This window comes from Danio aesculapii, chromosome 5 (assembly GCF_903798145.1).
Source record: "Danio aesculapii chromosome 5, fDanAes4.1, whole genome shotgun sequence".
In the NCBI taxonomy this organism is placed as follows: Eukaryota; Metazoa; Chordata; class Actinopteri; order Cypriniformes; family Danionidae; genus Danio; species Danio aesculapii.
Window position 1 is genome coordinate 68,486,728 of NC_079439.1, and position 72,089 is coordinate 68,558,816.

A 72,089-nucleotide genomic window follows, 5' to 3' on the forward strand; every position below is an offset into this window, starting at 1 on the left:
AGAAGGTGCTCTAGGCTAGTTTTTAATCAGCAGATGGCGCTCTAGGCTAGTTTTTATCAGCAGATGGTGCTCTAGGCTAGTTTTTATCAGTAGATGGTGCTCTAGGCTAGTTTTTAATCAGCAGACGGCGCTCTAGGCTAGTTTTTAACAGCAGATGGTGCTCTAGGCTAGTTTTTATCAGTAGATGGTGCTCTAGGCTAGTTTTTAATCAGCAGACGGCGCTCTAGGCTAGTTTTTAACAGCAGACAGTGCTCAAGGCTAGTTTTTAAATCAGCAGACAGTGCTCTAGGCTAGTTTTTAACATCAGACAGCGCTCTTGGCTAGTTTTTAATCAGCAGATGACTTTATGCTATTTTTTTTTTACATTTTCTATGACAATGGGTTAAACAACAGCATTTTCTTTAAATACAAGACAAAAAGAAAGTATTCATCCATAAATCAAACCAACATGCTAAGAGAGGAATCACAACACATTTGATTTGAAGGCGTTCAAGAAAATCAAAGGTAAAAGAATGTGTATTTTACGGCTTTAATGAGGGGGGAAAAAAATACTACAGTCCCATGAAGCCTGGCAAAAGGCATAATCTAATTAAAAACGATACAGAAATGTATTCTTTAAAAGTTGGTTGTATTTAAAGATGCAACAATGTAACTCAAGTTTTCAAAATCTGCATATGTAAATATTTACGGTCTTATGCAATCAGCAGTGCTCCACTGGTGTGGGCGGAGCTACATATCTGTTCTTGCTCGCTGACTGATGAAATGTCCTGCATAGCATCATGGGTTATGTAGTTTTATGCACAAATTCTGATATTAAATACAATCATTTTACATACAAACTGAATCTACACAAACATATGCAATCATAAGGACACAACCAATTAACAACCTGAAAAAATCAAATAAAATTTGCTATGGTGAAAATGGAGTTCGTACTCTATTATAATATTGGGTAAAGGCAAGAAAGTGGCTTTGAACCATTTTTATGTACTCAATAATCAAAACCAAATAGGAGAAATCGTTTACAAGGTGTTTGTATGTTTTCCCAAATAGTTAACAAAAACAACAAGGAGAATTTAGATGGAAATAATCGTGAATTTATAGATTTTACCCTGTAAAAGTAAATATTTTACAAACAGAAGGCAGACAGAACCGCAGTCTGTAATGCAAGTAGCTTAAAAAGAACTGTATCTGGTAGGGGTGTAATGGATCACAGTTAATCACAACCCACAGTTCGGAACACACGTGACCTGCAGATTAATACATTTTTACTTGTAAATTAATCCTAAATTTGTGTTACATAATGATAGAGTTGTGGTAGGTTATTTGAGATGTGGTGGGTTTCTTAGGTTATTAAAGGTGTTTTCTGTCACTACTTGTTTAGCCTACATTAATGCATTCAGTGTAAGCTGCACGATTAATCATTAAAAGATCAGGATCTCAACACCCACGCAACATACATTATAAATGATGGTGATTTGCATATGTTTATTAATCCTTCGAATCACTGTTTGAAAAACACACAAATCAAGAAAGATAAATAACACAGCAGTACTGGGATAACAGTTTATAGTTTAGATAAAACCACTGATGTTTATGGTAAAGATTTTAATCACCGTCATATTTAATTTGATGCTCAAAAATGAAAGTTGTAGGCAGCAATTACATTACTTAACCAATAGGTGGCGGCAACCAGCCATCAAAAATATGCCACTGAATAATTCTTCAAAAATGACCCATCTAGCAATGAAACTAAGTTTTATGAGTGAATAAATAGTCATTTATTGAAAATAAGACTAAAAATAAATATTGATTGTACAAATTGTGTTAGAATTATACACTGTGTTAACAGCAACAGTAGTAGTAACAGTGAATTTTTCACAGTACTGAATATTTTTCTATTTATTTTTATTAAGCTGATTATTTCTTAATTTTATATTTAATAAAATTACAGTTTCTAAGTTCTGTTTGTTAATACCTGAAGTTTCTTGCAGTGCTGTTTTTGTAATAAATGGAAAATTACATTTGTCTCCTCCCCTTTTTGGCTGATCCGAAAAATGGTCCGATCATGGCTAAAAAAACGATGTGATCCGAACTGTGAGATTTGTGATCTATTACACCACTAGTATCTGGTTTAAATTTATGAAAAATACATACACACACACACACACACACACACACACGCATACATACATATATTTTACTAACAAATCTAATATGACAAATTCAGACACCTTGTACATATAAACGAACACAAAACACTTATTTTTTTGGATTGGGGAACACACAGTTGGAAAGATCCATCTGCTTTGTTTCCACAAATAAACTGCACAAAAAAAAGCATTCAGAGCACACAGTGAATAGTAACTTTTCATATGTAATAACAGATGTAAATCCAAAAATTTAGACACTGCTAAAAATAGGGGTCTGACAAAAATACTTCCTCCAATATACATACTAATCGGGCTATCAAATGCTATTAAAATATTATTTTTAAGTTTAAAATAACATGCCTAAAATCCTATCCCAGTAGATTTTTTTCAACAGGGTTTAATTCACTTGGCTCTCCCTTTTATATATCTACACAATTTAAGGCATATCAAATGTACCTCGCGCTCATATGAATAGTAATAGTTATGCTATTTGTCTTTATACACATCTAGCTTCTGCTCATGCACTTAACTGCGTTAAAATCCAGTCTTGATCAGTAGATCCTGGTATTTGTTAAAGGGTTAGTTCACACAAAAATTTTAATTCAGTCATCATTAACTCATCCGCCACTTGTTCCAAACCTGTTTAAGTTTCTTTCTTCTGTTGAACACAAATGGAAGATATTCTGAAGAATGTTGGAGGGAAAAACAGCAGTTGATTTCCATGCTAGACTACGGCAACTCTAGGCACTCTAGGCTAGCTTTTAAACAGTAGATGGCGCTCTAGGGCTAACTTAATCAGAAGACGGCGCTCTAGGCTAGCTTTTAACAGCAGATGGCACTCTAGGGCTAGCTTGGCAGATAGCGCTCTAGGGTTAGCTTTTATCAGCAGACGGCGCTCTAGGCTAGTTTTTAACAGCATACGATGCTCTAGGCTAGTTTTTAACAGCAGATGGCGCTCTAGGCTAGCTTTAAACAGCAGACGGCGCTCAAGGTTAGTTTTTAACAGCAGATGGCGCTCTAGGGATAGTTTTTAACAGGAGATGATGCTCTAGGCTAGCTTTTATGAGCAGACGGCGCTCTATAATAGTTTTAGCAGCAGACGGTGCTCTAGGGCTAGCTATTACTAGCAGATGGCGCTCTAGGGCTAGCTTTTAAGAGCAGATGGCACTCTAGGGCTGGTTTTTAATCAGCAGATGCCACTCTAGGCTAGATTTTAACAGCAGATGTCGCTCTAGGGCTAGCTTTTAACAGCAGACGGCACTCTAGGCTAGCTTTTATCAGCAGATAGTGCTCTAGGCTAGTTTTTAACCACAAATTGCCTAGAGCATCATATGCTGTTAAAAACTAGCCTTTTATCTGCTGATAAAAGCTAGCCCAGAGTGCCGTCTGCTGTTAACAAATAGCCTAGAGCATCGTATGCTAACAGCAGAGGCGGGCTAAGACAAGCTTTTATCAGCAGACAGCACTCTAGGCTAGTTTTTAACAACAGATGGCCTTCTAGGCTAGCTTTTATCAGCATACCATGCTCTAGGCTGGTTTTTAACACTGACAGCATTCTAGGCTAATCTTTAACAACAGATGGCGCTTTAGGCTAGTTTTTATCCATACAAAGCGATTGTGCATTCGACTGAACCATGTACGTTAGATTTTATGTCGCAAGACTATTGTAAATGCAGCTCTCTAAAAACACTTATTTTAGGTTAAACTGGTATTTGTAAGGGTGTTTAGAACCAACTGAGTGAGTAAATGGTGAGAAAATGTTCATTTTTGGGTGAACTGTCCCTTTAAGTGGTGCTGCAGGTTTTGATGAACTCAGCATCAGATTCCACAAGGGCTCTAAATAACCACATTGAAATAAGGAAGACACTAAAAATATAAGAAAAACACACCCTGAGAGGTAAAATCCACAAGGCTAGAGGCAACAGCTCTAATGTAACAAAGTCCAAGAAGCGCAAAGAAAAGGATGAACGTAAACAAGAGATGCAGCCTTTGGTTTGCCATTTTAAAATGAAATCAATTATGTCTGTATGGTTAAAATAAATAAAGCTGTGGTGGAGAATTTCAAAATGCATCGATATTCTCTCTTGATTTAATTCTGAGCTTTGTTATTACGGATAGCACTCTAGGCTAGCTTTTTAAGAGCAGACGACAGTGTTCTAGGCTAGTTTTTAACAGCAGACGGCACTCTAAGCTAATTTTTAACAGCAGATGGCGCTCTAGGCTAGCTTTTAACAGCAGACAATGCTCTACGATGGTTTCTAACAGCAGATGGTGGTCTAAGCTAGTTTTTATCATCAGGCTAGCTTTTAACAGGCGCTCTAGGCTAGCTTTTATGAGTAGACAACGCTCTAGGCTATTTTTAACAGAAGATGGAGCTCTTCCCTAGCTTTTAACAGGCGCTTTAAGCTAGTTTTTAACAGCAGATGGCGATCTAGGGCTAGCTTTTATCAGCAGATGGCACTCTAGGCTAGCTTTTATTAGCGGACGGCACGCTAATCTAGTTTTTAACAGCAGACGGTGCTCTAAGCTAGTTTCTAATAACCGATAGGTTAACAGCAGACGGCAGCATTCTAGGCTATTTATTTTTTAAGCAGACAGGGCTTTAAGCTAGTTGAACACATATGGCGCTCTAGGCTAGTTTTTAATAGCAGGCAGCACTCTAGGCTAGCTTTTAACAGCAGATGGCGCTCTTGGGCTAGCTTTTATCAGCAGAAGGTGCTCTAGGCTAATTTTTAACAACAGACAGCGCTCTAGGCTAGTTTCTAACAGCAGATGACACTCTAAGCTAGATTTTAACAGGCGCTATAGGCTAGCTTTTAACAGGAGACGGTGGTCTGGGCTAGCTTTTTTTGGCTACTGTGCATTCGACTGAGGCTTTTATGTAACAAGACAAATGTAAACACAGCTCCCTATAGACACTTATTTTAGGTTAAAGTGGTAATTGTAAGGAATTGAAGGCAAGCATACAGCGCCATCTGCTGGTAAAAACTAAGCTCAGAATCCATTCAGGAGAGAATAGCGATACATTTTGAAAATCTCTGAATCAATACAGAATCAATTACTTGAAACAAATTCTCGCCACAGCTTTAGTAAAAAAGGCTTATTCTTTTCTGGACCGGCCCATTTAGATAAACCCAAAGTGGCCGCTTTGTAACTAGTGCTCTATGGTGCGCAAGCGAGGGACAAAAAAAATGAGCATGTACACACACACACAGAGCTCAAACTGTAAAGTACACAAGCGAGCAGTTTTCACCACTCTGAAGGAGTTCAGCGAGTAACAGCAAACCACAGATCCTCAGATCCACATGCGCAAGGTGTTGTTTTGGAGGCTCCTGAAGACTGATACGACTGAGAAGCACAGTTCAGAAGTCACTGTGTTAAAACTAAGACCCTGAGGAATGTTTTTTAGGGTTGAGAGCAGCCTTTTTGGCTTCCTCAGGTAAAAGAGAGGGGTCGGTCAGGATGGAGGTGCTGGTGCAGAGCTGCCGTAACGTCCTGAGCACCACTGGAGGACAGAGAAACACATATCGTTAATATATATACACACACACACACACACAAAGAAACAAGCAAACAGATGCCAAACAAGTCAAACTGGAGACAAATTAATTCACTAATTCATTTTCCTTCAGCTTAGTCCATTATTTATCACGGGTTGCTGCAGCGGAATGAACCGCCAACTATTCCAGCATATGTTTTATGCAGAGGATGCCCTTCCAGCTGCAACCCAGTACTGGGTAACACACATGCACACACATACACTACGGCCAATTTAGTTCATCCAATTCACCTATAGTGCATGTGTTTGGACTGTGAGGGAAACCGGAGCACCCAGAGGAAACCCACACGAACACGGGGAGAACATGCAAACTCTACACAGAAATGCCAAAAGGCCCAGCCGGGACTCAAACCAGCGACCTTCTTGCTGTGAGGCTGAAGTTTAGCTGGAGTTATTACTGTTCAGTTAACATTAGTTTTCAGTGTTTCCAGTTGCTGACATTTGAAAACCCTGAGGAAGACATCTTACTGGGCCGGAGGGCTGGGAGGGAACAGTAACGGTCCAGCCATTGCATGGTGGTTTCACACAACTCTGTGTTGTTGGTTGTAGACACCGTCCCGTTGAAGGACTCAAACAGAGGCTGAATGATGACGCTAAACTGAGAGAGATATTAAAGAAAACACTGAGCTTGAGGAAAAGTACAGTCCAGGGAGATAAAGGCCAAAAAAATTTAAATCAATCAAAAAATGTTCATTTACATCTAAAAAAATGGAGGAAATTTTAACATGGGCAGCTGACAAATGTAAAGAAAAACTGGAATAATTGTACCTGTATGAGTACATCTAAAATACTCATACTCAATAGTAGCACCTAAATATAAATATATATGAGTTTAACTGTTACTATTACTACTACTGCGAATACATATTAATGCTTTACTTTAACAGCATTAAAAAGCCAGTTAAAAAGTCAATACAAATACTATAGTGAAAAAGCAATTTTTATTGTACAATTTGTATTGTAAAACGTATTATTATTACAACAAAACAACAAAACCAATGAAAATTCAACACAACAAAACACAATGCAATGAAACAATGCAACAAAAAACATCTTTAACAATGCAGCAAAATGCAGCGCAACGAAACGCAGCGAAGCGCAATGCAACAAACAGCAACAAAACACAGCACAACAAACAGCTATTTGCTACCTTGTTTAGTTCAATGATTAAAGGATATGATCCAGAATTTGCAACGAAATGCAAGAATGAAACAACACAACGCAATGAAACAACGCGACGAAACAAAGCACAACGCAACACTATGCAACCAAACCGATGCAACGAAACAACAAAGTGAAGCGCAGCAAAACGCAATGCAGCGAAACGCAATCACATGCGAAACTAAATGCCATGCTACAAAATGCAACGCAATGAAACACAACGAAGCAAAACAACGCAACATAATGCAACAAAACAACAAGATTAAAAAGCTATTTGTTAGTTTGTTTAGTTTAATGATTAAAGGATACGATCCAGAATTTGCAACGAAACAACGCAATGAAACACAACGAAACAATGTAATGAAACAACTTGACAAAACACAACAACAAAACACAGCGGAACGCAATGCTACAAAACACAATGCAACAAAACAATGCAACACAACGCTACGAAACACAATGCAACAACAACGTAACAAAACATAACGCAACACAATGCAACCAAAATGATGCAACGAAACGCAACGCCATGCTAAAAAACACAATGCAACAAAACAATGCAATACAAGGCTACGAAACACAATGCAACAGAACAACGCAGCACAATGCAACAGAAACGATGCAATGAAACAACACAATGAAACACTGAAAAATGCAACGTAGCGAAACGCAATGAAATGCCATGCTACAAAACATGACGCAACAAAACCCAACCCAACAAAATCCAACACAATGCAATGAAACACCACAGCGAAATGAAAGACCACAACGAAATGAAAAACAACAAAACAATGCAACAAAATGAAACAACGTAACAAAAAAAATGGAACAAACAGATTCAAAATCTATTTGTTGGACTGAATAATCTAAACAGGCATTGAGTCATTAAGTTCAATAAATAAAGGATAGGATCCAGAATTTGCAACAAAATGCAACGCAAAGAAACAATGCAATGAAACAAAAAAACAAAACACAATGCAATGAAACACAATGAAACGAAACAATGAAAAACGCAATGAAACAATGCAACGAAACAATGCAACGAAACACAGCGCAACAAACAGATTCAAAAGCTATTTGTTGGATTGAATAATCTAAACGGGCATTGTGTCATTCAGTATAACGATTAAAGGATACGATCCAGAATTTCCAGTTCTGAAGAGTTCGGTTCTTCACATAGTCATCAAACTTCTCCCTCATGTGGTCAAAGCGATGGCGTGTGACGGGAACCCCTGTTTCAGGAAGCTGCTCCTGACACAAGCTACAGCAAACAGAGAAGAAAGTCTAAATATACAGCTTTACATGTAGACGTCTGAACTTATGAAGCAGAAGTTTTTACCTTATGGACGTGTTGAGCTCCTCGATCTCCTCTCGCAGTCTCTTGGTCTCTTCCAGCATCTGCTGTCTCTCTAGTTGCAGTTTGCCAATGTAATCAACAGTCTTCTGAAGTGTCGAAGCATTACTAATCTGAAAACCCAGAAAAGAAGTTACATGACTAAGTGACTAAGTATTTTTCTTATTATTAGGTGCAAGCATTTCTAAAGAAATCCATATGCATGAGGGTAAAATATTTCTCCGCAGCTATTTCAGTTGCTTGATTTAAAAGAGACTTTAAAGGGATAGTTCACCCAAAAATGTAAATTCTGTCATCATTTACTCACCCTTTACGTGTTTCAAGTCTTTGAGTTTCTTTCTTCTATTGAACGCTAAAGACAATATAGGCTTTCATAGGCAGAAAAATAATAATAATATGAAAGTCAATGGTTACAGGTTTCCAACATTCTTCAAAATATCTTCTTTTGTGTTCAACAGAAGAAACTCAAAGGTTTGAAACAAGTAAAAGGTAAATTTGCAAGTATTTAAAACATTTCATTTTAAATTTTTCGGTGAACTATCCCTTTAATTGAGCTGTAACTAGTTAAAAAGACAATGCACAGAGTGTTACTATACATTTATAGTTGTGCAGAGGCAAGTACATGCAAGTCAACTTCGCTGTACACACAAAAAATGATTATAAATGTTAGGAATCAAGTAAAGAAAGACAAATGCAGATGTACGTTTGATTGAGACTTGAGGGTCGGCACAAGATTGCACAATGTCTTGAAGCAGACGTTTATGGTGAATCGCCTCTTCTGCTCGGCAGATATGTGGTTCACTCTGCGACTCTGTCAAAGACCATGACAAACACAAGAAAACACAAAGATATTATTATTTGTGAGATATATGGATCTTACTTTATAATATTAGGAACAAAGGAAATAATCTTTGATCCCAAGTGTGTTCTCGAGCATTTACCAGTGTTTGTACATAAAAAAAAAAAATCACTCAGGTACAGTCATACAAGTATTTGGGAATTTACATAGACAGGTCTCTAACATGGGACACTCACGTAAACTGGATCTGTGAAAAGCTTCACCAAAGACTGTATTTTCTACGAAGGTTATGGTTTTATGGTGTTGATAAGAAAATCATGTACTTATTTTATCAAGCTGTATTTGAAAGTGTTATCAGGTATGGTCTATCTACATCAGGCATGTCCAAACTCAGTCCTGGAGGGCCGGTGTTCTGCAAAGTTTAGTTCCAACCCCAATCAGACACACCTGGGCTAGCTAATCAAGCACGCACTAGGCTTTCTAGAAACATCCTTGCAGGTGTGTTGAGGCAGGTTGGAGCTAAAATCTGCAGGACACCGGCACTCCAGGACAGAGTTTGGACACCCCTGATCTACATGGTATGGCAATCTTTCTGTAAATCTGAAATCAAAAATTTTCAATATTATCAGAATTGCTACAAGACTAATAGGATCTGAAACTTTTACTAGTATACAAACACTCTACGAGCAATGCACTCTAAATGAAGCGAAAATAATTTTAAGTAACCCATCTCATGTACTCTTTCCATTTTACGATCTTTTACCTTCTGGTAGAAGATACAGAACTTTCGGCTGGAAGCGGAACAGACTGAAGAACTCTTTTATTCCAGTGTCAATCAGACTGTTGAACACTGATCGATAGTGCATATAATTCTTTTGCATGTTGACCTATTTTTAATTGTTATTATGTTAGAACCTGCTGATGTGCTGTGTGAGTCCACAGAAAATTTCCCCTTGAGGGACAATAAAGTATACAAACAAACAAACATATTAATTGCACTGGTGATCAGATGGCCAACTTTAGAAAAAAATAAATAAAAATAAAGCCTGGTGCACGCTAGGTTGTTTATTGCTGGTGCTTACTGTCAGCGTTATGCGTCAAAGAAACAAAACTATTATCATATTATTATTTAACCCTTGTGTGCTGTTGAAGATGCTTTCTTCCACTCTGGGCTGATTTTAAATCTTAATTTGGCCACAACTTTCTCTGTGTTTCAGCTAGCAGAATGATTTTTGGTGACAAATCTTATTTGGACACATATTTTGGGGAAATGCTTTGACAATTAAAAACAAACTATTTAACAATACACTTGGGCAAACTGACTATTCTTTCATTATTCTGGTGGCTGTTTTTGCCCCAATGACGGAGTGACAATGACAGCACTGGTGGGACCTGGGAATGATGGGTATGATGAGAGATGGACATTTAAAGAAAATTACTAGAAATATAATTTTATTTTTTATTTTTTCAAATATTTCCCAAAAAGCTGTTTAACAGAGTGACAAACACATGTTCAAACATAACAGTTGTAATTTATTTTCTTTAATTTTTCTATATGGTGCAAGATACTTGTATTCAGCCTGAAGTGCCATTCCAAGGCTTCATTTTAATTAGGTTAATTGAGCAGATGCTGTGGCGGTCATGGAGGAGTGGAGAGCATGAGACTGATTACTGAAAGACCTATCGGAACCGGCATGGACCCAAGACTCTCATAGAAATCAGTCAAGTTTGGTGAAGGAAAAATCATGGTTTGGGGTTACATTCAGTATCTTAATTGGGGTTACATTCAGTAAATCTTAATTTGGCCACAACTTTCTCTGGGTTTCAGCTAGCAGAATGATTTTGGTGACAAATCTTATTTGGACACATATTTTGGGGAAATGCTTTGACAGTTTTCAAAAAAAATTTAACAATACACTTGGGCAAATTGACTACTGACCTTTCATTATGCTGGTGGCTGTTTTTGCCCTATTGACTTCCATTATAAATCACATTCTTTTAAAAGCAAAAATTACATATTTGACCTCTCCCTAACAACAAAAACCACCAACAACCAAAAACGCATGGCTTTGCAATCAAAAAATGTCATTATAATGGAAGTCAACGAAAGGGTAGTCAATTTGAACAGTACACCAGGGTTAAATGATTGTTGTTTTGTGCGTCAGTGTGCACACTTACATTGGCACCCTTTGTTTAGCCACGCTAACAACAATCGTGCGCAATAATCTTGATGGTGTGTACAAGCATTTATGATAAATACAACATTTCCTAGTGAAGCTGAGAAACATTCTGTAAAACACAATAGTGTTTATTTTTACCTCATTTTTTTAATCATTATAAAAATGTAGAATTAGCCTAATTAGCTGGTACTCGCTTTGAAATCAGAAACCACTATTTGCAATATAAATTTATTTTGCACTCACAATTTCATGTGGGATAATAAATCAAGTGGTATTATTCTAAAACCTTTACAGCCAAACTAAAAGTAGCATGACTTCCTCTTAACAGGAAAATGCAAAATTACCTTTTCCATCTCTTGCCAGATTTGCATAGACCTACAGATGAAAAACATAGCAGAGTAATAGCTTGTAAACTATACCTGACTGTTTTCATTTTTGCCCATGCCTGTACTGGTGCTGAGGGGCGACTGGGGGCTTGGCACCTGTTCTGCTCCCAGTGGCGACCCTTGACCTGAGATCCGGCCATCATGCGCTACAAAAAAAGGTAAAAGAATACACAATTCAGGACTCTGAGCAGGTTAAGTAAGAAACTAAATCAAAACTAAGCATTAATGACAGGTGAGTGGACTGACTTTTACTTGCTGACTGCACTGATGTCTTCTTGTTGGATACAGTGGTGGCAGTTTCCTCTTTGGGTACGATTAGCTGAGGAGACTTCTGCGTCTGAGGGAGAATATGAAATCCAGCAGAACCCTGCAAAACAATGCAAAATATTATATTGTTTGGGGAAAATAAATATTTTTTACAAGGGTAGGGTAGAACTAAGTATGTCAAAATTGTTTCCTTGTTAATTCAGGAAACTGAGCTGAGCAAACTTTACAGTCTACAGGATGCAGAATTTAATAGGAAGAAAAATAATTTACTGAACTGCAATTCAAAAGAATTAAGCCATCTTAAAGAAAAAAAATGTGCATGAAATTGTGATTTTTTTAAATACTTTTATAAGTATGGTCTCCATTATATGTGTGATAATGTACCAGTAATAAAAGTGTCTCATAATTATGCAGGCAAAAATTGGGTTAGTCTTATTATATAAGATATTAGAAAGAAAAATGTATATTTGTGTATGTATATAAGATGTATGTATATAGAATATTGTCTGAAAATGTTGGCAGGAATTGTAAACATGGCATGCATTCTTAATGGCACCATAGGCTTAGAGAAAAAGACTCTACAGTTGTAGACTACTGTGAAGACTCCCCTTGATCCATAAAGTTATTTTAAATTGTAATAGCACAATATTAAGGTTTTACTGGATTTTTGATCAAATAAATGCAGCCATGAAATTACAATTCTGCATGTGGTTCAAATACAAAGGTTTCTCTTAAATCAATTCTGAATGAGATGCAAGTTTGTTGTATATTAAACTGCCTACTGCAAACACAAGAGAAGATGAAGGATGATGAAGGGCTTACACAAGGAATACCGGAGGAGGCAATGACCATACCGGTGGTGGAGACAACATCAGTGGTGAGAGGAGACGGAGTGACTATGACAGCACTGGTGGGACCTGGGAATGATGGATATGATGAGAGACAGACATTTAAAAGACAAAATTATTAGAAATATGACTTTTTTTTCAAATATTTCCCAAAAAGCTGCTTAACAGAGTGACAAACACATTTTCAAACATAAGTTTGAATTTATTTTCATAAATTTTCTATATGGTGCAAGATACTTTTATTCAGCCTAAAGTGCCATTGCAAGGCTTCATTTTAATTAGGTTAATTGAGCAGATGCTGGCAGTCATGGAGGAGTGGAGAGCATGAGACTGATTCCTGAAAGACCTATTGGAACTGGCATGGACCCAAGATTCTCACAGAAATCATTCAAGTTTGGTGAAGGAAAAATCATGGTTTGGGGTTACATTCAGTATGAAGGTGAGCGAGAGATCTGCAGAGTGGATGGCAACATCAACAGCCTGAGGTATCAAGACATTTGTGCTGCCCATTACATTATAAACCACAGTAAATGGCAAATTCTTCAGCAGGATAGCGCTCCTTCTCATCTTCAGTCTCCACATCAAAGATCCTGAAAACAAAGAAGATCAAGGTGCTCCAAGATTGGCCAGCCCAGTCACCAGACATGAACATTATTGAGCATGTCTGGGGTAAGATGAAGGAGGAGGCATTAAAGATGAATCCAAAGAATCTTGATGAACTCTGGGAGTCTTGCAAGAACGCTTTCTTTGCCATTTCAGATGACTTTATTAATCAGTGATTTGAGTCATTGCAGAGATGTATGGATGCAGTCCTCCAAGCTCATGATGGAGTCAGACACAATATTCATTCTTTGTCCACTGCACCATGACTTTTATATACTTATTATATTCTATACTGGACATTATTTACGTTAAGCACCCAGACTTTGTCTAAGCAAGGTTAGACCTTACTGTCCTAATTAAATAATTAAAAATCAAGGCATGATCATATTTTATTTAGGTAAAATAAGTGTAATCTAGACCCTTTGCCTTTCATATAAGCCACTTCTGATAACAAATGATCAACTAGAAGTCAAGTTATTATTTGTTGTTCCTAAAACTTGGATAGACGACAAGACTAGTGTATTGTATGCTGATGTCAGGTATTTCTAAATGCCATTTGTTTAAACCGAATCAAACCAACATCCTAGACAACAGAACCGACAACTTTGTCAACCATCCCACCCCATTATTAAGCATGCTCCAAAATCGCTTTTTAGGAGAGACACAAACCTGTAAGTATGAGCTGAGGAGACGGCAGTGGATTCGCCGGGACAATCGGTCTCTGTGAGTGTCTGGACTTTTTGCTAGAGATGGGAGGCTGGATGGATTTGGGCAAGGCGAAGTTGACCGGCTGTGAGCCGAGCGAGGCAGAGCTGGAGACCACAGGCTGTGGAGACGGCGCAGGGGGCAGCTCAAAACTGGACCTGTGGCTGACGGTAGTGGCTGCATCAGTGGGAGTCACTGTGGAGGAGGCAGTGTGCGTTATTACTGAAGTAGGCGGGTCGCTCTGGCTGGGCTGGGGGACTGTAGTGACTGTGCCGAGAGGCTGTGGGGCTGCTGGGAGAGGTGGAGCTGGGGGAGGCAGTAGAGAAGGGACGGAGGAGCTCACTTGCTCTGTGAAAAGAGGCATGTAGGGTTGTTGGTAGGACGGACCGACGGAGTTACCATTGTCCTGGTTGGCCACCGAGAGATGGCTGGGCAGAGGAGCAGAGGGCATTAGGCGGTAGTCCAGCGGCAGAGAGGGAAGCTCTGTGGAGAGCGGCAGGGATGACAGCAAGGAAGCCTAAATAACAAAAACAGATATAAATATCATCCTGAAAAAAAAAGGATTTGTTTGTCACGTTTCTGTTTCAAATACCAAAAAATTCGTAAAAATCAAGAGGAATTTTCTTGATAAGTAAAAAATACCATTTTATTTTCAAATGTAATAAGTTAAAATTAAGTGAGATCTGCAATGGCATGGTTTCCGCTACATTCATTCTTCCATGGCGGGGCGCCACACCAAAATTCATCCCACCACGGCTACATTACAGCTTCTCATTCAAAACATTCAGCCATTGTTGGTTTTTTTTTAATAGCGGGTTATAAATGACACCAGAACGTATTAAAAGGTAAGTGAATTATAACAGCGCAAACTTTTCTGTAATCATAGTAGTGCTTATTCATTTAACCCTTAAGCAGGTCGCACACCAGAAGCGCCGTCATATGTTCTAATTCTAAACATAGGTTTCTATCAGGGTACACACACTGGCGCTGCAAGTCGGCGGCTGTCTGCGGCACCCAGCCATGACTCAGGACACTGTTCATTTCTCTGCTGCGCCACAGAGCGCCATCTGATTAGTTCCATGTTGAATATCAAGTGAATGTCCACGTCTGGTGTGTGATACTTTTAACTGTCATGCGCGCGCCATGTCCCGACACCAAACAGCGCTTCCGGTGTGCGACCTGTTTTAAGGCAGGGATGTCAAACTCTATTCCTGGAGGGCCGCAGCCATGCACAGTTTAGTTCCAACCCTGCTCCAACACACTTACCAGTCGGTTTCAAACAAGCCTGAAGGGTCAGGTGTGTTTAATTAGGGTTGAAATTAAACTGTGCATGGCTGCGGCCCTCCAGGAATTGAGCTTGACATCCCTGCTTTAAAGTTGACATGCTGGCTGATTGACTGATAGACAGACAGGGCTGCGCGATGCGCGAGCCTAGCAAACACAGCGTAGCTTTCAGTTAAGATTAACAGTTTCTATAAGCATACTTTATAGATAAAGCTCCATGGCTCTGCATGCAATGTCCTAATCTTGCTGGAGTTTATGGCCGTTTCACTTTACTTCAGGATGCATTAAAAGCCGCTCTGTAGGTCTATTGGAGACATAAAAAAAAAATTCCTAGCAAATCTAATAAACGTTGGAGACATACCCGTTACATAAACGCACTAAATCGCACTTCAGCAGCGTTTATTTGAGAGCGCACAAGAAAATCAGCACTTGAGCAGCGTATATTTGAGGGGGCGTGCAAGAAGTTTTGTGCACGAACAGAGGAAATCGGCACACAAGCAGAGATTCGCATGCTCGTATTACATGAATGCGATGTGATCTCGACTTGTAATACTGTGCTCACGACATTTGTCATTTAAATACCGCCATAGGTAGATCTGTGTAAAAGGTCTGCCGCCACAGCTAGAAAAAATCCTAGAGGAAACACTGAATGGGGTGAGCAAAATAATCCCGTTTTGAAATGAGACTATTTTACTTAATCTTTAATAAGATTTATTTTGCTTTAAAGAAAAAAATAATAATTTTGACATACTATTTCTAACAAAAATGAAACATTTTATGATGCATATTCCTAGAAAGCAATAAATAAAACACAACAAAATGATTCTCTTTTTTAGTTTGACCTTTTTTTTTTGTCCTTTAATCAAGAATCATTTAATAGTGAGTTTTTATTTTTTATTTATTTTCTAAGGATGTTTCACTATGCCTAGGGCTTTAGAAAGACACTAGAGTCTAGAAATTGCTTGGGGTTCACAATATGGGCAAAGAGCTAGACCTGATAAACATTCTCCAGCCTCTGACATCCCCTTTTATCATCACTCTGCCCTTAACCATCACGTTCTCTTCGCTACACGCTTTTCCTCTGTGGTCTCGGTTTCTTCCCCACAATTATCTTCTTGTGATGTCGAAGAAGCATCTGGCACTCTATACTCCACATTAACATCCTGCCTAGATAATATACAGTTGAAGTCAGAATTATTAGCCTCCCCTTGATTTTTTTTCTTTTTTTTATAAGTATTTCCCAGATGATGTTTAACAGAGCAAGGAAATTTTAAATATTTCTTTTATTTTGGCTACAATAAAAGCAATTTAAAATTTTTTTAAAAACATAAAGGTCAATATTATTAGCCCCTATAAGCTATATATTTTTTTCCAATAATCTACAGAACAGACCATCGTTATACAATAACTTGCCTAATAATTACCCTAACCTGCCTAGTTAACCTGATTAACCTAGTTAAGCCTTTAAATGTCACTTTAAGCTGTATAGAAGTGTCTTGAAAAATATCTAGTCAAACATTATTTACTGTCATCATGGCAAAGATAAAATAAATCAGTCATTAGAAATGAGTTATTAAAACTATTATGTTTAGAAATGTGTTGATAAAATCTGCTCTCTGTAAAACAGAAATTGGGGGGGAAATAAACGGGGGGCTAATAATTCTGACTTCAACTGTATCTTTTATTTTGTATATTCGTAATTTCAGCTTTTGCATAGCGCTTTTCACAATAATTATCATTCCAAAGCAGCTTTACAAAAGGTGCACATTATTAAAACATTACAGTCAAAATCAGAAAATAATGTCCGTCCTCACACCTCCATGCAACGCATCCAGCTTCTTGTTAACAAAATGCTCTCTGTGGCCATCAAATCAGACTCAGAGCTGATAGTAGAGGATATGGTGCAAGACTGCACTTCCTGTTGACCTGAGCATAAACAACTCTCTCCTGTCCTTTTTTTCTCCTCTTGCGTTTCTAATGCAATGTTATGCTACTACCAAAACAAAATCAAAAAAGACTCCCAACTCTTCTCTGCCACCTCCTCCTATTAAACTAGTTCTCTTGCTTTTGCCCTTTAGGAGCCACTATACAAATTAATATACAGCTTGAGTTAGAAAACCTCACTAGCAACTAATTCATTTCAAAGCTGGGTTTTCTGCACTAAGAGCAACTAATATCAAAATTACAGAGCAAGTATTATAGAAGTAGGAAGTCAGAAGACAGCTATGATTCCATCCACCTATATTTATGCGCATATTAGAATATTGGATAAAAAAAGCTTAAAGATGCGCATACATTTTGAAAATTAATAAAAACAACAACTTATGAGTACGCCAACTGAGTAGGATAAACATTTTATCTGATGAAACAATTAAAATGTGAATAAACTATGATGGAAACACATGTACTAAATAAATTCCAATATGCGTAAAAAACAAAAATAATAAAAAGTGACAACAAAAATAGGCGAGATGAAACCGCATTAAAGGACAAACGAGCAGACTGATCACATTGTAAAACATCTGAAATGTTGTTTTGGTCATTCTGAAACCCCTAAAGTCTGTCATCAATGTCAGGGGCGGATTGACCATCTGGCAATTCTGGCAAATGCCAAAAGGGCCGGACCTTAATATGTATTGTTTTTTACATGCAGGCAGCTTTTATCTCTTGCAAGATGTGAATAATATTATTATGATGATGAGGATGATGATAAGGATGATAATAATAATAATAAATATATATAATAATAATAAATGTTAAGCATTTGGCCCAATCCGTGACAGCCCGCTGGTTTTGAGTGGGTCCGACCCAATCAGAGGTTATGCAAAGATTATTAAAATCTGGCAAGAATGTCAAACAAACAGTAAGTGCAACACAAGCTAATTGTCAGAGATAGACCATAAAAAAATAAAGACAGAGCCGAAAAGCTCCAAGAAAGCAAAAAGGGCTCTAAAATTAGACAACGAAATATTCTCGAAAGATTTAAATTCAGCTGCTGCATCGGAGGACAGTAGAGTGGTAGAGGAGGTAAGAAAACAGAAAATATACTTCTAAGTCATTACACTAAAATATACTAAGCAATTTTGACACCATTCACACTACTTCTGACAGTTTTCGACAGCAACCTACACTGTTCTTACCAGTAAGCTTAGCGTAGAACTCCTGTTCATTTTAAAATGTTGTTATCAGCAGATAACGTGAGATTTAGGGTACACAGACTGCTGTATGCTACAGTACTAGCATTATAGACTAACATGCAAGAGAACCTATAGCTATAGCCATAGTACTGTAGGCTTTTGTCGTGAACTCTGAATATATAGCTAGTCTTTAATGTAAAACATTAAATGCATGCATAGGTTACAGTATGCATTTAATCCTTAGGTAGAGGCACAGAGAATGACAACGGGTTGTTTTTGTTCCAGTCACATACATTAAATGTCTAAATATCTATTACATAGGGCACTGCTTATATTATTTCACCATCTGTACACCAATATAAGTAGTGAATGTGCGTGTCCGTGAGTGGGGCTGTGTGGTAATGTGGGCTGGTGTGGCTACAGTGCCAGGGCTGAATTTTTGTCCCAGTCCGCCTCTGATCAAAGTGGTTCGGTATTATTATTATTATTATTAGGGCTGCACAATATTGGAAAAATCTAACGCTGCAGTATTTTATTTTCCTTCGAATTTATATTGTGATATGAATAATATTTCGGCAGATGACTTGAATAGCTCTATTTGGAATAAAATCATTAACTTTGATAGGAATAATCTTGTAGAGGAGTGAATCAAAGAAATTGCAAGACTAAATATATAAGATAGAGCAAAGACAAAAGTGAAGTAAGTAGTCAGATATTCAGGTAAAGTAATACGATACGATATTGTCATATTTTCCCCCCGATAAGGATAGATCACAATATCAGCGATATATCTCAAGAAAACCATCCACAATATACCATGATATGTGTAAATGAAGAGGGAAAATACATCAAAAAGTTAAGATATATTTCTTTTATTAACAGCACATATATTTTTTAGAATTGCAACATTGATATGTTCGATCTGCCATTACAAGAAGCGCCACCTCATGCATATCACTATTTTGTCTTGCCCCTATTATTAAATAATTAAATTTAATGTAAAATGTAAACACTGTACATTCTTCATTGCTGATCAACAATAATAATTGCAGATGCAGCGTTGCGACTATTGCGAATGCACACATGGTGATATCGATGCTGAAACGATATATTGCGCAGCCCTAATTATCATCATTATATTATTAAAACCTCCAGAACTGTCTCGAGCATGTGCATTCTCAAAGAGCATCTCACACTTCCAAAAGCCACGGCACATTTATTGCATTTCGTCTCCTGAGGCGCAAGTCATTTATTAAATAAGAAATAAGCTTCACAGTGGCTTCTCCAACCAGGAAAAAATATATATATATTTTTGATATTTGCTGCCAGTTTATCAGGAAGTGACGATGTTGTTCTCTTTGATTCATTGGATAGAAATGGTGTATTATTCACAAATGTTTTATGCGATATTTAAGCTTTGCTCATAAATGTAATTCACATCTCTGAATGGAAACGAAGCTCTCAGTGCCAGAAACTGTTTGATTACAGACATTCTTCAAATGATCCTTTATATTCAGCATAAGTAATATTTATTTATATATTTTTTGATCATATCAGGAGCATTGGTTATAGTCATGGCAACACTTGTAGTAAATATTCAATACATAATAAATGTATCTTAATTAATGTTTCTTAATCATTCATTGAATAGAAATATGACAACATCATTGATAAAAAGTCATAAAAAGTTGTTTAAATTTGATCAATGATAAATATTCTAAAATTCCTCTAATTGACACGTTATTAAACATTAATAATTCCTGAATAAAAACATCTAATATCATCAAATATATGTTTTATTGTCAAAACTTTCTTTCACAAGTTACAAATAGGTTTTTCTTCCCCTTTTAATCAAAACGGCAGCAGAAGCATCAAATAAATGAGTTGTTCATTTTTATAAAAGGGATCATGTCTCTTCACAAGACTTGAATTCAATTGCTTGATTTATTTTGAATCTATTTATGTTCATTTTGAAGCATATGAATTCTACACGCAAGCAAGTAAACTGAAATAATTCTTCATTTCTGGTGATTTAATGCATTACCTGACACTGTGGAGTTTCAGAATTATCATGAACAGGAAATGCACACAAAACAGGATGAACGTACAGATCTACAGATGTGCATGCATGGTCAGGACTGTTACCTGTGTTTGGGAGCTGCTGCTGGTTAAGGGAGTGACTGACGGGGCAGTGGGGGAAGTGGAGGGAAAGATCGGTGGACGCAGGGTGTGAAACAAATCTAGTTTAAAAAAAAAAAAGAAAAGTGAAGAAGGCTTTTGATTCAGTGAATAAAATCTAACTACTTTCAGTGAATCTGTTGGATTTCAATGAAAAATGGTCTACTAAAGTGATTCAGGGCATTGATGAGGCTCAGTTCTTAGAAAATGATCTGAATAAATAAGCTTTCCATCGATTTATGATTTGTTAGGATAGGATAACATTTGGCCTATTAAATATCTAGAAACTGAGGGTTTAAAACAATCTAAATACTGAGAAATTTATCTTTAAAGTTGTCCAAATTAAGTTTTAAGCACTACAAATTAATAATAAAAAATGTATTTTTACATATTTACAGCGGTTGCCAAATATATACAAATGCAACATAAGACCGCTTTTGTGATCCAGGGTCACAATTATGTGCTTTATTCCAAGGAAAATACTTCAAATTGAACAAAAATGCCTTTTTTCTTTTGCTTTGGGAAGGTAACATTATAACGTTGACCAAAATGTGTTCATGCATACAAGTAAAACTGTCCTGTACGGGCTCAGAATTGACCAGTTTATAGACCTTTATACTCAATGCATTTTCTAATGTGCATTATGGTGCAGTTTGGTTTGATCAAACTGCTCAAGAGTTTTAAATGTTTTTCTAGATTAAAAATTTATTTCATAAACACATTCAATAATCCCAAATGAACAAAAAAAAAAAGAAGAATAACAGTGCCTGCACCTTGCAGAGGCTCAAACGTGTCCATGAAGTCCAAATTGGGCTGCAGTGGAATGAGGCCTGGCTGGATCATATCCGCATTACCTGCATGAGCTAAGAAGACAGCAGTGCTTAGAGACAGTTCATCTTATATACAGCGGGTAAAAGAAGTATTGAACACGACACCATTTTTCTCATAAAATATATTTCTAAAAGTGCTGCTGACTTTAAATTTTCACCAGATATCAGTAACAACCAAAGTAATCAATAGATACAAAGAAAACAAAACGAATTAAATAATAAATAAATAAAATGTCACAGGAGAAACGTATTGAACACATGAAGAAAGGGAGGCGTAAAAAGGCATGGAAAGCCCAGACAGCAGCTGAAATTTCTCAGTATTATTCAGCAAACCTGTGCCCTTCATCAGTGTAAATAAATATTAGCTGCTTTGGTCTAACATCTACATTAGCAGATAATGATGATGAAACCAGAGTGGACATTTCACCCAAACAATGATCCAGAACACAGCCAAGCAAACTCTCGATTGGTTTCAGAAAAGAAAATAAAGCCTATATAATGGCCTACACAATGACCTGACCCGAACCCAATGGAGATTAAGAACTAAAGAGTTGATAGACGATTTTTAGACTCTGTTGAAGTCTGGGAAAAGACAAATCATGCATGAGCAATGCATGCAACTCAATTCTCCATAAAAGAGGCATCATAAAGCGGTCACTGCTAAAAAGCCTTTTATACAATGTATTAAATACATTTCAGTATTTAAATACCTTCACGTTGTGTCAATCCATTGTAATTGTTTAGAATTTTTGGTCTTTATTTATTTGCATGTTCTGATCGTTTGTGTTTTTACCAAAATCTGGTGCAATTTTCATGCCAACAGCTTATTTACAAATATATTTAAGAGGAAAAATTATGACGTGTTCAACACTAATTTCACCCGCTGTAAGTAAAAATGTGTTCAATTTCTCACCGATCTCTCTGGGATTGGGCCACGCTACAGGCTGATGAGAGGCCAATGTGGAGAACAGCGTATCTGAGAATTCAGACATGAGCACATCCATGTCAAAGAGTGAGTCCATCTCCATTGGGACTGGTGAATCCCGGCTCCTGCGGGACCTGCGGCGTCCTCCAGCGCTGATGTCCTCGTCCTGGTAGAAGAGGACACGGCAGGTGTCTGGACACACTTCCCCAAACAGTGAAAACTGTTCCTCCGCACCCTTTGGGAGGTCAAAATGCAACAAGCAGGCCAGGTCAACAGACACACTCTAGATTCATGCAGAGCACTATGCAAGCTTCAAGCATCTGAGCAGAGGACAGAACTAGCTGAACTTACACTTCTTGTAAAAGATCTTGAAAAGCATTTTGATCTAAAGGTAAAGGGATAGCTTACCCAAAAATAAAAAATTTACAATTTACTCACCCCTCAAGTGCTTAAAAACTTTGAGATTCTTTCTTTTGTTAAACACTAAAGATGATCATTCAAAAAAAGCTGAAAACCTGTAACCATTGACTTCCAAAGTAATGTAATGTGTATTAATATAGCACATTTATCGTGTATGGCCATACACCCAAACCGCTTCACAATCATAAGGGGGGTCTCTCCACACAACCACCAGTGTGCAACATCCATTTGGATGATGCGACGGCAGCCAAGGGACAACGACGCCAGTGCGCTCACCACACACCAGCTATTGGTGGAGTGGAGAGACAGAGATAGAGCCAATTCAGTGGATGAGGATGATTGGGAGCCCTTGATCGTAAGGGCCGATTGAGGAACTTTGGCCAGGACACCGGGATTACACCCCTGCTTTTTTACGAGAAGTGCCATGGGATTTTTAATGACCACAGAGAGTCAGGACCTCGGTTTAATATCTCATCCGTAAGACAGAATAGAGAGAGAGAATTTTGAGTTTATTGCCATTTCAGCTTCTTTGGCTATGTCATGGCAAAAAAAGATCCACTACTTTTCTTTAGTTATAAAAAATATTCTAATAATTAAACGTCATCAACAGCAATAAATAATACACAAGGTAAAATACATAAATTATAGTAATAATAATGATAATATACAAGCTAAAAATCTAAAACAGTTTAAGGTTTACTTTTGATAAAAATTTTACAATTTTAGAAGGATTCCTGACAGTATAGTGTCCCCTTCAACAAAGTAGAAAATATGAATACTGTGAAAGTCAATAGGTGTCTCATTACAAAGGCTGCATCCTCCGAAGGATGTATTCCACGGGTGATGCGTCATCGTGGTGTGATGAAGGCAGTCTCATTAAAAAAAAACAAAAAAAAAACATTTGACTCCTTCAAATCCACCTTTAAAATGCATCCTTCGTTTCCCAGGTAATGAAGGACACAACCAGTGAATCCTTTGCAACATTGAACATCCCAAGATTCATTGTGCGCTGATAAAGGCAGGACGTTTTTAAAAGAAAACTCTGGATTAATTGTATGATTTGGGTTTATTTTACATGGATATCTAAACACATTACAGTCTACATTTCTATGTGTACATGTACAAACCAAAGGAAATATATTTTCAGCTCTGTAAACCTTTCTTTGGCTTCAGATCGCTTAAAATAAGTTTAAATCACTTTGAAAAAAGTCATTATAAATTGTATTGACGCTCGCTAGGTGACGAGATCTGTCCTCGCTAGATCAGTGTTTTCAGTGTTTTCCAACCCTTTTCCTGGAGGCACACCAACAGTACATATTTTGGATGTCTCCCTTACCTGACTAATTAACTTCAAGTTTTGGAGTCTCTTCTTATGTTCTAATTAGGTGATTCAGGTGTGTTTGATTAGGGAGACATTGAAAATGTGTACTGTTGGTGTGCCTTCAGGAACAGGGTTGGGAAACACTGGGCTAGATCATCTCATTTAAAAACACTCGGTTCGGCTTGTGTGGACTTCGAAGGATGCAGCCTTTAAAGGTGAGTCCTTCGGAGGATGCAGCCTCTGAAATGAGACACCGCAAAAGATTACAGATTTCCAACATTCTTCAAAATATCTTTTTTTAAATGCACAACAGAAGATAGAAACCACAAATAGAGGTGAGTAAATTACTTTCTAAATTAATTTAAATGTATTTTTTGGGTGAACAATCCCTTTAAGCCAGGGGTTAACAAACTGTTTTTTAAGCCAAACCTCTTAGAAGTAAAAATCTAAAACTGATGTAGCCCTTGTGAAGTTAATATTTCAACTGTAATAAATAAACATTTGCTTGATCATGATCTGATGCTGGTTAATTGTCAGACAGTATGAAAGTGTACATGAAATTTGTATTATTTTCATTTTGAAATCCACATGTCTGATATTTTCCTCCAGCTATTCACATAATAAACAGCCATTTTTCTAATTAATCATTGTGCCACATGCTAAGGTATAAATAAATGCTGTATTTATTTACACAGAGCCATTTTTAAATGTTTAGATTAACAAATATGACTACATTTACATGGATATCAGTAATCAAATTATTTGCCTTAATCTGAATAAGACAATAATAAGATGAAGGTGTTTACATGAGATGCTTTTTGAATGTTCCTTCCATAATCCATTTCACATGTTATATCACAGAGCGATTAACATCATTGCATCGCATTTCCTCCGGAGTTTCATGTAATTTCGGGTGTTTCATTTTTAATTTGTCAACTTTAACTGCAGTTCAGCGGTTTCACTTTTATTCAGGAGATATTGGATGCGAGTATGAACTGCTGGAAGAGTGTTGTTTTAATGGAATTGGATACAACATGCTGCATTTCGCGATGTGTGTGTCTGTGGTCCTTGACTGAAAAATAGCGTCAAACAGCCGTGTGTGTATGGAATATCCTGACGCAAAATCCGGTGAAAATCTTACACGACGAGAATAGTTTGATTTTGTTTACATTTCTGTACTTCACTTCAATAATGCCACTAAAATCAGCATACTCCACATAATTCGATTTCTGTTTACTTCAATTATGACTTAAGTCGGATTGAGGTCATCAAAAATCGCTGTTTACATGGTAAACTCTTAATCAGATTATTGTCTTAATCGTATTAAAATCAATTTATTGGTGTCCATGTAAACGTACTCATTGAATATAATGAAATTGTTAACGTTAATAGGTTTTTTCAGAGTACTTGCAAAGAAGCAGCTGTTGAAAGTTATCATTTTTTTTATGCGATGCAAACTTAAGTACAAATAACTACTTTTATTTTACAGTGTTGTAATATATATGAATGACAACAAGCATCTGAGGAATTTATTTTTACCAAAAATGATCTTTACATTATTCATTAATCAGATACTTTAATCCAAAGTGACTTAAAAATTATATGTACCCACCCTTTACTTGTTTCAAACCTTGAAGAGTTTCTTTCTTCTGTTAAAAACCAAAGAAGATATTCAGAGGAAAGCTTGAAAGCTGTAACCATCGACATCTATAGTCTTTGCTTTTCCTACTATTAAAGTCAATAGTCACAGCTTTCTTCCAAAAAAATTTCTTTTGTATTTAACAGAAAGAAACAAAACTCTCAGGTTACTATAATTTATCAGTTTTAAGTTACAGATGAGCTACAGCAAGTGATTAAACACTGTCCAATGAAGTATACTCTTGAACAGGGATGTACATCGAAAGCAGATAAAGCATAGTACAAACATGGGTTATTATTGGATAGCAGGATGCAGTTCTATGTGAAGCAAGCAGGTTTTTTCTTAAATATTGTCAGGGACTGAGCTGTCAGGATAGAGTAAATGCTCTGGAAAGTAATGTTGCCTTTCTGTGATAGCATCAGAAAGTGCCACTCAGCCTTTCCAAAACATTTCCTCAAACAAATCCAGAAACATTTACAAAATGTTTCATGAAACAGGATCTTAACATGAAGTGTATGCCTTTCTGTCAACAGCCTCGTATCATAAATAAACTGTGCTGATCTCTTGATAGCAGTTAAACACAAATGAACAGCAAAGTTAGTACAACCTTTAAAAAAATGGCATGCACATACTCCTCAAAGTAAAATCCATTTAATAGCAAATACATTTAAAAGAGCAAAATACATTTGACTCAAAGCTATAGTTGAGAACATTCTAGAAAAGACATTTTAAGATTACCTTGAGGAGGCTGGACAGGTCTTCATCCTTGTGCTTCTGTAACTGTAAATTCAAAGTTTTTTAATGATGACATCAAATTACATTACGCATTAAAGGGGACCTATTATGCCATTTTTACATACATGTAAAATACGTATATGATGCCTCTAGCGTGTGTGTGAATTTTCAGCTCAAATTACCTCACAAATAATGTTTTATAATGCTTTGCCCCTTTTAGGCTTTGATTTTAATTATGCCCTTTTGGTGACTGTCACTCTAAATTTAAATTTTTTTCAAAAGAGGGCGGAGCTACAAATGCCTGTGTGTCAGTATAGTGGCAGATTCAAAAACAAGACTAACTTTCTATGCTAATGAGGGAGTTGTTGGCTGTTTCTCAATCTAAGAATGCAAAGTTCGGATTTGTATCCTTGAAAGTTCAGACTTGGATGTGAGGACACAAGTCGGGTACTTCTTCAAATGGACTGGCAGTGTACTTTATAGTCACGTTCCTCACCATGGATTCATCGGTTTCACTCTACATTAACTTATAATTAATCATATATGAATATAATGAAACAATATTTTTGATTTAAGAAAATATAAACGCAAATCACCATAAATGTGGAGTGAAATTGGTTATTATACACAGACCAGTGTCTTTGATTACAAGATTTAATAATCTACAAAGGACATTATACAAGTATAAAGTACAAAACGTAAACAATAGGAAATAAAGATAAGGGGTCCATTCTTCATACGTGAATTACTCAGTTAGCTGGATTTGTTAATTGACTATTTTACAGGATCGTTCCGTTCTTAAAAACTAATCTGAGAGTCGTTGTCATAGCAACAGGTCTGGTAGCTCAAACCTGCTTGGGAGGAGGTATATTTCATGTAAACAGGATTAGATCGGGTCATTTCAAGTAAAGGTAATGCTAAAAGTATGTAGGGAAAAAGTAAAATGGTTATAGGTATTATATATATATATATATATATATATATATATATATATATATATATATATATATATATATATATATATATATATATATATATATATATATACATACATGTAGTTAAATAAATTTCATATATAGTTAGTTAAATATAAATGTAAGTTTAAAATATGTAGATAAAACTTATGCAATCTGCACTCTGAAATGAAAGTATAAAATCTGTCACGGGGGTGTTCTCAAGGGGTTCAAAAGCGAACATCAACTTTTTAGGCTTTTAACTTTTTAGATACAAACGCGTACTATTTTTAAAGGTATTTTAAGGGTTTTTATAAAGGAATAATAATTTATGCAGTCATTCACATGTTTAGACAGCTAATATGATTTGATGCTTCGCAAAAGTTTCAGACACTTTCACCAATATCAAAATGTTTTTAATTTAAACAGCCAGTTATTACGCCGATTAACCCACTCTAAATATAAAACTAAATAAATTGCTAAATACTCTCGACAGATGAAAGTGTAAAGGCTGTTGGCCCACAACAAATATGGAAAGTTACAGCGTATCATATTTAACAAACGGTTTACTGCTAATTTCATGTCATTTTGAGCAGATGGATAATTGAATATTAATCAGATGATGTCATTAGACTGCTGTGCCGTCAGCCAATCGTTGCCATGCTGATCATGATTTCGAGTATTGATAGATCAGTCCTTTACAACACAGGTAGCAATCTCAGATCAATTCAACCTGACATTTTAATCTGATTTGTTAGAAGAACCAAATTAGCCAGAGATCAGTTATCAAGATTAAAAGATCCAAGATCTGTCAAATCATCTTAGATCATTTAAGTGTGGTACGAAGAACGGACCCAAGGTTAAGCAATTTGGTAAACAAAGACAATTAAAGACAATTATATGATACAAAATAATACATCTGAGAAAACTATCATTTTAAAAGACCAAAAACTGGCAGTTAGATAGACACAAAATGTATTAAATATCATGTTTTAACCACAATGGACAGAAGAGATCCAGTGGTACATCTGAGATGGCCTGGCCGATTAAAGTTTGCCGGGGATGTGATGACGAAGCTCTCATAGACAGGCTGGGGCTCAGAGTCCACATAAATTAAAGCATGTCGTCAAATACGCGCTATCTTTGTAAATAAACTGCAGAATCGAGTTTAAAACAACTACATTCTCACCTGAAAAACTCTTAAAACTTTGTGACACAACAGAGGAGAATTTTTTAAATCGTGCAGGTTTTCTACTCCGCCATTAGCTTTCGCTGTTTGGGCTGCAATACATTCTGGGATACTTGTGCTTCGCAAGTTCGCACAAGTCACCTCTCGATGCGTCCTCGACAAAAGGGGCGGGGCAAGTACACACCCAGGAATTTTAACTGTCCCTGGCAAGATGTGACCTTTGAATTGGAACAGTACTTCGGCGACAGTTGATGATGTTTCACGAGGACACAAGAACGCAAGTACAGACAAGAATGCATATTGAGAAACAGCCATTGTCACTAATGGGCGGGACTTTTTTCCCCTCTGAAGACACGTACAAAGGGAGAATGTCAATCAAAGCGTCTCAGCAGACTGTTTTTATTAAATTAATACACTTTTATCATTAGAAACTGGTTATATCCACACACTGTTGCCACACAAACCCCTTATAAACATGATTTTTGCATAATAGGTCTCTTTTAATGTTTGGAAATATCGGATATGTGGGGAAGTATTTTATAAATTACTTCTTGGTGACACTAGTTAGGTTCCAACTTACTCTTTTCTTGAAATATGTTCTCCATTTATGATATTCTCTGATAACAATTTCAATTCTCCTTTTCCAGTACTTTCCTTCTGTTGCTATTGCCTAGGAAGTAGAAAAAAAACACTGTATTATTGACATAACATAATATTTTACGAGATATTTTTCAAGTTACTAGAATTCAGCTTAAAATGACATTTAAAGGCTTAACTAGGTTCATTAGGCAAGTCATTGTATAACCATGGTTTGTTCTGTAGACAAATCAAAAAAAATATTGCTTAAGAAGGCTAATAATAGTGACTTTAAAAAAATTTAAAAATTTAAAACTGCTTTTATTCTAGCCAAAATAAAACAAATAAGACTTTCTCCAGAAGAAAAAATATTATAGGAAATACTGTGAAAAATTCCTGAATCTGTTAAACATCATTTGGGAAATATTTGAAAAAGAAAAAAATAATAAATTTGCCTTCAACTGTACATGCTTTTTCTATCGAAAAACCAGTTAAATACTAGCAAAGTTGAATGACAGACCACACAGACTCACCTCTGTTGGCCGATGCACTCCTGAGTCCATATTGCCATCCAAAGGTGTAACAAAATGGCAAACCGGGTTCTGTCTCTTTTCTACGTCTTCAAGAAAGAAAAGGCATTGCAAACAGAAATAAACAAACTACGTGTGTTGTATTATATCTGAATATTTCTGCACGGCTCTTACATTGCATATACCAGGCTCTCCAAATGGCATTGTTGAGGCGAATCTTGTCTCTCCACAGCAGCTTGAGGCCCTTGAAGTTCTTCCATTTCGGTGACACCAACCTTCCACTTATGGAGACAAAATAAAAGTTTGTTCACTTTTAAATTGAAGGATATATAGTACTTGAGTTATGCATTTCAGTTGTTGTTTAATTTCATTCATTTATTTATAAGTTAATGCCTAATAACGAATTACAACTGTAGTGGTATTCTGATTTAATAATAACTAAGAGTTAACTAGAGTATAACTAGAGTTGTATTTGTTTTAACTAATAATAACATAGCTGTAATAAATCTGGCATTTTCTCAATGTCGATTTTAATCAATTAACTAAAAATTACTAATGAGACTTTATTGTAAAATGTTACCTATTGTACTTTATAATTTAATTTGGTCAACTCTGAACATGTATATACAATAAAGCAATAGACTAGGCATTTTTTTGTGATTATACCTTATAAAGAATCATGTTTTGCACCTAAAGCCCCAGTCAAATTATACGATTTTTATTGTCGGTTACGAAAGTCACTATGTCAGATTACGCAATTTTCTCCTGATAAAATCATGACTTGTCGTGAGGTAACAAATGTGCCAAACTACACGTTCCTTCATGATCAGTCATCCCGTGATGAATACGACGAGCATTTTTTCCCAAAGCAGCCACAAGTGCTGCTATAACAATATTTCTTATCTCAATTTCAATCTCAATAAACGCTGATGCTTGCAGACAATTAATAACTACATTATTTAAGGGCATTCGTTACGACATGGATAGGATCAAACTTATGATTCCATGTTAATATTCAAAGATATTTTCTTTGAAATTTAAATGTATATTCTTCCACCAGGTTTGCTTCTAAACACTCCCTCACCTGAACTTGCCGCGAGTGAGATGGAGAAAATGAAAGCACATCAGCACCGAGGAAAAATCAGATGCTCAAAACATAATCTTTAAAATAATGACATATTTATAAATTAGCAAATATATAACTGAGGTTTGTGATACAACAATCACAGTGAAGCATTCATTAAATCCTTATTTTCCACAGAGCGAAACAAATCATCCACCAGTATAGTTAAGCAGTGGAGGGGCACAAACAACAATATAATTTGTATATTTGTCTTGGAAAAAATATCTTTTTGAAACTAATTTCATTTGCTATAATTTTTAACTTAATTTTAATGTATCTTTTGTTGGTCAGTTATCAAGATAAACAAGAATAACAAATAACATTTGAGATGATGAGCTTCAAAACAAGTCCGCTTTATGCGCCAAAACACGAAATGCCATGAGATTGTGTTGGTTTGTGAAATAAAATGATAATCTAGCCTAAATAAAATTAAAGTGAAATATTCAGTTTCAGGGAAGCTTATATTAAACTGTTTTCACTATTAAGGACAAATTTGAATAAGCAGGAAATGCATTTGGCAATGTATTCACAGCACTGAACATGTTCCCAGATTACCTCTGAAGAACAAACTCTTGTTGGAAGGATGGGAGAACTCAGAAACTCATTGTGAGAATGGAGATGTCTGCATATTTGTGTCAGTCTGTCAGATAAAATTGCTTTATTAGCACCTTAATATTTTAGAAAAGGTAGTTAAAAGCTTGCATTACCAATGATCTTATACATCCGCGACCCACCCAAAAGTAAATATGCAGCTTATCCCCACGACAACCTACGTTAAGGAAATTGTGCCGAAAGTGTGACAAATTTGTGTGATTTGACTGGGGCTTAAGGTTAACCAATAGTTATTTCTTTTATTATACGTATACAACAGTTTTATAATTGTTCAATGTTTTTAGATGAATTATATAATTTACAGTGCTTGCTGGGATTGTAGTTATTCACACCACTAATGCTTTTAACTACACATTCTTGTACCTTTGTTGATGTTTTTTTAAGATCCATTTTGCTTCAAATAAAAGTTTGCAATGTTGAAATGTACACTGTAAGTGGTTTACATGAAGTTTCTGAATTTAAAATTGCATTATTCAACTCATTATTAATCATAGTTTTTGACAAAAGGAGTATTTAACGTGACCTCCAGACATGCTTATTTCACAACATTAGTCATGACCTCACATATAGCTGCTGAATCTGCAAAATGATACCAAAAAAATTTCTCATTTATTTTTGTCTTTTCTTTTTACTGCTGAAATAAACTTTTTGACTAAACATGTTTATATTTAGCTCAAAATATAGTAAATAATTGAAACTCTTAAGGCCTGCATTCTTCAGCATCTTGAACTTTTTACCTTTTGTAATATTTGTGCACAGTCACTGTTGAGTCAAGCATGCAGTACGCTAGAAAAGCAAAATGTTCAAGACCTGGAGGAGTGTTTTCCCCGAACAAAAGCAGTTCTGTGTAAATTATAACATGATACTGGAAAAGTAAAAATAGTGATTACCACATAATAAAACTTAATGGATCAGAATCTTATACGTTTCAATTTTTTTTTATTTGCAGACATATGAGTTTTCTCTTGTGGACTATTTTGTAAACATCTGTCATGTGAAGTATCCTTTTTCAGGCACTCATGTTAAAATTAACAACATGCAAATGAAAAATGCCTATGCAGTCACAAACAATCGACACTGAAAGCTTTCGAGACAAAAAGGTAAGTGTAGTGTAAAACTTTAGGGGTTTTAAAACTAATCTAAATGCATAGAAAGAACATCACATGCAAACAAATCGTCTACTAAAATGTTTTTTAAAAATGTCAAATTACAGGTGAAATAGTGTTTCATCAAGATTAAGTAAAACAGATTTGTCCATGAAAAAGTCTTGCAATATTTTAGTATTTTATTATATATATATATATTAATATATATATATATATATATATATATATATATATATATATATATATATATATATATTAAATTGTTTTTTTTTTGGAGAAATGGGTAAAACCTAGTGGTTTGAACCCCCAGTGTAAAAGCATAATTAAATAGAGTCTTAAAATAATTGTTGTTCAAAATATGCCTGAGATGTATTTTTGACAAATTATAATGGCACTGAAATATAAATTATATTGCATTAGATTGATTCTGTATTCACATTAACAACTACTACCAATTACAAGGCTGATGAAAAGGATGTGTTTGTGTATTTGGAAGAGGAAATACTTCATAAAAGTTTATCTCAATAAAAAAAAAATACCTTTTTATAAACAAAGTTCTCATTGTAACATTAATGTTGTGACAAACAAAATGTAAACAAACAGCTGTCAGCTAAAACAACAACAAAAACAAAACAATTTAAAAAATAACTGAATGTTTTCACCTTTAGTATGACTTGGGTAAACAAATATGTTTCTTAAAAATGTTTTGCGCATATATATATATATATATATATATATATATATATATATATATATATATATATATATATATATATATATATATATATATATATATATATATATATATATATATATATAGTTTTTTTTCACAAATATTTTCGTTTCTTTGCACTGGTTGATTTTTTATTTAGAGTTCTTTTTTGTTTGCAAATTTAATTTTTTATTTCTCAAAACTTAATTTTCCGTTTGCAGTTCTTTACTTTAGTTAGCAAAATTAATTTTTATTTCTCATAAATTAATTTTCGTTTGCGATGTTTGGAGATTTGAATTTATTTTTTTTATTTGCTCAATACTTAATTTTTTATTTGCAAAACTTTTTTATTTTGCAAGTATATATGGCTCTAAATTGACTCCATACTTTTGTATGTATAAGTCATACTTGGATGCTATTTCAGACCGAATATTCAAAATAGCATCACAAGTTGTCACTGTTAAAAAAAACTATCAAATGTGTGAATATAAAACCAACTTCACCTCAATAATGTTGTTTTGAAGTCATACTTGCATGTGCTTTCAGACTGAATATACAAGGTACCATGGTAAACAATATAGTTGGTCACCAAACGAATGTACAAATATAAAACCTCAATAACAAAAAAAATAAATAAAAAAAATATCACAAACTCACAAGCTTCACCAACAAAGACTACTCAGTTTCTGCAAGTTAGCTTAAGTTACAAGGGACTAATACGTACTTTAACAGTGGTCCAACTACTAAAGTCATCAGCCAAAAAATACTGAAGTAAAGCTGGTTTTATATTCACACATTCAGACTTCCTCCTCAATAATATAACTTCATTAAGGTATTGTTTCCTAATTCTAAATAGGGAAATCATATTAGCAGCAAATGACTTTCAAAGTACAACATTGTTCACAGTCAAATAAGTAGTGCTAATGCTGTTTTGAAGTCATACTTGCATGTGACTTCAGACTGAATATTCAAAGTACCATGGTAAACACTATAGGGAGCATGTTGTCACTGAATGAATGTACAAATATAAAACCAATTTTACCTCAGTAACAAAACCTCACAACAACTCAAAACACCTCAATGTTTTCACCTTGAAGGAAACAAAAGGCCCGTTTCCACTGAGTGGTACGGTACGGTTCGGTTTGGTTTGGTACGCTTTTATAGCCGTTTCCACTGTCAAAAAGCGTACCGAACCGAACCGTACCACTTTTTCGGCACCCTTTCGAAAGGGTACCAAACACAAGAAAGGGTACCAAAAGGCGGAGCTAGACGCGCAGCTGAACGTTATTGGTTTACAGAGATACGTCATTCGCTTACGCAACAAGCCAGAATGAAAACAAAAAACCCGCCATGTTTGAATTACACAGAGAGAGATTATAGCAGAATTATAAATACATATAATAATGAGCCATGGTCGACCCGGGCTCAAACAAACCTTGTCATCGTCTTGATAAACAGCCATAAAGCCATGGAGTAGAGCAGATTTACCCTGTGCCGCGTAGTTTTTTACGAGCCAGTCTGAGGCGCGAGCGGTTTCGCTTTCTTCCTTGCGCTCGCGCGCATCTAACATTATATCTGAAATAACAAACTTCTTGAGCTGATGATAATAACCTGCGCTTGATTATTGATGTGCTTTTGAAACCCGATCCTGTCAGACAATGACAAACGCGAGAGTGAAGCGTGAAAAAACAAAGGAGAAGCCGGAAAAAAGGAGCACATTATTTTTTCAGCAAACGTGAACACACTGCCTTATTTAATTATTATTGTTATTATCACCTTCTGGAATATTATGAACTCAGAATGATGGAATTGTTCTCTAACAAAGGCTACATGTGCTGCTGAAGATTATAGACACAGATGAGAGGTTTACAATGACTGTAGGCTATATTTTGTTGCTTTTGAACTTAAATACGGACGAAATGTCTGTTGTGTGTAGATCTTCAGTAGTTGTTAAAATATTGGAGACTGTAAGGGGCTGTATGTGTTTATATATGTTCATTTATTTATTTAATATAATTACAGACGTTACAGTAGGCCGTTTCACACTGTCATTGATCTGCAGTTATAATCAACTCATGTTCATTGAAAAGTTAGTAATAAACATTTCTACACAAGTATTTATGTGTGTAAAGCATCTGTTTTGTGAGAAGTGCTTTTCATATGATATGTAAGTGACCCATACAGCTTTATTGTAGAAATTTCCTCGAGCTAGAATGACGTCAACTGAAACTTTCTGTCATACACCACGCCCACCAAAGGGGTACCCTTGTTAGTGGAAACGCAAGGTGACCCGTACCAAACCGAACCGTACCAGTCAGTGGAAATGAGCCATAGAGTTAAAAGGGACTAGTATATACATTAACTGTGGTCCAACTACTAAAGCCAATGGCCAAAGAATATTGCGGCAATGTTTTATATTCACACATTCGGACTTCTCCTAAATGATATCATTTCAAAAAGCATTATTTGCCAATTCTAAAAAGTGAAATCTAGGCATGAGCCGCTATAAGAATCTGACGGTATGATAACCTTATCACAATTTCACGGTTTTGTTATAACTGCTCTACAATATTTTTTAGATTCTGGTTTGACAGAATCCATACTTGGCTTTCATTAAAGATGATTTCAGTCCCCCCTGTTGTTCCAGAAGATATTTTCTTTCTCTGATGTTGTGAACTTTAGTTTACTAATGGGTAAATATCATATTCATTGTTGTAAGTGGAAAAAATGCAGACCCTCTTTTAGATGTTTTCTTTCTGGGCTAGAGAAAGTGACTCAAAGCTTCAAATACTTCAGAAACCAAAGTAAAATAACTGAAGCTCTCTATACTTCATTTTCAGAATATTTATTGTTGTAATGTTTTGTTTTTCCTTTGATGTAGGTCTTTTGTACCGCTCCTTGCTTCGTTACAGTTGTAACAATTAAATTTGTATTTTTTTTAATTGTAAACATGCCTTGCGATGTTGATTGTTCCCTGTTTTGTGATGTAAACTTTTTTGCAACAATAAAAAAAAATATCCAGGTAAACAACTTTTTTTCCCCTATGAAAACTTTTTTTTTTTTTGAAAGATTTATAATATTTTGGGACAGTAAACATGTTAGGCTAAATAATTCAATTGAATCATTGACTTCTTTATCATTGACTTAGATTTCTTTACAATTTAAACGGCATATTTGGATAGTTTTTCTGCTGAAGATACTGTTGTCTTAAAAAAATGTAAATAAAAATTCTTACACATACCTTGGGAACTGTATTACAGAAAATTGGCAGTCTTAAAACCTTGACTTGGCGGTATACATTGAAAAGGGTTATCGTCCCATGCCTAGTGAAGTAATATTAGCGGCTAATGACTATCAAAGTACAACCTTGTTCACAGTCAAATAAATAGCGCTAATGTTGTTATTGCGGTAAATTTGGTTTTATATTCGCACATTTGGACTTTCTACTCAATAATAGAACTTCTTTAAGGTATTGTTTCCTCATTCTAAACAGGGAAATCACATTAGCAGCCAATGACTATCAAAGTACAACATTGTTCAGACAAATAACTAGTGCTAGTGTTGTTTTGAAGTCATTTTTGTTGTTGTTGCTGTTGTTGTTTTGAAGTCATACTTGCATGCTATTTTACACCGAATACACAAAGTACCATGGTAAACAATATATGGAGCATGTCACAAGTTGTCACTAAACAAATGTACAAATATAAAACCAACTTTACCTCAATAACAAAACCTCAGATCAACAAAAAAAAAAACACCTGAATGTTTTTACCTTTAAGGAAACAAATATGCTAACTTCTCCAACAGATGCTCAGTTTCTGCAAGTTAACCAAAACTAAAAGCGGCTAATATAAACATTAACTGTGGTCCAACTACTAAACCCATCGTTCAAAAAATCTATAAGTTATATTTTGTTCCTTAAAACAAAACCCACCTGTATGCAAGCGTCATGCATTCAAAGAGTTTCGTCAGAGAAGCATCAATAGACAGATGCGACGTGCTAGTTTTCCCGAAGTGATACGTCTGGCAGGTTTGTTTGTTTACAGTGTCGAAGTCGTAACCTTTCTTCGGGGGGTGATCGGTATGAGGGGAAGACACCATAAAATGACCGCTGTGGATGATCTGGGGCTCACGACCGTCTGGTTTCTTGAAAGAAAGCGTGGACTCCTCCGCGTCGGAATCGTCGTCCTGCTTGATCATCATTGTGGCCCTCCGGTATTGTCGAGTAGCCATGTTAAAAATAGGCGCTTCGACTTTTACTATAAGTATTGCAGTTAAAAACCCGGGGGTGTTACTTTACTTTTCGTCAATTCCTTCGTCCATTTTTGCGCAGTTAGTTTGTATTGTTTTATAAGCTATTTAAATGTCCGCACGCCCATCGCGTTAGCCTGCATGCTAACCACTACTTGTAACTTCAAGGGATTTGGTGAACTCAAGACGGGCGTTGCGTAGCGATGACAGACTTGACTCTGATTGGTTGGCTCAAGGGAGACGCCCACTGTTTTGGAGACGCACTCTATATATGCGTGCTGCAACTGTGCAAGTCAGTCAAAACTACAACAAAAGTCAGAAGTGATAGATTCAGTAAAGCCCGACTTTATTCATATATCCCATGGCAAAATCTCAGGTTTAAATGTACAGAGTTCAATACAAGTTTATTTGTAAAGCACTTTTCACAATAATTATTGCTTTAAATCAGCTTTACAAAAGGTTATTGCATTACAATCAACATCAGAAAAGGTTATTAGTTACTAATAAGTTAAACTAGTAACCAATAGCTTTAACAGTTAAAGTTATTATATATAAACATAGTTAACCTGCTGTTATGTAGTATATAGGTGATGTCTACACTACCTGATAAAAGTCTTGTCATCGATCCCAGTTGTAAGAGCAACAAATAATAACTTGACTTCTTGTTGATGACTTGGAAAAGTGGCAGAAGATTGATTTTTCTGATGGATCATCTGCTGAACTGCATCCCAATCATCACTAATACTGCAGAAGACCTACTGGAACCTGCATGAACCCAACATTTTTAAAGAAATCAGTCAAGTTTGGGGAAGGAAAAATCATGGTTTGGGGTTACATTAAGCATGGGGGCGTGCAAGAGATCTGCAGAGTGGATGGCAACATTAACAGCCTGAGGTATCAAGACATTTGTGCTGCCCATTACATTACAAACCACAGGAGAGGGCAAATTTTGCAGCAGGATAGCGCAAAAAGTTCCTGAAAACAAAGAAGGTCTAGGTCAGGGGTGTCCAAACTCAGTCCTGGAGGGCCGGTGTCCTACAAAGTTTAGTTCCAACCCCAATCAGGCACACCTGGGCTAGCTAATCAAGCTCTTACTAGGCTTTCTAGAAACATCCTTGCAGGTGTGTTGGGGCAAGTTGAAGCTAAAATCTGCACACCAGACCTCCAGGACCCAGTTTGAGCCACTTGAGTTTGAGTAACCTTCATTTTTAGGTGAACTATCCCTTTAAGGCAGGGGTGTACTAACTCGGTCCTGGAGAGCCGGTGTCCTGGAGAGTTTAGCTCCAACCCTAATCAAACCCACCTGAACCAGATAATCAAGCTGTTACTAGATATACCAGAAACTTCCTGGCAGGTGTGTTAAAGCAAGTTGAAGCTAAACTCAGCAGGACACCGGCCCTCCAGGACCGAGTTTGGACACCCCTGGTCTAGATGCTTCAGGATTAGCCAGCCCAGCCACCAGATACAAACATTATTGAGCATGTCTGGGTTAAGATGGAGGAGGCATTGAAGATGAATCCAAAGAATCTTGATGAACTCTGGAAGTTATTTGAGTCATTGCAGAGATGTATGGATGCAGTCCTCCAAGCTTATGGGAGTCATACACAATATTAATTCTGTTTCCACTGCACTATGATTTTATTCTATACTGGACATTATTTACGTTAAGCGACCAGACTTTGTCTAAGCAAAGTCAGACCTTACTATCCTTATTAAATCATTAAAAATCAAGGCACGATCATATTTTATTTCGGTAAAACAAAGCGTAATCTAGAGGCCTTTGCCTTTCACATAAGCCACTTCTGATACTAAATGATCAACTAGAAGTCAAGTTATTATTTGCTTATCCTAAATCTTGGATAGACGAGACTTTTGTCAGGTATTGCAATGTGGACATGTTCAATTAAATGTATTTGTGTATTAAGTGTGTGTCGTCCTCAATGTAAATAAAAGCTGGTAAGTACTTTTTTTATCCACAATGATGCATCTTGTACATCATCTTATTATCTTTTGGGAGAAGCCTGTGTCATTTCCGGTCAAAAACAACTTTGCTGGTTGAATAAAAGTAACTTTGCCAGGGGTGTGAAGAATTTTGTGCTGGACTACATTGGAACTAAATTTAGTTTTCAAAATATAGTATGTGCTACATAAAATAAACGCATTTAGACGGATCATTCAGTAGAAAAATAGTTTATTGTGGTAAACACGAAAACATTTACTGTTGTTAGTAGTGTTCTGAATGTATAACTGCAATCAGTAACAGCTGAAGGCATGTAGATGCCAAAAAGTAGATGTAAAATGAACAACTGCACATTAAAATAATTGACTCTTTAGTAAATAACTTAAGAGCAACAAACAAACAGGAACAAACGCACTTATGAAAGTTTCAGCAGGAAATGAAAACAAAAAAAAATTATGTTTGAAACAGGGCAAACTGCATTCCATGTATAACCATGAAGGAAAAACATCACAGAGCTTTCCAGTCAATGGGCTTCTTTCCTGACTTCTTCAGCAGTTCATTGGCCTTTGAGAAATGTTTACACCCGAAGAATCCACGGTGAGCAGACAGTGGCGATGGATGCACTGCTTGCAGAACATGGTGCTGCTTCTACAAATAAACAATTAAATAATGCATGAGTGAAATATTTATAGGAAAACGTTATGATATTTATAAAGTTTTGAAGACAGATTCAACTCATCTAGAAGTAAACAGTTGAGTTTGACCATTTTTTAATCTGTTCAGCTGATCTCCAGGTCTGGCGGGAACAGCTTTAGCTTAGCTTAGCATAGATCATTGAATCGGATTAGACCATTAGCATAATAAGTTAATTATGATAATTTTCCTATTTAAAGCTTGACTCTTCTGTAGTTAAATTCAGCAGAAATGTGCAACAATGGGAATCTAGAAGTGTGTTGATATTAGAGATGCACTGAATTTTTGAGAAAATACCCAAAATTTATGGTCCCAATATATGGTATGCCATTTAATGGACCATAAACTGTTGTGGCTTTAGTCATTGTTGGGATATTCTTTTAAATCTGGAAGCAATAAAATCTTATATCAAAATATACATAATTATCGTTCAATATGGAAAATGATTATTGAGATTGTATTTTTGCCATATCACCCAGCCCTACTGATGACTAGGACCTATACTATTGTTGTATATATACCATGTATATACCATGTATATATACATTACAGCTTCTCATTCAAAACATTCTATTTTTTTAATAGCGGGTGATAATCGCACCAAAACGTATTAAAAAGTATGTGAATTATAACAGCGCAAACTTTTCTGTAACTGTAGTAGTGCTTTGCGTCATTTGTTTAACCCTTTAAGGTTACGTGCTGACTGACTGACTGACTGACGGAGACAGGTGCGTGATGCGTGAGGCCAGCAAACACGACGTATAGCCGTTTCACTTTATTTCAGGACGCATTAATACCGGAGGCATTCATAAATATTCCTAGTAAATCTAATAAATGCTGAAGACATACTCGTTACATAAATGCATTAAATCACACCTCAGCAGTGTTTATTTGAGAGCACACAGGAAAATCTGCACGCTTTTAAAGTGGCTTATATTTGAGGGGAAGTAAAAGAAGTTGTGCACGAGCAGAAAAAAAAATCGGCGCACAAGCAAAGAGATCTGCATGCTCGTAGGCTATTACATAAATGCGATCTCGACTTCTAATACTGCGCTAACGACATTTGTCATTGAAATAACGCCACAGGTAGTTGGTAGATCTGTGTAAAAATGGCCTGCCGCCACAGCTGGGAAAAATCCTAGAGGAAACACTGTATACACACTATTTTGGCATAATAATAAAGCAACTTTGCAGCTGTACCACCGATGAAGTAGGCACAATGATAATAAACACCGCTTAAAAATCAGCCAAATTGTGTCAATATAACTACTGTGACCACCTATAAATGCCTCTAGCTCAGCATAGGGGCAGATTCCAAAACTAACATCATTAATGGGCGGGGCTTTCCCCCTCTGATGACACGTACAAAGGCAGAATGTCAATCAAGGCATTTCTGCAGACTGTTTATTAAGTGTGTGATCATAAAAATAGAAATAATACATTTTTAACATTAGAGGCTTGTTATATTCACAGGCGGTCAAAACAACTGTGTTTAAACCGCTTATAAAAGTGATTTTTGCATAATAGGTCCCTTTAATGTCAGTGAAACAATCAAACACATCAAGTTCTTCTCAACACACCTTATTGATGGCAGCTCCCTTCTTCTGAGCGTAAGCGCCCCAGAGAATGAAAACAAGACCCTGCATGTTAGAGCTGAGCCAGTGCACCACAGCGTCTGTGAAAGTCTCCCAGCCCTTGTCCTTGTGAGAGTTGGCCTGATGTGCTCGAACCGTCAGCACAGCGTTCAGCAGCAGGACACCTACGGACGGAAAATTGGTTGTAGACAAGGGATAGTTCACCCAAAAAAATAAAAGTACTCACTATTTACTCTCCCTCAAATGGTTCTGAATTATTATGAGCTTCTTTATTCAGTTGAACACAAGAGTAGTTATTTTGAAGAAAGCTGAAAACCGGTAACCATTGACTTGCATAGTAGAAAAAAAAAAACAATACTATGGAAGTAAATGGTTAAAGGTTTCCAGCTTTCTTCAAAATATCTCCTTTTGTGTTTAACAGAAGAAATAAAGACAAAGTGCTTTGGAACAACTGAAGGGCGATTAAATAAGCATTTTCAGTGAACTTTTGAGAGATTTGAGTGAACTATCCCTTTAAATGTATACATAGAAAACCAATGATATTAGAATGTAAAATTTTGATAAGAGAAAGGTATTTTTGAGAGACTAGTCAACATAATCTTATTATTTACTGAGGTCTTAACACCTGACAAAATATTCAAGCCGTTTTGCTTCCCCACAAATTAAACAGATGGCATCTACTGACTTACAAAATGATAACAATTCATCCATGGCAATAAAATGAACATCTGGCCATGCAAATGATAGTTTTAGGACATTAAGTTATTGAAAAAAATTGCTGAAATAAACAATTTACAAAGTTAGCGCTTTCAACAATGAAGGATTCTCAAAAGCAACCTATGTGTGTTGCTTTAAGAAAAGTACCATACGTCTGTGTATAATTTGATCATTTTCAGTTTTGTGTGAACTATCCCTTTAAAAGAATACATAGAAAAACAATGCCATTACACTTTATTTCAGAATTAGCATAATCTAATATTCAGAGAAAGGTATTTTTGAGAGACTGGTCAACATCATCTTGAAAATGACTGAGGTCTTAGCACCTGACAATATATTTAAGCCATTTTGCTTGCCCACAAGTTAAACTGATGTCCATTTACTGAAGTACATAATGATAACAATTCATCCACTGCTATATAAAATAAGTGTCGAATAAATGGAATTAAATAAAATGAACATCTGCCCATGCAATGATGGTTTTACGACATTTAGTTAGTGAGAAAAAAATGTACAATTTACAAAAGTTAGCGCTTTCAACAATGAAGGATTCTCAACAGCAACCTGTGTGTTGCTTTAAGAGAAGCACCATACATCTCTGTATGATTTGATAGTCTTAGTTTTCTTAGTTTAAACCCATTTGATCAATCATTTAAATTATTCAATTTATATACATAAAAACTATTAATGTTTCTAATATTGCTTCTTATTTTGCTTATTTTCTTTGCTCTAGCAAACCTTGCTACTGTTATTTAATGGGGTGCTTTCAAAGGAAATGATAGAATAAATAAAGACAAAGTGGTTTGGAACAACTGAAGGGCGAGTAAATAAGCATTTTCAGTGAACTTTTGAGAGATTTGAGTGAACTATTCCTTTAAATGTATACATAGAAAACCAATGACATTAGAATGTAATATTTTGATAGGAGAAAGGTATTTTTGAGAGACTGGTCAACATCATCTTATTATTTACTGAGGTCTTAACAAATTAAACTGATGGCCATCTACTGACTTACAAAATGATAACAATTCATCCATGGCAATAAAATGAACATCTGGCCATGCAAATGAAGTTAGCGCTTTCAACAATGAAGGATTCTCAAAAGCAACCTATGTGTGTTGCTTTAAGAAAAGTTCCATCCATCTGTGTATAATTTAATCATTTTCAGTTTTGTCTTCAGTTTTGTCTTCAAGTAAGAGATAAGAGAATTTCTCTCTTTCAAGGTTTTTAGTGTCACATGATGTTGTGAAGCAGAAATTTTCCAGAGTTTGTTTTTGTTAAATAACAGCAATACCGGCTTGATTTGTACCAGCCAGACAACCTACTAGATAAAATAAAGATGAAGTTCAGGCATGCTGGACGAGACTGGTAAAATATATGATGTTCATGAGCATCACGACAATGATATTTCTTGAAAAGTAATTTTCCTTTAAGAAATGCTGTTTTTATTAGCTTTTAAAAATATATTTAAGCAATGATCCTACTGCAAATAAACATCATTGAACATGTATTATACACATAGACCAGGGGTGACAAACTGAGCTCCTGGAGGGCACAGGACTCAATTCGTTGGATCAGGTGCGTTTAATTAGGGTTGGAACTAAACTGTGCAGAGCTGCGGCCCTCCAGTAACTGAGTTTGATACCTGTGACATAGACAAACATCACCTTTTTGGAGAGGACACTATATGTTGTATAATTGCAGACTAACAGTGTTATATACTGATCACCTTATATACAGTTCCTTTGGAACAACAATTTTCCTGTTAAACACGAGAAGATATTTTGAAAAATGTTGGATTGGAAACCTGTAACCACTGACTTCCTTAATATTAGTTTTTTCCTACAATGGAGGTCAATGTTACAAGTTTTTAGTTTCTTCAAACTATTGTCTTTTGTGTTCAACAGAAGAAGAAACAAATCTCATAAAGGTTTGTAACCTCTTGAGTGGCAGTAAATAGTGAGTAAATTTTCATTTTTGGGTGAATTATCCATCTTTTAAACTTATGATTTGCTGTTTTGAATGCATTGTGAACTAGTCTGACTCTTTTTTTCTTTAAATATTATGACCTTCATGCATTAATCTAAGAGAAATGTGTGACAGAGAACAGGAAGCAGAGGGAGTAGAGAGAGGAACAGGATCAGCAAAGGACCTCGAGACAGAACTTGAACTTTGGTTGTCTAAAGTGCTAAAGCAGGATATTATTGTTGATAGACGGAAACCACATGTGTCCAAACAGTTTACTTTTCAGGAATTGAGAATTTTTTTTTTAAAAGTTCAACGTTGCTGTCAGAGTTATTTGTGTGACCTTACAGTCAGGATCTTCCATGTGTGATTATATGATTAACATTTAACACACACACACACACACACACACACACACACACACACACACACACACACACACACACACACAAACACACACACACACACACACACACACACACACACACCTTCAATAGAGTTACAATTTTTTTAGCTTTGAATTTTGGAGTAACAATATGTATTTTGGCCTTCGTTTCAATGGCTAAATCTGAGACAGTGACAGAATTTTTGTTTTTGATCACCGATTTAAGAAATGAAATATGGCTATCGCTTACATAAATGCTATTTATAAAACAAAATTAGCATTGCAACAGTTTGAAGTCTCTTGACAAATTTTTCATTGCCATTAATTGTGTGATTAATGTGAACAAATAGAGTAAGAGTGTAAAAAACAAGAAGCACACCTTGATTTGCCCATCCTGTGAGATCTCCATGATCAGGCTGCACAAAGCCTTCGATATCTGAAGCCAGTTCTTTGAATATGTTCAGCAAACTGTGAAATTAAAGTGATAAATGTCATATAACATAGTAATTGAAACTGTAACACTATTTAGAAATGACGCATTACTGAGAAATCGCTTTATAAAAATAAGCTTTGGCTTAAATATTGTAAAGAAATACCTCGGTGGAGGTGGCACAGGTCTCTGAACACTAAAACAAAGCCCATGAGCCTGGTTAGGTCCATGATAAGGATCCTGGCCGAGAATCACAACCTTCACCTGCCATCACAAGACAAAAATTTACTTATTTCAGATACTATTCATTCGCAAAAACACAGTTTCATTATTTAATAATTTATTTATTCACATACAAGATTTGTGAAAGTGATTCTGTGTTTAGCTTGCACAGTTTATCATAGTAAATAGCACCATGCAAAAGAGAACAATGTTTGATTAGGTATGTCTGGTTAATCAGGCAGAGCTTCAAAAGCATCTCAAATGCCACAATTGAGCAATATCACACGAGTAGCAGTGCGATGTGGCTGTATATTGGCATTGATGGGAGGCGTTCGTTGGCTCGAGGCCACAGTGACAATATACAGTACAGCCATATCGCACTGTTACTCATGTGATATTGTGTTTATATAACAGTTCAACAGCATAATCGTGTATAAAAAAGAAAATCAAACAATCTCAAAAATCTTTTTGTACGAGGAACTACTTTCTTCCACCATTCATTCATATCTGCAGCTGACGTCAGAACAGCAGGAACCGTTGCTACTTCACAAACGTCATTTTAGAGCTAGCATTTGAATGATTCTCTAGCGTAATGTCTAAAGTGACAACAAAACAGGTGATTTTGCTGACATTTTAAGATTAGAAGGCTGAACGGCATGAAATACCATCAGTCTACAGAGATTTCCCAGCATTTATCTGTTGCAATCAGAAGATCACAATAATTAACCCTGAAAAAGCCAAAGCAAAGCAAACACTACCAGATGACTATGGTATCAATACAGCACTACAACATACAAAAGAGAGAGATTGGCTTAAAATATCAGTTACCTGTTTATAATGATTTATTCAGCTGTAGTTAGAAATTTACATTGAGTTTTTCTCCTCTAAGGATTTATTCCATGGTTTTTGTCGCCATCTTGTGGCGGAAAGTCAACCATCTTTGCTCTGCTTAGTATGACAAGCTGATGGCCACCAACATGCTGAATCTCTGAAATTATAAATATTTAAAATAGGCACTACCCTTATAAATAAACTGCATATTTGCAATCTAAACAACTACATTCTTACCTAAAAAACCTCAAAAGTACATTATGTTGTCCAACAGCTGAAATCTTTGTCAAACTGTAGTGAGTTTATTGATCTGCTGTCGCTCTATGCAAGCAGAATAATACACAAGGGTGAGGAGGCTGTACGAGTGCTGTTATTACAGGAATAGCGCACGGCTATCAGCCAATCAGATTCGAGAACCAGACAGAACTGTTGTATAAAATAATTAAATATATAAAACAACAAGAATTTAGAGCATGAAAGTCAAAACAACAAAAAGATGCTATGTTTTCAGGCATGTTTATGTTCATTATATTCAATGCAAATGTATAAAAATCATCTGTAAAATGCACACAAAAAAACATGTGATGCATGTGTGGTATTAACACTTTAATATTGGCTTCATTGGATCTTTAAAAGCAAACGTAAGCAGCTATAAATTCTTTCCAATTGTTGTTTCTGAACCATGTTTATCTGGCAATTCTGTAATGTTTTATTAAATGCTCCTAAAGGTTTCTTTTCAGAATTCAGTGGTTTAACCATATTTGTCTTTGCTAGGATTTTAAACAGTTACGAAACACCAAAACACATTTTTTGAGATGTTGACAGTCATATATATATGTAAAAAGTGAAAATTGGTTGTTTTTGCATCGTTTAGAGCCAATTCGTTCTTCTGGTTTAAAACGAAACTGAAGCTACGTCACGTCTGTGAGATCATTGTATAACTTAATTAATATGCATGAATACTTTGAAGACAGTTTTTACCAGTTACAGTGTTCAGAGACACCACGTTGTGTTGCCAATCGTAATTCAAACAAGTGGAAGAAGAATTGATCGGAGACATGGGTCGTCAGTGTTGCATTTATAAATGTGCCGCAACAAACCTTTTGTTTCCATTTCCCCACAATGAGAGCACAGCTCAAGTATGGACCCAAGCAGTTGGATTACAGTGGTTTGCTAACACACAATAAGAATATGCTTGTAAAAAACTTTTTTATTTTTAACCTTAGAGCTTTTCAAATCTGGAAATGGTGAAATCCGGATTTGCCGCTCGTCTTCTTTTAAAGATGCGGTTCCAGTTGGTGTTGATTGTCCTGTCTCTACGGATTTGGTATGTGTGCGATCAGCGTTCTTTGTTTATGTTTCTTCAGATAGCCAAGTTAGTTAGTATCATCAGCAGTACTCTCAGTTTTTAAAGGCATATCAAAATGATTTAGTTACTAAGTTTACAGTAATATCACTACAACATCATGGACTGAAAATCCTCCACTTCCACACAGCTCTCAAATCCTCTGTAAATGCTGCTCTATGAATCGATGTCCATCTCCCCCGTGTCTGTGTTCGGGTTGTGGCACGTAATGAAACTCCCCTTTTCATGCTTCCCTCTTTCAACTTCCACTCACACCTAAACAAAGCTGGACTCACCCACCTTCCTGACTTTTTTCAACTAGAGGTGTGAAAAACGCTCTGCTGAGACAGGGGGGTTTCATGGCCCTTTAATGCAAGAGAACATGCAACTATCTAGAAAAGCCTTTGACATGACATTCAAACTCACATCTTTTATATCACAGGTTTGAGTCCAGGTGAAAACTTGATGCGGAGGTGGATAGACGGTGTGCTTTTTCCTCTCTTCGCCAACAAATGACATCAACTGCAGAAGAGAAACACCGCTGCATTATTCTTGTTAGTTAAAAAGACAGTTTGCAATTTAATTTGTAAAATGATTGAGGTAAAGTTGGTTTTATATTCACACCTTCAGGCTATCTCCTTAATAATATCATTTTAGAAAAGTATTCAATAGGGAAATCCTTCAGTAGCCAGTGACTATTGTTCAGAGTCAATTAAATAGTGCTAATGTTGTTTAGAAATCATAACTACATGCTGTTTAGGACTGATTATTAAAAGTAGCGTGCTAACCCTGCTGAATAATCCATCTTAAACCAGCCTAGGCTGGTTGGCTGGTTTTAGCTGGTTGACCAGCCTGGTTTTAGAGGGGTTTTGGCCATTTCCAGCCTGGTCTTAGCTGGTCAGGCTGGGAAATGACCAGCTAAATCCAGCTAAAACCAGCCTGTTTTAAGCTGGACATAGCTGGTTTGGCTGGGCTCCCAGCTTGTCTAGGCTGGTCAAGCTGGTTTTAGCTGGTCATTTTCCAGCCTGACCAGCTAAGACCATGCTGGAAATGGCCAAAACCCCTCTAAAACCAGGCTGGTCGACCAGCTAAAACCAACCAACCAGCCTAGGCTGGTTTAAGCTGTTTTTTTTTCAGTAGGGAAACAATATAGAAACAGTCACAAATTGTCAATGAATAAATGTGCGAATATAAAACCAACTTTACCTCACTTTTAAACTGTAATTCTGACATACTGATTTGAAGTAGCTCCTCTCGAATTCAGCATTGAGGGCTTTCCTCCAGCTCTCTCCAATCCCGTCCGGAGCAGCATTCTGAAGCCGCTCCAGAGCCGCCTTCTTGTTTTTGGCGATGCGCTCCAACTGCTCAGGACTAAGGGGTGCACCATTTCCGCTTTCCAACTTCTGTTTCTTCACCTGAGAAGATATTTTAGTGTATTTTGTTGAATTCCATGTTCGCTTGTAAACTATTCGTGGCATTTGTACAGTCAAAAAGCTAAAGAAAGCAACGTTTGTAAACATTGTCGCATTGTTTTTGTCATGCAATGTTCAAAGTGTATCATTACGCCAAACAAAAGTGTCACGTGAGAAAATAGTAACATTTATAGAGGTCAACCGAAACATTACGCATACATTTAGCCGCTAACGCTGAGGTTAAAATATGAGGCTAGATTATTTCTCAAGACTGCTGCATGTTTTTGAAACCAGTGGTAGCTTTTGTTTTGTAATGTGACGTAAAGCTACTTCCGGAAATGTGTAAATATTTAGCGGGAACGTAAAATAGTTAGGTGTCAGTCAGAGCAAGCTCTATTAGCTTGCGAATGACAACATGTGCAGTAAATAAATAAAGAAAAAAAAATTTTTTTCATTCATAATTTTGGTCAGAAATGCGACAATCGTGCAGCGCGCAAACTTGCAGAGAAGCCGCGCCAAAACAAAAGCGTGTTTAACTCACATCATCTCTTGTTTCCCCTGTATTTATCTCGTCAAGATTCCTTTTCTTGGGCGCTGGAGAAAAAAACGACTTGATGCTTTTCTGTCCGATCATTTCCACAAATAAAACGATTATTTAAACGCGATAAACATTAAAAAGCAATACTCGAGTTAGTAAGTGCACGCGTGGTAGCGTTTGAAGAGCTGTAGCTCCCGCCAGACGTCTGTGACGTTGTTGATTACGCGAGGACGTAACTCAGCGTGTGGAGCGTGACAAACAAAATATGGACAAGAAATTTTATAACTTTTACATTAAAAATTATGCAGAACCACATTGTTGCCCAAATGCCAACCTTTTTGTAATTCCTAGTAAATTCTGTTTCACCAATAAAGTTACAGTTTTTCTCAGTGGCTTTGGTGCATTTGTGTATGATTTGTGCATGAACAGTAATTTTGATAACAGTAAGTTTGATATGGAATGACTATTCAGCATTTACAAGTTTAGTTAATTTTGACTGACATGACATAAGCAAATGATAATGTTATAAAACAGCAGAGAGTTGTATGAAAGTGATTGATGCATGTCCAAAAGCATTTGCAATGTGTTAAAAGGAATGAGAAACTGCTACTATGATGTGCACAAATGACTGATGGTTTTGAGAAATGCATGAACTGTTGTGCAAATGTAAATAGTGAGAAATGCACCAAAGAGGCTGAGAAAAAACTGTAAAGAAGTGACATATAAACGAATTCATTTTAACTTCTCCAGTGAAACAAGTTGCTATTTTTTAGAGACATGGAATCTGCGTGCACCTTTTGTGAATTAAAGAGGGAATCGATAAAACACCTGTTTTTTGATTGCACATATACTCAAATGTTTTGGTTTGATGTTAAATATCTTATATTTAAACTTACAATATAAAAAAAATCTGTTATATTTTTTGACATACAATAATAATAATAAAACTTTGGAGCAAAATTTGTTTATTAATTTAATGATTATATATGGGAAGTACCATGTACACAAACAAAAATAGTCCAATGATAAACCTAACATGTATTTGTTTAAAATTGATCTTAAGCATTATATCAAACCTTAGAAAAAAATTATAAATAAAAAAGCTACAAGGATGTATGCAATTTTGGAATACTTTTCTTATACGAATTCCTTGTAATTTATATATCCTCTGTAATTTTATGTATTTGTTTGCTTTTTATTTTCTATTGATTTGTTCCTTTGATGTGAAAATAATTGTAAGCATTAAATTCCTCATTTTTTGTATGTTACTGTTGTGCAATAAAAAACAAGTGACAAACTAAAAAAGGTGACAAATCAAAAAGTTGTCAGACTAATAAACCAACAAATAGACTAACTAATACACTAATACACTACTAAAACTAATATATAATTATATATATATATATATATATATATATATATATATATATATATATATATATATATATATATATATATATATGATTATTATTTTTTTATGTCTATGGTGAAATGGCTTTTCAAATGGCTTTTTTTACATAAATACATACAAACATACAGGCAGTCTGTCTTTGTGTGTGTGCGTGTGTGTGTGCGTGTGTGTGTGTGTTAGCCTATTGGCACAGTTTCATGTAGATATTGGCATGAATAAAGAACTGTAACTGTTTTGTTAGGCTTATAGTCTGTTTAGGCTTATTTTCCTCTCCATTTTGTTTTGCATTACTGATATTGTTGTTGTTGTTGTTGTTGTTATTAATATTGATAAACCTTAATACTCGTGATAACTTCTCTAACAAAAAATGTGGTTGAGAACACAGCAATCTACAATTCAATTAATTTAATCTTTATTTCTATAGCGCTTTTACAATGCAGATTGTGTCAAAGCAGCTTAACACAGAAGATTATAGTAAATCAAAACAGTGTCAGTCCGGTTTTCAAAGTTTAAATTCAGTTTAGCTCAGTTCAGTGTGGTTTAATTTTCACTGCTGAGAGTCCAAACACTGAGGAGCAAATCCATCGATGCGCAATGCGAATCCACAGTGGAAAAATACATCATAACAAATAATACCAAACGATATTAAAAACAAAACCACAGCGACCCCGTGTGGTCATCCTATGAAACACACATACTTTCCAGCGAATAATGAAAAATAAGTTACAGATATTTAACAAAACATGCGATAAATCACGCATAAAACAAACACGAACAACGAAATAATGCAAACGCGTTTCCATATACGAACTTACAGGCCTACGTTTACTAAATGTAAGTGTCAAAAGCATAATGAGTCTTTTTTCATAAGCTTGTACATGTTTTCAAGCCTACACATAATGTGCAAAATTATTTAATTAAAACATTTATATATTTTTTTATTAAAACATGCGAAATAAACAAATAATAAATGCTCTACAGCTGCCAAAGTTTGATTTCTCGTGATTGCAATATTAATGATGACCTGCACATGACTGCCGCACACTGTAAAACGTTTCACTTGGTTAAACTTACAAACCCAAGTTCACCAGTTGCCTTGAAAATGTGAGTCAACTCAACTTCTTTGTTTCAACTTAAGATGTTGAGTTTTGGTTAAATATATTGTGAAACTCGACACCTTAAGTTGAAACAAAGAATCTCTAAGTTGAGTAGACTCACATTGTCGAGGCAGCTGGTGAACTTGAGTTTGTATGTTTAACCAAGTGAAACGTTTAACAGACGTGCTGAAATTAAAGTATAGACGCAAACAGGGGTGTAGCGGACATTTTAAAAGTGGTGCTGTGTGAGATCATACGTTCATATAATTATTAATCACCTGTTTCTAAATGGTCTGTCTCTAAAAGTGCACAACGACTGAGCTACTATATTTTGATTATTTTATCAATAAAGCCCAAGAACTCTGCATAAAAGCATTAGCTATTCAAACTGATGCATCAATAATGAAAACGAGAGATATGGGCCTATTAATTCTTGAAGTGTTACTGGACTATATTTCATAATTAACTGCATCTCACGAGGTCATAATAGGCTACTGATCGAGTACATTTGAGGCACAGATATGTGATTTAATTTATCCACTGAAAAGTGCTTTTAAAAATAAAAGTAAAATAAATAAATAATTGAAAAGGTCTGGCATTGTTTGCAGATGCTACTTTCGTATTTATTCTAATGTAATAAAATGACTTCTTTATACGTGTGACCAACTGTTTATCCATAATTAGAAGGCTGCATTTTTGCATCTTTAATGCAATTATTAACTTCTAAGAAGAGCAAAGCCATGTTCCTTAATTTCATTCAATATATGGACTTCATAGTCTCAATAAAAGCACGTTTTAATAAGAATAGTTACACCAAAATAATAAATAGCTACCCAGAAATGAAACACTTCTTAGCCTAAACAAAAAACTCATATTATTAAACAATACATTTCATATTTTTATTTGTATATTGATTTATTGCTGTTTTTTTTGTGCGTATTTTTGTCTAAAACGCACATGGTCGTTATCAGATCAAAAAGTTTGTCCAAATGGACACAAGAATGGGTGTTGTTCAATAGTTTTAGGGCAAGTTTGATGAAGAATTTTGATCCACTTCAAAAGTTGACGACTAATTAGTAGTTCGGTCGAGCCGAATGTATTGAATATTAAGAAGGTTATTTTTATTAATTACAACATATAAGTACATTTAATAATTTATATTCATATTCCATTATAACATTTATATTCATACTATTTTATTACAGCTTTAGAATAATTAAATAATTAAATAATTAAATAATTAAATAATTAAATAAATGCGGTATAGCTAGGTGAACTGAAAAACTAAATTGGCTGTAGTGTATGTGTGTTAATGAGAGTTTATAGATGTTTTCCAGTACTGGGTTGCAGCTGCAAGGGCATCCACTGTGTAAATCATTTGTTGGACAAGTTGGTGGTTCATTCCCTTGTGGCGACCCCTGATGAATAAAGGGACTAAGCCGAAGGAAAATGAATGAGTAAATGTATAAATAAATAAATGAATGAATGAATAATAATCCAATTAATGAATGAATGAATGAATGAATGAATAAATAAATAATAATAAAATAAATGAATGAATAAATGATTGAATAAACAAATAATTAAATAAATAATCAAATAAATGAACGAATGAAGGGATAAATAAATAACTAAATGAATGAATAAACAAATGAATGAATGAATAATAATCAAATAAATAAATAAATAAATAAATAAATAAATAAATAAATAAATAAATAAATAAATAAATGAATGAATGAATGAATGAATGAATGAATGAATGAATGAATGAATGAATAGGGAGGATGGCCATAGCCTGTTGCGGATTGCCTGGAAGTGTTTGTGTTTCATCTCGTTTAGCGGTGATTGCCTGTTTATCAGTAGGTGTTTCATATCAAAGTGCTTGAAACAGCATGTGTGTGTATTCCAAACACAATGTAGCCTAAGTAGTGGGCCAAATAATGAGGGTCAGCACTGTTGTGATTTTTTCCTCTGCACAATTTGAAAGGCACAACTTCAGGCGCAAATGAATCATAACAAAATTAATTTATCAGAAAAGAAAGAAAGAAAGAAAGTTGTCTTTTGAGCTGTATAAGCTGACTTGAAAGTGATGGAGTCTCATGCCAACAAAGTTCAAAAACGCCCAGATTACTGAAGTAATCTCGGGTTTAAATTACTGTCGTACACCACTCTTAATCCGTAATATTATCCTTGGATAATAATATGTCCCTGGATATTAGAAAAACGTATCCAGGGAATCTACGCTGTAAAAAACAATATAGGTTATACATATAGGGCTATATCAAAACAAAACACTTAACTGCTGACTTAAATGTCGAATTAAACTAAAGCGTTGCGCTGTTCACAAATTATACTGTAAACAATGCTGGGTTCAATAAAATATGCTGGGGGCAAGAATAAAATAAAAATAATTCGACAGGTGTTGGATCAAACTATGCTTTTTAAATGCACGTTTATGAAAGATGATATTCACAATATGAAAGTAGGGTATTATTAAAGTATGCAGCATACACTGTAAAAATCCTCGATTTGTGTTGGGGCAACATGAAGGAATTAGGTTAACTTACTAGCGGCTTTAACAGAAGAGACACGTCGCTAACTGTTTGTAAAAATCAAGATTAGATCCCTCAAACATTATCAAAACACAGCACTTCACACATGTATAGCCTATAAAATGCATAAACAACATTATTATAGCTGTAAATATAATAATAATAATAATAATAATAATAATAATAATAATAATAATAATAATAATAATGTCCTAACTGTAAAAATTAAGTTAACTTAATTGTTTTTACAAATTAAAGTGGACTGAAAATAAAACAAATAAGTTGTCCCAACAAAACCTCAAGAATTGTGTTGATTCAGCTCGATTTAAATAAGTAGTTTAAACAAACAGCAAATCCGTTGCCATCCTTGTTTTAATTAATTAATAGAAACACAGCTGAAACACTTAGGAAAAAATCCGTAGAAAGCAGAAACTTACTAACAACATATCGCAAAGTATATATTTGAGAAATGTATTTTATATGCTGTTTTTATTTTAAGAACTGTAGTTTTTATTTAGATCACTTTGTATTTTATTAATCTACACTTAAAAAGTTGCTTAATTTACTTATTTAAAATGAGCTGAAACAACACAATTCTTGAGTTTTTTGGGGGGGGGGACAACTTATTTATTGTATGTTCAATCCACTTAAATTTGTAAAAACTAATAACCCAGCAAGCATTTTTTTTTTTGCGTTTAATAGATGTCTAATAGACGTCTAAACATAGTCCAAAAGTAGACTAGTCATCACATAAACATAAATGAATGATTACACATTTAAAGTCTGTCTAATCTGTCTGTTAGACGACTAGTCTAGTTTTGGGCTATTCTTAGATGTCTATTAGATTTTCACTGACAACCCAAGCCTTTAGCCTTGTTTTAGCCAAGCTGATACGTTTAGATGTTTATTAGACGTCTAATAAACACAAAATTGTTTGCTGGGAAGTTAACTTAATTCCTTTATGTTGCCTCAACACAAATCCATTGTGTGTTGCATACTTTAATTATACGCTATGCATTCTACTTTCATATTGTGTAAACGTGCAGTAAAATAGCCTACTTTGATCCAACACCTGTGTAATTATTTTAATTTTATATTTTTTAAAAACAGGCAGGTGAAATGTGTGCTTTATTTGCCTGATAAAGGATCTGTGACTGTGACAGACATCGACAGGACGCCCATTAGACCTCAATCTGAATCTCTGCTTTCCTGTCCACTGATAATATACAGGAGATGGACGTGGAGTTGCCAGACATGCTCGCAGAGGGATTACTTGACGCGTTTGCATGTGGGGAGGGGGGATCAAAGTTGAAAGCTTTTTTTTATTCTTCATCGACGACACCTTGAAGGGCGAGACAGGAGCGGGCGGGTGTGAAAGGGGTCGCGTATATGAGGTGGATTTAAAAGCGCCCTGAATCAGTTCAGCGTTGGACGTGGAAAGGATTGGATGCGGACGACTGCGCGTTATATCTTTAAGCTTGTTAATTTTTCTGCAGAATCAGGAACATGGCGTTATTTTTTGACCAGTCGTTTGATTTAGGCCTAGTTCAGAAAATTAACGTGGAGACAGAAAGTGATTTTATTTTCAACACAAATATGCTTCAGTTTACAGGTAAGTTGGATTAAATTCTACACGGTTATGATAACAAATTATTTTATGTTACTTTAACTTAATTTAATAAGTTATACAGGTTTCAAGTAGATTTTTTAGTTATACTAAGTTCCCAGCAAGTATTTTTTGTTTTAAAAGATGTCTAAACATAGTCGTCTTGGCTAAAACAAGGCTAAAATTGGGCTGTCAGTGAAAATCAAATAGACGTCTAAGAATAGGCCAAAACTAGACTAATCATCAAATAAAGAGAAATTGATGACTACAAATATAAAATCTGTCTAATTGATGACTAGTCTAGTGTTAGGCTATTCTTGGATGTCTATTTGATTTTCACTGACAGCCCAAGTGTAGCCTTGTTTTAGTCAAGTTGTCCACGTTTAGATGTCTATTAGACGTCTATTAGACGCTGGGTTTAACAAATATTTTTGGTCAGTTTGATTGATTTAAGTTTGAGATTACTAAAAAAGTTCAATTGATTGAACTAAAAAAATTCAAGGCAGGAAGAATTTAATAAGTTTATCAGGATTTAATAAATGTTTAGCTATAAAACGTAACATTTTTAGTAATGTTTTTTAATGTAATATCTAAGTTGAGATGACGAAACAAGTTCATTTGATTCCACAACAACAACAACAAAAAAAGACAGGAATAATCTTTTACAGTGAATTTTGCATGGTTATAAATTATTATTGTGATTACTTTTTTTTCTAAATTTATTTAGGGAATAAATTTTAATCCAATATGGCAACCTGTATGGGTTAGAACTGTCGCCTCACAACAAGAAATGTCGCTGGTTCGAGTCCTGACAGGGTCAGTTGGCATTTCTGTGTGGAGTTTGCATGTTCTCCTCATGTTCGTGTGGGTTTTCGCCAGGTGCTCTGGTTTCCCCAACAGTCCAAACACATGCGCAATAGGTGAATTGAATAAACTAAATTGGCCATTATGTATATGTGTGAATGAGAGTGTATGGATGTTTCCCAGTACTGGGTTGCAGCTGGAATGGCATCTGCTGTGTAAAACATCCTTGATAAGTTAGGGGTTCATTCCGCTGTGGTGACCCCAGATGAATAAAGGGACTAAGCCGAATGAAAATGAATGGCAACCCATTTACATTTAATATGGACTATATGCACACCTTATAGCTATACATGCATCTATTCCATTAGGTACTAGTATCTAATCAGCACACATTAGACTATGTTAAAGCGGTAGTTCACCAAAAATTAATATTTACTCAGCATGACAAGAATGTTAGGAAAAAAACAGCCATTGATATCTATTGTAGATAGATCAATATGTCAATAGCTGGTTTTCCTTCTTGCCCAACAGAAGAAAGAAACATTTTTGGGTGAACTGGGCGAAAATTTGGGGTAATATTTTTGGGTGAACTGCCCCTTTAAATTCTTAATTTACTAAAAACATTTTTTATTATTGATTTCTACAATGACCATACTGGCTCAGGTTTTAGATAACACTAAAAAGGCAAAAATGACACTAAACAAGTAACAAAGAACTGCTAGTGTTTAATAAGTACTATGACGATTAACAAATATATAGTGTTTATTAAAAAACTATATAGTCACAGTTGGAATACATAGTCAGAACTGAATATCTGATATCTGAATGACAGATCATGTAGATCTCATTGACAAAGAAAGAGTATATCTTGTGACATCTAAATAATAATGTTATATTTATGCAAGTAATGGTATATTTAATACGTAATAGTATCTAATGTAGTTCTAGCTCCTAATTGAGTAGATACTAGCAGCTAAAAATAAATAAAAGTGTAAAAAATAGTTAAAGGATTGTAATAGTGGTGGCACGGTGGCTCAGAGGTTAGCACTGTCGCCTCACAGCAAGAAGGTTGCTGGTTTGAGCCAGCTGGCATTTCTGTGTGGAGTTTGCATGTTCTCCCCGTGTTGGCATGGGTTTCCTTTGGGTGCTAAGGTTTCTCCCACAGTCTAAAGACATGCGCTATATGTGAATTGGATGTAAGTTGGCCATAGTGTTTGAGTGTGTGTGTGTGTATGGGTGTTTTCCAGTGCTGGGTTGCAGCTGGAAGGGCATCCGCTGTGTAAAACATATGCTGGAATAGTTGGCGGTTCATTCCACTGTGGCGACTTCTGAAAAATATTCGACTAAGCCGAAGGATAATGATTGAAGGAATAGATTCTAATTGTTAAATCAGTACACTTCCATTTTCTCAAACACTTTACTAAACAAGTGACTTTATTCCTTAGGTGTGACGACCAAGCACATGCTGTCCTCTCCTGAACTTGACAGAACAGGCCACGTTGAGGGTCAGAGGAAAAGAAAGAGGACCATTTTTAGCCGAGCTCAGTTGTCAGAACTGGAGCGTGCTTTCATGATCACACCGTATCCAGACATCACACTGCGAGAAAGACTGGCCGCACTCACGCTGCTTCCAGAGAGCAAGATTCAGGTAATAAATCTCAAGAAAAACTACAGAATATCACAGATTTGATTTGAAAAGGATTAGTTCAACTAAGACCTGAGACCTTCGATTAGCTTCAGAACTCAAATTAAGATATTTTAGATGAAATCCTGGAGCTCTCTCATCCTGCATAGACAGCAAGGGTCCAGTGACTTTTAAAGTCCAGACAATGAACTAAAATATTATCAAAACAGTCCATGTGAATTCAGCTTAGCGGTTGAACGATTTTAGATTTTTGGACGTCGACTTTTATGTTATTAAAGTCGAGCCGTCATCGACTAGTCGCTGGTGACATCATCAATAAAACACAATTCAATTCAATTCAATTCACCTTTATTTGTATAGCGCTTATACAATGTAGATTGTGTCAAAGCAGCTTCACATAAAAGGTCATAGTAAATAGGAACAGTGTAGTTCAGTTTGTAGTGTTTAAGTTCAGTTCAGTTTAGCTCAGTTCAGTGTGGTTTAATAATCACTACTGAGAGTCCAAATATTGAAGAGCAAATCCAACGATGCGCAGCTCTACAGATCCTGAACCATGCAAGCCAGTGGCGACAGCGGAGAGGGAAAAAAAACTTCACTAAAGGCGGAAGTGAAGAAAAAAAACCTTGAGAGAAACCAGGCTCAGTAGGGCACGACCATTTTAATTTCTCCGCTGGCCAAACGTCTTGTGCAGAGCTGCAGTCTCAGTGGCGGAGGCTGGAAGCTGGCCTCAGCGAAGACGCAAATGTTTTGCTACACGCCACGATTTGCGATTTATTTGCAGGAAATATATTCACATGCTGTTTGACAGCTCATAACACACTGCAAAAGCAATGCAACATAACCAATGACTGATTTTATTGCAAAACAAATGCACTGTCGACACTTTCATTTCGTTAATAATGCAACATTAGCACCCGGGCTAATTTTAAAGCTAAATAAATGCAGTGAGCACATTGATCACTGCACGTTCTAGTAAGAATGTAACAGTAACAGATATTTTAGTGCAGATGTAATGCATCCGTCCTCAGCACACAGATTCATGTGAAGTTATTCATAACATAACGCACGAAAGACAAAGGCTATAACGTTAAGCCTTATTACACTGTCAGAGACTTGCTCAGACGCACATTTTACCGCTATGATAGTGCGCGCTAAAAAGCTGCTCAAAATCCAGCTTTAATCCAGCAGTTACTGGCTCATCTTGGTTATCAAGCGTCTCCTCGCTGCACATCTTCAACACGTTCACTGGGGATGATGTTGTTTGCACACGCTGTGGAGTTTGTCACACCTCCGCAGCTGCGCACTTCACGGTTTCAGTGCACTTCACGAATCATTCACAAAATGTGTCTGCGTCTACACTTCGCAAAGGGCAACAGCCAATAACATTACTTTTCCAGCGTTGCAGCAATGTGATTGGCTAGCATATGCTCTAGGGCATGGATGTCAAACTCAATTTCTGGAGGGCCGCAGCCCTGCACAGTTTACTTCCAGCCCTGCTTCAACAGACTTACCTCTAGGTTTCAAACAAACTGAAAGACTTAATTAGTTTGATCAGGTGTGTTTAATTAGGGATGGAACTAAACTGTGCAGGGCTGCGGTCCTCCAGGAATTGAGTTTGACATCTCTGTTCTAGGGTATTTGCATGGAGCTATCTAACTGGCATCTGCTAGATGATTTAAAGTTCACTAAAAATTCACGTGAATTTTTAACGCTGACATAAGGAAAATAACATTTAAAAATTACTTTAAATAATGCAAGGGCAGTTTCATTTGGTGAACAACCTTAATGTGTTAAGCTGCCATGTAATTCAGGTCAAAATGCACATGATCTGCGCAGCACGACTTGTCAACTTCAGTCAAAAAGCGTCACGGCAGAGCATTAAAGTCGATTAGTTGACTAGTCGGTGCAACCCCTACTTCAGTGGTTCAACTGTAATCGTACCCTATAAAACCCAACAGTCAACTTTATCAAATGAAATGAGTGTAGTTAACTTAAAATTGACTGAAAGTTAATTCTACTCATTTGAAAAGAGTTTTGAACTCAGTATTGAAGGTAATGAGTTCATTAAATACCTCATTACTTCAACTTAAATGAAGTAAGTTCACAGTACTCATATAGATTAGTTTTTAACTCAAATGGTTTGTAGCAGTCGTTTTCCTCAAACTGTTTAAGTTGCCTTAACTTATTGGGTTTTACAGTACTCAGTTGGTTTGAGTTCTCTTCATTTGTTGGATTTTTACTGTGCTCAAATTGCTTCGTTTACTCAAATGGATTAAGTTCACAGTACTCATTAGGATTATCTTTTTAACTTAAATGGTTTGTGGCAATCGAGTTCCTCAAATGGTTTGAGTTACCAGTGTACAAGTTGAGTTTACAGTGTACAAAGCTCCACGAACACATTAGTTGTGCAAAAAACTGTAAATATACAACTTTGTTCGACCTATATCTTCTATTTGAAGCTTTGATTAGAGTTGACCCACTGTAGTCACATCGAATGTTTTACTATGGCCCCATTTACACTGTCAGGTCTTGATGCCCAAGTTTGATTGGTTACCTATATCTGATTTATTTTGCCTGTCCGTTTACACGTTCTTTTAAGTGTGACCTATATCCGATTAATGTGTTTGCATTTGCCATACAATTTACGACGTCGTGCATGCATAAAGGCGGGTTCTAGCATCTGCGCCACACTAGCCACAATAGAAGAAATTGTCTTGCTTTTAGCTCTGCGAAATATGCGAAGATCGCCCAATTTTAAAATAATTTAGAGGCTGAGGTGGAGGGAAAGGGTCGTTATCGCAGGTTGTGTCTATGGTTTATATATGTTTCCTCCACCATTCAGAGGAATTTGTGGGAACAAGAGAGATCTCAGGTCTGGTGGGAGCAAATTGTGGCATCGGACCACTTTCCTCCATGTTTCCTCTGTTGTTGTCGTTTACCGCGCACGCTCTTCCTTCTACATCATTAAATCGCAGAGAAGTACCACATTGTTGCAAGTTTAATGACGTACAAAACAGGATGCCTCAATAAATCCGATCTGCCTCTTTACATGATAGTCACATTGTCACATATCCGATTTATATCTGATTTATTTCCACATATAAAGAAGGCCTGAAACCGTTCTCTGAACCTCCAGCCTGATCTCACGAGGAAACGTAAGTATTTTACGTTTTGTCAGTTTAGTGGCTAATTCGTACCAATTTGTATGAGTTCAGTTGTATGAAAATGTACGATTTTAAAAAGGAGGCGTGGCTACCCAACCCCACCCCTAACCGTCATTGGGTGATGAGCAAATCGTACTAAATTGTACGAATAAGATTGTACGAATTGATACGAATTAGCCACTAAATCAAAAAGTTACGAATTGCTGTGAGATATCCGAATGCATGTTTTTTTTTTTCATATTTACACAATAATAGAACAGATCCGATCTGTGTCACATGAGCAAAAATCGGAATTGGGTCACATTTAACTGGCAGTGTAAACGGGGCCTAAGTTATTTTCCTTTTCTGGCCCTTGAACGTCTCTTGACCATTGCTGTCTCTGGAGGATGAGAGAGCTCCAGGATTTTATCTAAAATGTCGTAATTTGTCTTCCGAAGACAAACAAAGGTCTCAGGGGATTGAAACCATATCAGAATGCAGTAATTAATAACAGAATTTTCATTTTTTTTGCCTCAACTAATCCTTTAATCTGTCTTTGTTTTGATATTTCCTTCCAGGTATGGTTCCAAAACAGACGAGCTCGCAGTATGAAAAGCAAGAAACTGATTACACCCGTCAACAGGAGGAGTCCAGCCAAAGTAGTATGCATACCTACTGGTTACCTTACATTTTAAGCTGAATCAAATTAAACCTTATGAATTATATTACATTAAACTGACTTAAAGCATCTTGTGTAACTTATAAAATTAAGTTAGAACATGATTAACTTAGTTTAATAAGTTACAATAAACTAAAAACACATGTTGTCATGACTAATTGATCATATCCTTTTTTACAGTGTACTTTTCCAGAAACCAATCCCGATTTAAACCTCGAACAAAGCCCAGAGGCCAACAAAAGCTTGCATCATCATCAGCAAAGCCTTATTAGACAGACTCTGAATCCCTGGCCTCAAAATCGTCCGCCCATTTCTCCAGACCTACCAGAAGTCCTGCAATGGGCAAACAGAAACTCTGAAACACCTGGAGATTCATCTTTCTCCAGCTGCCCATCGGAAAGGATCCAACATCCGTTTCCGAACCAATCCAGCAGTGTTTGGCAGATGAACTGCTTTGCCGCTCACCCTGAAGGCTTGAAATCTTACTGTACTTCCAGTCAGGCTATGTATTCCTCCATGTCTGTTGATCAAATGATTCCTGCACATCCAAGCAGTTTGGAGGAAGCTCTGCAAAGACAGGCTTTGACACATTATCCGCAGACATCACTGGGAGATATTTCTGACCTCATCTATAAAGCAGCTGTGGTCACTAATCTGGAAGACTGCTAAACGCTGGAGTATCTCACATATAGACTCTTTTGTAAAATATGTTTGCTTACTGGAACTGACTCATGTCTGTAGTTGTAGTTGTATCAAAGTCAAGTGAAATCTGAAAACCTATACCCATTGACTTTCATAGTATTTGTTTTTCCTACAAGGGAACTCAATGGTTACGGGCTTTTGGCTTTTGTCATAATTTATTCTCCCTTTACTTGTTTCAAACCTGATTGAGTTTCATTAATCTATTAAACACAACGTAAGAAAACCTGTAACCATTGACTTTCATTGAAATATCTTTTTGGGTTTCAACACAACAAGATATTTAGAAGAAATCTGAAAACCTGTAACCAGTGACTTCCATAGTATTGTTTTTCCTACTATGGAAGTCAATGGTTACAGGTTTTGAAGCATTCTTTAAAATATCTTCTTTTGTTTTGAACTCATGAAGGTTTGGAAACACATGAACGAAAGTAAATAGTGAGTAAATTGTAATTTTGGGGGAGAAAAATGTCTCTTTAAGAGGGAATTTCACACCAAAATTAAAATTCTGTCATCATTTATTCTCCCTTTACTTGTTTCAAACCTGATTGAGTTTCTTTAATCTATTAAACACAACGTAAATAACCTGTAACCATTGACTTTCATTGAAATATCTTGTTTCAAACCTTTTTGAGTTTCAACAAGATATTTAGAAGAAATCTAAAAACCTGTAACCATTGACTTCTATAGTATTGTTTTTCTTATAAAGAAGTGAATGGTTACAGGTTTTGAAGCATTCTTTAAAATAACTTCTTTTGTTTTGAAGTCATGGAGGTTTGGAAACACATGAAAGAAAGTAAATAGTGAGTAAATTGTAATTTTGTGGTGGAAAATGTCTCTTTAAGAGGAAGTTTCACACCAAAATGAAAATTCTGTCATAATTTACTCTCCCTTTACTTGTTTCAAACTTGACTGAGTTTCTTTTATCTATTAAACACAACGTAAGAAAACCTGTAACCATTGACTTTCATTGAAATATCTTCTTGTTTCAAACCTTTTTGAGATTCAACAAGATATTTAGAAGAAATCTGAAAAAAAAAATAGTATTGTTTTTCCTATGAAAGTCAATGGTTACAGGTTTTGAAGCATTCTTTAAAATATCTTCTTTTGTTTTGAAGTCATGAAGGTTTGGAAACAAATTGTAATTTTGGGGTGAAAAATGTCTCTTTAAAGGGAGATTTACACCAAAATGAAAACTCTGTCATAATTTATTCTCCCTTTACTTGTTTCAAACCTGTTTAAGTTTCCTTTTTCTGTTAAGCACAATATAAGATAGTTAGAAGAAATTTGAAAACCTGTCACCATTGACTTCTATAGCATTTGTTTTTCTTATAAAGAAGTCAATGTTTACAGGTTTTGAAGCATTCTTTAAAATATCTTCTTTAGTTTTGAAGTCATGGATGTTTGGAAACACATGAAAGAAAGCAAATAGTGAGAAAATTGTAATTTTGGGGTGAAAAATGTCTCTTTAAGAGGAAATTTCACACCAAAATGAAAATACTGTCATCATTTATTCTCTCTTTACTTGATTCAAACCTGATTGAGTTTCTTTCATCTATTAAACACAACGTAAAAAAAAAACATGTAACCATTGACTTTCATTGAAATATCTTCTTGTTTCAAACCTTTTTGAGATTCAACAAGATATTTAGAAGAAATCTGAAAAAAAAATAGTATTGTTTTTCCTATGGAAGTCAATGGTTACAGGTTTTAAAGCATTCTTTAAAATATCTTCTTTTGTTTTGAAGTCATGAAGGTTTGGAAACAAATTGTAATTTTGGGGTGAAAAATGTCTCTTTAAAGGGAGATTTACACCAAATCGAAAACTCTGTCATAATTTACTCACCCTTTACTTGTTTCAAACCTGTTTAAGTTTCCTTTTTCTGTTGAGCACAATATAAGATAGTTAGAAGAAATTAGAAAACCTGTAACCATTGACTTCTATAGTATTTGTTTTTCTTATAAAGAAGTCAATGGTTACAGGTTTTGAAGCAATCCTTAAAATATCTTCTTTAGTTTTGAAGTTATGGAGGTTTGGAAACACATGAACGAAAGTAAATAGTGAGTAAATTGTAATTTTGGGGTGAAAAATGTCTCTTTAAGAGGAAGTTTCACACCAAAATGAAAATTCTGTCATAATTTATTCTCCCTTTACTTGTTTCAATCCTGTTTAAGTCTCCTTTTTCTGTTGAGCACAATATAAGATAGTTAGAAGAAATCTGAAAACCTGTAACCATTGACTTCTATAGTATTTGTTTTTCCTATATAGAAGTCAATGGTTACAGGTTTTCAGCTTTTAACAAAATATCAATGTTCAACAGAGTAATATGTAAATAGTGAGCTAACTTTATTACATAGTTAGTATGTAGTGTACGAGTGGAACACATTTGATCCTATTTGTCTTACTATTCTGTTTACTGCAGATATAAAAACTTAGTTTTAGTATCGTCCAACATATATTGAGGGATGATTGTTGTTATTATTGTGAAACAGTTTGCCGACAGCACTCTTAAATGGCCTGACAATTTAGTAAATTCCCTGTAGTTTTTGAATGAACACAAAACATCTTTATTTTTAACATTCATTTTCCTTCAGCTTAGTCCTTTAATTATTATTGGACGCCACAGCGGAATGAACCGCCAACTATTCAAGCACATGTTTTACACAGTGGATGCCCTTCCAACCGCAGCTTTGGGGATATTTTTTAAATATTGAATTTGTTTAGTATGTTTCCTCTTTATTCTCTTTTCTCAGGATGTTCGTATGGTGTGTATTGATTTCTGTGTAAATAAATCTCTTTTTATTTATTTATTAATATTCACCTTTAACAAATTAAAGGTATCTTTGTCATAAAAAACATGCTTATGTGTGGTGTTATGATAAAAGCTGCAGCTAAATAATATTTTCCCTCAACATTCTTCGGTATATCTTCCTTTGAGTTCAACAGAAACTCAAATAAAAAATGAGGACAGAATTGACATGTTTGGGTGAACTATCCCTGTAATATTTCATCCCCCTGGAATTATAAGGTTCTGTCTGCGTTCTGAATGATTTAGATTCAATTCTGTTGAGCTTAAAAGTTTTTGCATTCCAAAGCAAACGGTATGTGTGTAACATTTGTTTTTTATTATTTTTTTTTTTTTTAAATAAAAAGTCTTAAAATGTAAACAACTTATAAAAAAAACATCCCATAATGTAAATAAGTTGCCATTTAATAACAATATGTCAATAACTCACTTTTGACAATAATGTCAGACAGAACCATATAATTCTAAGGTGACGATTTGCCAACTTTACTTACAGTAGTTAGTTAGTATGTAGTGGACTAGTGGAACACATTTCATCCTATTTGTCTTACTATTCTGTTAACTGCAGATGTAAAAACTTAGTTTTAGCATCGTCCAACATATATTGAGGGATGATTGTTGTTATTATTGTGAAACAGTTTGCCGGCAGCACTCTTAAATGGCCTGACAATTTTGTAAATTCCCTGTAGTTTTTGAATGAACACAAAACATTTTTTTTAATATTCATTTTCCTTCGGCTTAGTCCCTTGTTTATCAGGGGTCACCACAGCATAATGAACCGCCAACTATTCCAGCACATGTTTTACACAGTGGATGCCCATCCAGCCGCAACCCTGGGTACATTTTTTTAAATATTACATTTTTTTTGTATGTTTCCTCTTTATTCTGTATTCTCTTATTTTTCAGAGGTCACCACAGCGGAATGAACTGCCAACTATTCCAGCACATGTTTTACACAGCAGATGCCCATCCAGCCGCAACCCTGGGTAAATTTTTTTAAATATTAAATTGTTTTAGTATGTTTCTTCTTTATTCTCTTTTCTCCTATTTTTCAGAGGTCGCCACAGCGGAATGAACCGCCAACTATTCCAGCACATGTTTTACACAGTGGATGCCCATCCAGCCGCAACCCTGAATACATTTTTTTAAATATAATTTTTTTTAGTATGTTTTTTTATTCTCTTTTCTCTTATTTATCAGGGGTCGCCACAGCGGAATGAACCGTCAACTATTCCAGCACGTTTTACACAGCGAATGCCCATCCAGCCACAACCCTGGCCATATTTTTTTTAAATATACATTTTTTTTAGTATGTTTCCTCTTTATTCTCTTATTTATCAGGGGTTGCCACAGCGGAATGAACCGCCAACTATTCCAGCATATGTTTTACACAACAGATGCCCATCCAACCGCAACCCTGGGTACATTTTTTTAAATATTACATTTTTTAGGTATATTTCCTCTTTATTCTCTTTTCTCAGGATGTTCATTTGTAAACAAACAAATCACTTGTTTATTTATTTATTTACATTCACCTTTAACAAATTTAAGGTATTTTTTATCATAAAAACATGTTTATGTGTGGTGTTATGCTCAAAGCTGCAGCTAAATAATATTTCTTTGCTCTGCTAAATAAATGTTTGATATTGTTGTAAACAAAAATCAATTTGGACCAACGTCTTATTAATAACATCAAAAGCATCGATGGTATAATCTTAAATAAGAGACAACCACATGCGACATAATATGTGTTTCATTCGAGCATAAAAAAACAAAACAACAAAACAATAAAAGCAAGATAACATTTTAAATAAAACTAAAATTAAACCCCCCAGGGCTCATGTTTCATCAGCTTATGGGTCTTAGATTACATTTGGATTTTGAAGATCCAAGCGGTATATTACTATCGCAGTAATTATACAGGGACCTCAGGTTTGGACTGACCCACCGGACACTGATCTCCATGTATCATAATCATCTCCCCAGCAAAAAATAATCTTCAAATAAAATATAATAAATTCCCATAATCCTGGTGTCAAATCTACAGTCATGCTCTGCTTTGTGTGTCAGCTTGTATTGTCTGTGCTCCTACATCCTTTAATCCAGAGGAAGATATTGAAGGGATATGTGCTTATATTGTTAGAATCAAAACAGGAAATATAATAATAACCATAGACAGGTTGATCGGTACACAATGTTAGGTGATCCTGAGGAACGGCTCTTTCATTTGCTTTCTTTTAGACGTTTCTTTTAGCACAAGATGGCAGTAGAGGCAACCTCTGAGACGTTTAACATAGAAATATTCCTAATATTATTACTGATCGACGTATTTATTCATATCAATGTATCATTAAATGCCTAAAATGTACATTTTAGTTTGTATTTTTTAGATTACATAATAATCTGAGCACTGAGTGGTTAGCACTGTCACCTCACAGCAAGAAGGTCACTGGGTTGAGTACCAGCTGGGCTAGTTGGCATTTCTGTGTGGAGTTTGCATGTTCTCCCTCTGTTGGCGTGGGTTTCCTCCGGGATCTCCGGTTTCCCCCACAGTCCAAACACAGGTGCTATAGGTCAATTGGGTAAGCTAAATTGACCGTATTGTAATGCACTTGCCACAAAAAAATGTGCAGATTCATTTAAGGATAAATAGATATTAAGATATACAGTTGAAGTCAGAATTATTAGCCCTCATGTGAATTTCTGTTCTTTTTTCCTCAGGTCTTTACACTGGCTCCCAGTTACATTCAGAATAGATTTTAAAGTATTATTACTGGTCTATAAATCACTAAATGGCCTAGGACCTCAATACATTATAGATATGCTCACTGAATACAAACCTAACAGATCACTCAGATCTTTAGGATCAAATAGATTAGAAATCCCAAGAGTTCAGTCAAAGCAGGGTGAATCAGCTTTCAGCTACTAACAGCGCCCCTCACTGCTGGAATCAGCTTCCAGAAATGATCAGATGTGCTCCAACATTAGGCACATTCATATCAAGACTGAAAACACATCTGTTTAGCTGTGCCTTTACTGAATGAGCACTGTGCTACGTCCGACAGATCGCACTATTGTGTTTTTCTCTTCTTTTTCATTCTTTTATAACACATTTTATCTGTTTTTATGCTTATTTATTTTTATTTTATTTTATTTACCATTTTTATTATTTGTTTTGATTTCTCTTATACTTGTTTCTTTTATTCCTATTTATGTAAAGCACTTTGAATTGCCACTGTGTATGAAATGTGCTATATAATTAAACTTGCCTTGCCTTGCCTTTTAAATATTTTCCAAATGATGTTTAACAGAGCAAAGAAATTTTCACAGTATGTCTGATACTGTTTTTTCTTCTAAAGAAAGTCTTATTTGTTTTATTTCGGCTAGAATAAAATCAGTTTTAAAATTTTTAAGATTCATTATTATTATTAGCCCTTTTAAGCTATATATTTTTCCTGATAGTCTACAGAACAAACCATCATTATACAATAACTTGCCTAATTACCCTAACCTGCCTAGTTAACCTAATTAACCTAGTTAAGCCTTTAAATGTCTCTTTAAGCTGTATAGAAGTCTCTTGAATAATATCTAGTCAAATATTATTTACTGTCATCATGGCAAAGATAAAATAAATCAGTTATTAGAAATGAGTTATTAAAACTATTATGTTTAGAAATGGGGGGCTAATAATTCTGACTTCAACTGTATATTGATATTAAAAATGCAATTAATAGAAGTAAACAACATTTACTTGAAAACTACAAAGTTCAGTTGTACTTTTATGGAAAAACATCTGTATAATGCAAAACTCACACTCACCGGCTACTTTATTAGGCCCACCTTACTAGTTCCAGGTTGAACCCCTTTTGCCTTCAGAACTGCCTTAATCCTTAGTGGCATCGATTCAGTAAGGTTCTGGAAATATTGCTCAGAGATTTTGCTCCATATTAACATAATAGCATCACGCATTTGCTGCAGATTTGTTGGCTGCACATCCATGATGCAAATCTCCTGTTCCACCACGTCCTAAAGGTGCTCTATTGGATTGAGGTCTGGGGACTGTTGAGGCCATTTGAGTACAGTGAATTCATTGTCATGTTCAAGAAACCTTTCTGAGATGATTCATGCTTTATGACATGGCGTGTTATCCTGCTGGAAGTAGCCATCAGAAGATGTGTACACTGTGGTCATAAAGGGATGGACATGGTCAGCAACAATACTCAGGTAGGTTGTTGTGTTGACACGATGCTCAAACGGTACTAATGGGCTCAAAGTGTGCCAAGAAAATATCCCTCACACATTACACCGCCACCACCAGCCTGAACCGTTGATACATGGCAGGATGGATCCATGCTTTCATGCTGTTGATGCCAAATTTTGACTCTACCATCTGAATGTCGCAGCAGAAATCGAGACTCCTCAGACCAGCAAACGTTTTTCCAATCTCCTGTTGTCCAATTTTGGTGAGCCTGTGTGAATTGTAGCCTAAGTTTCCTGTTCTTAGCTGACAGGAGTGGCACCCGGTGTGCTTTTCTGCTGCTGTAGCCCATCCGCCTCAAGGTTGGACATGTTGTGCGTTCAGAGATGCTCTTCTGCAGACCTTGGTTGTAACAAGTGGTTATTTGAGTTACTGTTGCCTTTCTATCAACTGGAACCAGTCTGGCCATTCTCCTCAGACCTCTGACATCAACAAGGCATTTGTGCCCACAGAACTGCCGCTCACAGGATATTTCCTCTTTTTCAGCCATTCTCTGTAAACCCTAGAGATGGTTGAGCGTGAAAATCCCAGTAGATCAGCAGTTTCTGAAATACTCAGACCAGCCCGTCAGACCAACAACAATGCCACATTCAAAGTCACTTAAATCACCTTTCTTCCCCATTCTGATGCTCGGTTTGAACTGCAGCAGATCGTCTCGACCATGTCTACATGCCTAAATGCATTGAGTTTCTGCCATGTGATTGGCTGATTAGAAATACGCATTAACGAGCAGTTGCTGAGGTGTGCCTAATAAAGTGGCCGGTGAGTGTATAAGTGTGCTTGCATGCAAAATCTGCACACAAATCTTAAACTTAAAATGCAAATAAACGTTTTCATTAAGATACATCTTATCAGGCTGTGGTAAAAATATTGATACAAATTTTACCCGCTAGAGCCATGAAATTAAGTTGACACATATATAGATAGGCATACCTTAATTTAAATGTATTACAACATCATCATCATCATTTTTAAGATGCAATGAGTGCTCAGATCTAATCTAACATTGTACCATGAGCATCTCACAAAACAAGAAACCTTCTAGTGCCATCTAGAGGAAAGTTAAAGTAAGTACGCAACAGAAATTTAGAAATAAAGAAAAATAACGAGCGTCGCTTTTTATTATAACTACACAGTTTAACGTGCATCTGACTAATACACTAAAGATAAAATGCTAAATAATAAAATACAATGTTTGATATAAAAATGTTTGATATTGTGTTTGATATTTATATTTAAAAATGTGAACATTCACTGATTTGTTAGTCTGACTGCTGCACTGAAAAAAGTGTTGCATGCAAAACTGTGGCAAACAATTTATTTGTGTTGAATTTAAACAAACAAATTAAATTGAGCAATGTTCAACTTAATTTGTTTGTTTAAATTCAGCCCAAATAAATTGTTTACAACCACTTAACCTAAAAAAATTGAGTAAATGCAAGGAATCATCTTTGAATATTTTTTTTCAGTGTGTACTGACCAACAGTAATATGTGATTGGTCTGAGAAAGAATACTGACATATTGCACATTAAAGCCTGTGCTTCACATCAACCATGAGGCACTTATTAAGTGGTTGTGCTCTTTTGGAGTTGAGAGAAAGAAAAAAAATGGGTTGTCGGAAAAGGTTGAAATACGAGCTAACACGTACAATAGCTGGACAGTTTTATTGCTTAGCGCCCTGGCGGGTAAACCGTAAACATGTAGGTTACCGTATTAATATGAATTACATTTTTTATCAGTTTTTTTAACACTGTG

At 35.6% G+C, this 72,089-nt stretch overlaps 3 protein-coding genes across 5 annotated transcripts; 1 reads left to right on the forward strand and 2 right to left on the reverse strand.

Moving 5' to 3' along the window:
* Nucleotides 1-515: 515 nt before the first annotated feature.
* On the reverse strand, nucleotides 516-37,723 carry mlxip (MLX interacting protein). 2 transcript variants are annotated; one of them, XM_056458782.1, is made up of 17 exons: nucleotides 37,220-37,723; nucleotides 29,907-30,013; nucleotides 29,736-29,821; nucleotides 29,207-29,296; nucleotides 26,488-26,529; nucleotides 22,358-22,535; nucleotides 21,388-21,477; nucleotides 20,582-20,676; nucleotides 13,980-14,532; nucleotides 12,682-12,776; nucleotides 11,839-11,959; nucleotides 11,626-11,738; nucleotides 8,931-9,038; nucleotides 8,213-8,340; nucleotides 8,011-8,134; nucleotides 6,181-6,310; nucleotides 516-5,658 (listed from the first exon to the last, which is right to left on the reverse strand). In XM_056458782.1, exons 1-17 carry the CDS (start codon nucleotides 37,516-37,518, stop codon nucleotides 5,537-5,539), a joined length of 2,481 nt encoding a protein of 826 aa, XP_056314757.1. In that variant the 5' UTR covers nucleotides 37,519-37,723; the 3' UTR covers nucleotides 516-5,536. The 2 variants fall into 2 exon arrangements, with proteins under 2 accessions (XP_056314757.1, XP_056314755.1); XM_056458780.1 differs by having other exon boundaries at nucleotides 22,358-22,604.
* A 1,987-nt stretch (nucleotides 37,724-39,710) lies between these two features.
* unga (uracil DNA glycosylase a) lies at nucleotides 39,711-49,822 on the reverse strand. 2 transcript variants are annotated; one of them, XM_056457104.1, is made up of 7 exons: nucleotides 49,633-49,822; nucleotides 48,915-49,094; nucleotides 48,106-48,201; nucleotides 45,448-45,545; nucleotides 45,231-45,319; nucleotides 41,770-41,948; nucleotides 39,711-40,144 (listed from the first exon to the last, which is right to left on the reverse strand). In XM_056457104.1, the coding sequence occupies exons 1-7, from the start codon at nucleotides 49,723-49,725 to the stop codon at nucleotides 40,004-40,006; spliced, it is 876 nt and encodes a 291-aa protein (XP_056313079.1). In that variant the 5' UTR covers nucleotides 49,726-49,822; the 3' UTR covers nucleotides 39,711-40,003. The 2 variants fall into 2 exon arrangements, with proteins under 2 accessions (XP_056313079.1, XP_056313078.1); XM_056457103.1 differs by lacking the exon at nucleotides 49,633-49,822 and having other exon boundaries at nucleotides 48,915-49,379.
* A 6,376-nt stretch (nucleotides 49,823-56,198) lies between these two features.
* On the forward strand, nucleotides 56,199-63,238 carry sebox (SEBOX homeobox). The gene is made up of 4 exons (XM_056457105.1): nucleotides 56,199-56,304; nucleotides 58,548-58,750; nucleotides 62,469-62,552; nucleotides 62,750-63,238. Exons 1-4 carry the CDS (start codon nucleotides 56,199-56,201, stop codon nucleotides 63,236-63,238), a joined length of 882 nt encoding a protein of 293 aa, XP_056313080.1.
* Nucleotides 63,239-72,089: the final 8,851 nt, after the last annotated feature.

Excerpts from the sequence above, each read along its gene's own strand:
- unga (XM_056457103.1), bottom strand. The coding sequence starts at position 49,199 with ATGTTTACAAACGTTGCTTTCTTTAGCTTTTTGACTGTACAAATGCCA. Across the intron at positions 48,202-48,914 it reads AGAGGAGCTACTTCAAATCA|TTGATGTCATTTGTTGGCGA; the intron begins GTATGTCAGAAT and ends TCTCTTCTGCAG. Across the intron at positions 45,320-45,447 it reads CCTGTGCCACCTCCACCGAG|TTTGCTGAACATATTCAAAG; the intron begins GTATTTCTTTAC and ends TTAATTTCACAG.
- mlxip (XM_056458780.1), bottom strand. The coding sequence starts at position 37,518 with ATGGCTACTCGACAATACCGGAGGGCCACAATGATGATCAAGCAGGAC. Across the intron at positions 29,297-29,735 it reads GAGTGCATCGGCCAACAGAG|GCAATAGCAACAGAAGGAAA; the intron begins GTGAGTCTGTGT and ends TCTACTTCCTAG. Across the intron at positions 8,135-8,212 it reads GAGCTCAACACGTCCATAAG|CTTGTGTCAGGAGCAGCTTC; the intron begins GTAAAAACTTCT and ends TGTTTGCTGTAG.
- sebox (XM_056457105.1), top strand. The coding sequence starts at position 56,199 with ATGGCGTTATTTTTTGACCAGTCGTTTGATTTAGGCCTAGTTCAGAAA. Across the intron at positions 56,305-58,547 it reads AAATATGCTTCAGTTTACAG|GTGTGACGACCAAGCACATG; the intron begins GTAAGTTGGATT and ends TTTATTCCTTAG. Across the intron at positions 58,751-62,468 it reads TTCCAGAGAGCAAGATTCAG|GTATGGTTCCAAAACAGACG; the intron begins GTAATAAATCTC and ends ATTTCCTTCCAG.